The sequence below is a fragment of the Ovis aries genome, chromosome 3, assembly GCF_016772045.2.
Source record: "Ovis aries strain OAR_USU_Benz2616 breed Rambouillet chromosome 3, ARS-UI_Ramb_v3.0, whole genome shotgun sequence".
Classification (NCBI taxonomy): Eukaryota; Metazoa; Chordata; class Mammalia; order Artiodactyla; family Bovidae; genus Ovis; species Ovis aries.
The window spans coordinates 112,064,547-112,135,582 of record NC_056056.1 but is presented as its reverse complement, the minus strand read 5'-3'; the positions used below and the strand labels follow the sequence as shown (position 1 = coordinate 112,135,582).

The following is a 71,036-nucleotide window of genomic DNA, read 5'->3' as shown; positions in this document are numbered from 1 at the left end:
AAGGCAAGTGTCTTCAAACCCACCCCTAGAAGCTGCACGCGCCTCTTCTGTTCGGATTCTACTGGCAAGAACTTGATAACACAGTCATAACTCAGTGTTCAGGGCCTGAGGAAGTCAGTCTCGGATGACAGCCATGGTCCCTGGAGGGAAACAGACTGGATTTTTGTAAGGAAGAGTCTCCACTAAGGGGCATGCTCTTCCCAGGCTGACGGGGCTGTGAGTATGGAAATCATTCTTCTAATACCAACTTCATTATCCTATATAATGACTGTAACAGTCTTATGGGATCAAAATTATTTCCACTTTACAGATAAGGAAATTGAGACATTATGTAACTTTCATAGAATATTGTTCCTTGTTATAGTACATTTTTCCTTTTTTATGTTTATTTGTGGTATGTCCTCAACTAGATCATAAAATCGTGTCCCCAGTGCTAATAGAATAGAACTTTGTTAATTGAATGAGCAAATTAATGATTAACATATGTTTATGTGCTGATGCTTGAAATGAAGAGAAGCAGACTTCTTGCTTCATAAGTAAATTATTTTTATTTTTATTTTTCGGCTGTGCCACATAGCACATTCCCCAACCAAGAATCAAACGTACATCCCTTTTAGTGGGAGCACATAGTTTTAACTACTAGACCACCAAGGAATTGCCTAAATTATTTTGGTAAAAATAAATGTTTTAAAATTCATGTACTCAAGATATCTATTAAGGAGTATTAAAGATGGCTGCTAATTTCTTCTGTAATGCTGTCGTGGAATCATGTTTATTTGATTAGTCCATTATTCTAGCATTTGAAAATAATCAAAACTTGTCAAAAAAGCTAATAGTTCAATCAAATAGTCTGTGCATATAATACATAAAAATCCACTTGGTTAAAAAAAGGGAAAGCTTTCTATAGCCAAGGTTGGTCCTTAGATTAGAACGAGAAAAAGAAAGAAAACTACAGTTCCTGAGTAAATTGTATGATGGGCCCTTTATATATATATTCCTCACAAAATCCCATTAGGTAAAGTGAAAGTCAGACAGTCGTGTCCAACTCCTTGTGATCCCATGGAATTCTCCAGGCCAGAATACTGGAGGGGGTAGCCTTTCCCTTCACCAGAGAAATCTTCCCAACCCAGGGATCGAACTGGGGTCTCCTGCATTGCAGGCAGATTCTTTACCAACTGAGCTATCAGGGAAGACTATCAGGGAATTTTTATTAATATTTACATGTGCAGGAGTTTACAGAAAATAAGTGAAACTCAAAGAGGCAATTATACTCTGGAGCTTTTATACACTTCTTAGGAAAGACAACTTGAGCTAAATTGTGGGGAAGTGACTAATAGGAAGCAACAGTTAGAACTGGACATGGAACAACACACTGGTTCCAAATAGGAAAAGGAGTGCATCAAGGCTGTATATTGTCACCCTGCTTATTTAACTTATATGCAGAGTACATCATGAGAAACACTGGGCTGGAGGAAGCACAAGGTGGAATCAAGATTGCCGGGAGAAATATCAAGAGCCTCAGATATGCAGATGACACCACCTTTATGGCAGAAAGTGAAGAGAAACTAAAAAGCCTCTTGATGAAAGTGAAAGAGGAGAGTGAAAAAGTTGGCTTAAAGTTCAACATTCAGAAAATGAAGATCATGGCATCTGGTCCCATCACTTCATGGGAAATAGATAGGGAAACAGTGGAAACAGTGTCAGACTTTATTTTGGGGGTCTCCCAAATCACTGCAGATGGTGACTGCAGCCATGAAATTAAAAGACGCTCACTCCTTGGAAGAAAAGTTATGACCAACCTAGATAGCATATTCAAAAGCAGAGACAGTACTTTGCCAACAAAGGTCCATCCAGTCAAGGCTATGGTTTTTCCAGTGGTCATGTATGGATGCGAGAGTTGGACTGTGAAGAAGGCTGAGCAGTGCCTATTGTAGCTATTTCATTACTGCCTCTTCCTTAACTGCCCACCCAAGGAATTTAAATAGGATTATTCTATTTAACCACAGACCTCTGGGGCATAACCTTCAGGGTAGTATGAAGGTCACTGTTCTAAAATCTCACAACCTGGAAAAAAATAAAAATAAAATAAAATCTCGCAACCTGGGACTGAGTCCAGGTTTATCCATTTACTGTTCTGTGGGAATAACAGAACCCACCTGTGGGATGCACTTGGAAGGAGATAAGGAAGTGTGAATGTGAAAGTCACTGAGTCATGTCTGACTCTGTGACCCCATGCACTGTGCAGTCCATGGAATTCTCCAGGCAAGAATACTGGAGTCAGAAGATCCCCATCTCCAGGGGGGTCTTCCCAGCCCAGGGATCGAACCCAGGTCTCCCACATTGCAGACGGATTCTTTACCAGCTGAGCCAGCAGTAAGGAGTATTACAAAGGGGCCTCCATTTCCACGCCCTCTGGGGCCAGCTTTCCCTTTAGAAGAAACTTCACCAGGACGTTTATTCTTTCTGACGGAATTGCTTCTCTCCAGGGCAGAAGGGCCTCAGAGGGCAGACACGCTGAGACCATACGCACAGAAAACTAGCCAATCTAATCACACTGGGACCACAGCCTTGTCTAACTCAATGAAACTAAGCCATGCCCACAGGGCAACCCAAGACAGGTGGGTCATGGTGGAGAGGTCTGACAGAATGTGGTCCACTGGAGAAGGGAATGGCGAGCCACTTCAGTATTCTTGCTTTGAGAACCCCATGAACAGTAGGAAAAGGCAAAATGATAGGATACCGAAAGAGGAACTCCCCAGGCCAGTAGGTGCCCAATATGCTACTGGAGATCAGTGGAGAAATACTCCAGAAAGAATGAAGGGATGGAGACAAAGCAAAAACAATACCCAGTTGTGGATGTGACTGGTGATAGAAGCAAGATCCGATGCTGTAAAGAGCAATATTGCATAGGAACCTGGAATGTCAGGTCCATGAATCAAGGCAAATTGGAAGTGGTCAAACAAGAGATGGCAAGGGTGAACGTCGACATTCTAGGAATCAGCGAACTAAAATGGACTGGAATGGGTGAATTTAACTCAGATGACCATTACATCTACTACTGTGGGCAGGAATCCCTCAGAAGAAATGGAGTAGCCATCATGTTCAACAAAAGAGTCCGAAATGCAGTACTTGGATGCAATCTCAAAATGACAGAATGATCTCTGTTTGTCTCCAAGGCAAACCATTCAATATCACAGTTATCCAAGTCTATGCCCCAACAAGTAACGCTGAAGAAACTGAAGTTGAACGGTTTTATGAAGACTTACAAGACTTTTCAGAACTAACACCCAAAAAAGTTGTCCTTTTCATTATAGCGGACTGGAATGCAAAAGTATGGCGTCAAGAAACACCTGGAGCAACAGGCAAATTTGGCCTTGGAATGCGGAATGAACCAGGGCAAAGACTAATAGAGTTTTGCCAAGAAAATGCACTGGTCATAGCAAACACCCTCTTCCAACAACACAAGAGAAGACTCTACACATGGACATCACCAGATGGTCAACACTGAAATCAGATTGATTATATTCTTTGAGGCCAAAGATGGAGAAGCTCTATACAGTCCACAAAAACAAGACCAGGAGCTGACTGTGGCTCAGATCATGAGCTCCTTATTACCAAATTCAGACTCAAATTGAAGAAAGTAGGGAAAACTGCTAGACCATTCAGGTATGACCTAAATCAAATCCCTTATGATTATACAGTGGAAGTGAGAAATAGATTCAAGGGACTAGATCTGATAGATAGAGTGCCTGATGAACTATGGACGGAGGTTCGTGACATTGTACAGGAGACAGGGATCAAGACCATCCCCATGGAAAAGAAATGCAAACAAGCAAAATGGCTGTCTGAGGAGGCCTTACAAATAGCTGTGAAAAGAAGCGAAGCAAAAAGCAAAAGAGAAAAGGAAAGATAAAAGCATCTGAATGAAGAGTTCCAAAGAATAGCAAGAAGAGATAAGAAAGCCTTCTTCAGCGATCAATGCAAAGAAATAGAGGAAAACAACAGAATGGGAAAGACTAGAGATGTCTTCAAGAAAATTAGAGATACCAAGGGAACACTTCATGCAAAGATGGGCTCGATAAAGGACAGAAATGGTCTGGACCTAACAGAAGCAGAAGATATTAAGGAGAGGTGGCAGGAATACACGGAAGAACTGTACAAAAAAGATCTTCACGACACAGATAATCATGATGATGTGATCACTAATCTAGAGCCAGACATCTTGGAATGTGAAGCCAAGTGGGCCTTAGAAAGTATCACTACGAACAAAGCTAGAGGAGGTGATGGAATTCCAGTCGAGCTGTTTCAAATCCTGAAAGATGATGCTGTGAAAGTGCTGCATTCAATATGCCAGCAAGTTCGGAAAACTCAGCAGTGGCCACAGGACTGGAAAAAGTCAGTTTTCATTCCAATACCAAAGAAAGGCAATGCCAAAGAATGCTCAAACTACTGCACAATTGCACTCATCTCACGTGCTACTAAAGTAATGCTCAAAATTCTCCAAGCCAGGCTTCAGCAGTATGTGAACCGTGAACTCTGTGATGTTCAAGCTGGATTTAGAAAAGGCAGAGGAACCAGAGATCAAATTGCCAACATCCACTGGATCATGGAAAAAGCAAGAGAGTTCCAGAAAAACATCTATTTCTGCTTTATTGACTATGCCAAAGCCTTTGACTGTGTGGATCACCATAAACTGTGGAAAATTCTGAGAGAGATGGGAATATCAGACCACCTAACCTGCCTCTTGAGAAATCTGTATGCATATCAGGAAGCAACAGTTAGAACTGGGCATGGAACAACACACTGGTTCCAAATAGGAAAAGGAGTGCATCAAGGCTGTATATTGTCACCCTGCTTATTTAACTTCTATGCAGAGTATATCATGAGAAACGCTGGACTGGAAGAAACACAAGTTGGAATCAAGGTTGCTGGGAGAAATATCAATAACCTCAGATATGCAGATGACACCTTATGGCAGAAAATGAAGAGGAGCTAAAAGCCTCTTGATGAAAGTGAAAGAGGAGAGTGAAAAAGTTGGCTTAAAGCTCAACATTCAGAAAATGAAGATCATGGCATCTGGTCCCATCACTTCATGGGAAATAGATGGGGAAACAGTAGATACAGTGTCAGACTTTATTGTTTTGGGCTCCAAAATCACTGTAGATGGTGACTGAAACCATGAAGTTAAAAGACGCTTACTCCTTGGAAGAAAAGTTATGACCAACCTCGATAGTATATTCAAAAGCAGAGACATTACTTTGCTGACTAAGGTCCATCTAGTCAAGGCTATGGTTTTCCCTGTGGTCATGTATGAATGTGAGAGTTGGACTGTGAAGAAAGCTGAGTGCTGAAGAATTGATGCTTTTGAACTGTGATGTTGGAGAAGACTGTTGAGAGTCCCTTGGACTGCAAGGAGATCCAACCAGTCCATTCTGAAGGAGATCAACCCTGGGATTTCTTTGGAAGGACTGATGCTAAAGCTGAAGCTCCAGTACTTTGGCCACCTCATGCGAAGAGCTGACTCATTGGAAAAACCCTGATGCTGGGAGGGATTGGGGGCAGAAGGAGAAGTAGAAAACTGAGGATGAGATGGCTGGATGGCATCACTGACTCGATGGACTTGAGTCTGAGTGAACTCCAAGAGTTGGTGATGGACAGGAGGCCTGGTGTGCTGAGATTCATGGGGTCGCAAAGAGTCAGACACGACTGAGCAACTGAACTGAACTGAGGGCGGAAGGTGTGATGTATCTGATGGGGAAGTTGGGAGAAAGAACTGGGCAAACAAACCCAATCTCTTCTTGCGTTCCCTTTATTTCAGAGCTTGTTGTCCAGGTCTCTCTTCTGCCTTACTGAGGGGACAGGAGAACCTGTGCCTGAAGGTGAAGCCATGCAACCCAGACTGGGACTGTGATCTCTTTTAGCCGAGATCACACCTGGTCTGAGGGCTTCCCTGTTGTCTCAGATGGTAAGGATGCTGCCTGCAATGCAGGAGACCCGGGTTTGATCCCTGGGTCGGGGAGATCTCCTGGAGAAGGGAATGGCCACCCACTCCAGTGTTCCTGCCTAGACAGTTCCCTGGACAGAGGAGCCTGGCCGGGCCCCAGTCCATGGAGGCAGAGTCAGACACGATTTAGTGACTAACAATAACCTGAGCTTAATGAAGCTCAGGTTCTTGATGTCTCACCACAGAAAGAATTCAGCGAGAGACAAAGTGATAGGAAAGAAATAGATTTATTTAGAGAGAAATACACCCCACTGGCAGAATGTGGCCATTCTCAGAAGGTGAGAGCAGCAAAAGGGGTTATCAGCTTTTATAGGACTGGTTAATTTCATAGGCTAATGAATGGGGGGGAGTGTTCCAGCTATGTTGGGTAAGAGGTGGTAATTTTTGGAAATTTGTCCAGCACCCATCTTTTGACGTTTATGGTTGGCCTTGAAACTGTCGTGGCCTCTGTGGGTGTGTCATTTAGCTTGCTGATGTGTTAGGATGGGTGTAACATCAAGGCTCAAGGTCTCGTGGAAGTTGCCTCTTCCACCATCTTTGGTTCTAATCACTTTGTGTCGGGTCCTTGGGCTATGTCATTCTTTTAATGGTTGTGCCCTGTTCCCTTCCCTCGTGTTTCAGGCGAGGAGGCCTGTGTTAGAGGTGAGGTCTGAACAAGTACAAAGCCATGTTCTCGTACTTACTTTTCCTGTGCTATTTTGATCTCCATCTGCTTACCTCCTGCATCTGTCTTTCAACTGGTTCTAAACTCAGGCAGCGAAAATGGATTTTATTTACTGGCTGCCTGGAACCCAAAAAGCAGATAGATTCCTTTGCTTTCCTTGCTCATAGGAGAAGGTGTCCTAAATTCACCAGAAAAAAAAAAATGTGTCTGAGCAAAGTTATACATAATTTTTGATGTGTGAACCAAGTTTTAACTTGTAGGTGTGAAAAATGCTTTTATGTAATTATAAATCTAAACGGGTATGGCTTTTCCACTAAAATCACAGTTTTTATTATTGGTGGTTCTGGTGAAATTTGCTAAATATATTAGAACTTTCAGTATGTCATAAGAGCAAACTGGATATAAAAAAAGAACACCTAACAAAATGGAACAATAATTATAATGCTAATAAAATATTACTAAAGTTGGAAAAATGGAAGTGAAATCCTTCTCTCTTTTAAGTTAAAGCCTCAGAGTGATTAGCGGTAAGAAAGTTCTGGGATCCTCCTCTGGTGCTAATTTTGATACAAGAAAGTCATAGCCCATTTGGGCTGTGAATAATTTTTCTTTAAATTTGTAGTATTTCTTACTGAGATCTGGGATCTCTTTCATGCAAGGGAATCAGCACATCAACTCTGAACAAGATTAGCTCTAGCTCAGTCACTCAGTTATGTCCGACTCTCTTTTGACCTCATGGACTGTAGCCTGTCAAGCTCCTCTGTCCATGGGATTTCCAAGGCCAGAATACTGGAGTGGTTGCCATTTCCTACTCCAGGGGATCTTCCTGACTCAGGGACTGAACCTGCACCTTCTGAGTCTCCTGCATTGGCAGATGGATTCTTTACCATCGCACCACTTGGGAAACCTCCTGAACAAGACTGAGATACTCAGCAGTGTCTGACTCTTTTTGACCCCGTGGACTGTAGCCTTCCAGGCTCTTCTGTCCATGGGATCCTCCAGGCAAGAATACTGGAGTGGGTTGCCATTTACTTCTCCAGGGGATCTTCCTGATCCAGGCATCAAACCCTGGTCTCTGGCATTACATGCAGGTTCTTTACCATCTGAGCCGCCAGAGAAGCCCCTAGTCTGGGAGATATTGCCTGATTTACCTTCCTCCTTTGGCATCTCAAATTCTACTCTCCTCTGCCTTTCTTTCTGCTCTAGGTCTCCTTTGCTTCTCCTCTTCTGCCAACTCTTTAAATGCTGGAGTTCGTGGTTCTCTTAATTTCTTCTTTCCTTTTCTATAAGGATGCTCATCTACACTCCCTGCGTGGAGGATTTCTAAATCTGTACTTGCCACTTGAGTTAGTCTCCTGAACTTCACGCATCACAGCCGACTCAAACACAGCATGTCCAGAGCTGAACTCGTTTTGTGCATTCCTCCCAATATTGGGAGATTTCATGTCTAAAAGTCAGCCTCTCTTGAAAAACTGGAAAATCTGATAACACTGAGCCCGTGTGACTACAGCTGGCTGGAGTTGGGGAGTAGCTGCGCCCTGTGAAGGAGGCCAGTGGTCTCCGGGTGTTCACAGTCGCGTCCTCTAAAGGAGGCCAGTGGTCTCTGGTTGTTCACAGTCGCGTCCTCTCCCTTCATTCTACACCTGGCTGACTTCACACAATAAATTCTTGGCCTGGCAACTGTAGCCGTTTGAGTCTGTGACCGTGATCTAGGCCACACTACACCATGTGATGAATAAAGAAATAAACTGAAGAAACAGACAGCACAACTCTTTTTATGTTCTTGCTGAAATCGTTTCAGCTTTGGCCATGGGGAACTCTTTCAGAGCAGCCCCTCTGTCTTTCTGACATGCTTCATCGCTTTTACCTTTTTTTCAAACTTCCTTCCTGTTTGGCATTAGAAGATATTCCAGACTCGTATTTTCCCTCCCCAGTCCTAGAAAATCAGCCATTTCTCCTTTTCTAGGAGAATGATATTTAGAAATCAAAATCAGGGTGCTGGGTGTGCTTATTGCTATTAGAATACCATTGCTTCTAGACCCTCTCAATGGACAAAGCTAGGAAATATACATACATATACTAAGCTATGTATACACACATCTAGCTATCTATCTATTCATCTATAACATGAATTTCTGCTGATGGCCCTAATTCAGCACCCCAGGGCTCATTTTAGCCTTCTGTCCTTGTTTATGACGTTTTCTTTAATAATGAGAGACCTGGCTCCCATTATCTACAATTATTTACTTATTTGTTTGAGCCTACTATTATGAATTAAATTGTGTTCTCCCGAAGTTTATATGTTGAAGTCCTAGCCCCCAGTACTTTATAATGTGACTTAATTTGGAGGGTGTCTTTACAGAGTTAAGAGGTAAGCAACTTAAAATGAGATCATTAGGGTGGGCTCTGATCCAATATGACTAGTGGCCTTAAAAATAGGGGAACTTTGGACACAGACACCTGCAAAGAGGGAAGAAGATGTGAAGATACAGGAAGGAGATGAACATCCACAAGCCAAAGGGAAAGGCCTGGAGCAGATCCTTCCTCACAACTGTAGACTTACAGCTGTGAGAATCCAGAACTATGAGACAATACACCTCCTGCGAAGAGCTGACTCACTGGAAAAGACTGATGCTGGGAGGGATTGGGGGCAGGAGGAGAAGGGGACGACCGAGGATGAGATGGCTGGATGGCATTACGGACTCGATGGACGTGAGTCTGAGTGAACTCCAGGAGTTGGTGATGGACAGGGAGGCCTGGCGTGCTGCGATTCATGGGGTCGTAAAGAGTCAGACACGACTGAGCGACTGAACTGAACTGAACTGAACATTTATGTTGCTTAAGCCACCCAGTTTGGTACTTTGTTATGGCAGCCCTAGCAAACTAATATAGATTTTCTAGTGTACAGGTAAATTAGTTTTGAAATTCCTAATACTTAGCCCTATGAGAAACAGACTTACCAATCAGAGTACAAAGTTTGTGTATAGCTCTTTTTGCCTTTAGCCTTATAATGTCTAGTCACAACACTGTTTTCCAAAGTCAGTTCCTTTTCTACCTACCCCTTCAATCAATTAGATCATATTCAGTTCAGTTCAGTTCAGTCGCTCAGTCGTGTCTGACTCTTTGTGACCCCATGAATCGCAGCACGCCAGGCCTCCCTGTCCATCACCAACTCCCGCAGTTCACTCAGACTCACATCCATCGAGTCAGTGATGCCATCCAGCCATCTCATTCTCTGTTGTCCCCTTCTCCTCCTGCCCCCAACCCCTCCCAGCATCAGAGTCTTTTCCAATGAGTCAACTCTTCACATGAGGTGGCCAAAGTACTGGAGTTTCAGCATTAGCATCGGTCCTTCCAAAGAAATCCCAGGGCTGATCTCCTTCAGAATGGACTGGTTGGATCTCCTTGCAGTCCAAGGGACTCTCAAGAGTCTTCTCCAACACCACAGTTCAAAGCATCAATTCTTCGGCACTCAGCCTTCTTCACAGTCTATCTCTCACATCCATACATGACCACTGGAAAAACAGTAGCCTTGACTAGACGGACCTTAGTCGGCAAAGTAATGTCTCTGCTTTTGAATATGCTATCTAGGTTGGTCATAACTTTTCTTCCAAGGAGTAAGCGTCTTTTAAATTCATGGCTGCAGTCACCATCTGCAGTGATTTTGGAGCCCCCAAAAGATAAAGTCTGACACTGTTTCCACTGTTTCCCCATCTATTTCCCATGAAGTGATGGGACCAGATGCCATGATCTTCGTTTTCTGAATGTTGAGCTTTAAGCCAACTTTTTCTACTCTCCTCTTTCACTTTCATCAAGAGGCTCTTTAGTTCCTCCTCACTTTCTGCCATAAGGGTGGTGTCATCTGCGTATCTGAGGTTATTGATAAATGCAGGCAGCGACAAACTAATATTATATATTTGTAATATAATAGTTTGTCACTGCCTGCATTCCATCCCAGGATTTCTCAGCATCTTGGTTGATTTTTAAAATTTCGAATACAGCAAATGGGTTTTGACAAATGCATCATGTCTATTTGGCTTCCCTGGTGGCTCAGAGTTTAAAGTGTATGCCTGCAGTGCGGGAGACCTGGGTTCGATCCCTGAGTTGGGAAAATCCCCTGGAGAAGGAAATGGCAACCCACTCCAGTATTCTTGCCTGGAGAATCCCATGGATGAAGGAGCCTGGTGGGCTACAGCCCACGGGGTCACAAAGAGTCAGACACAACTAAGCGACTTCACTTTCACTTTTACATGTAGATGAGTGTCTACCCTAAAGCATCCCCTCCCTCCCCAGCACCTTCAGAGTCAACCCTTAACCACTCCTGAAACCCTGGCAACCAGTGGTATGTTTTCCATCCCTATAATTTTGCCTTTTCCAGAAGCCATATAAAGGGAATTATATAACCTTTTGAATCTGGCTTCTTTCACTAGCAAAAATGCATTTGAGATTCATCCATATTGTTGAGTAAAGTAGTAGCTTGTTCCTTTTCATCTCTGAGTGGTATTGCCTTGTAGGAGTATTTATCGATTCACTTGTGGAAAAAACATCTTTATTGCTTCTGGTATTTTGCAATTATGAATGAAGCTGCTATAAATATTCACCTCCAGGTGTGTGTGTGTGTGTGTGTGTGCATGAATGCGCAGTTTTCAATTCACTTAAACACCCAGATATGAGAAAGCGGGGTCATATGGTGAGTGTATATTTCGTTTTATAAGAAGCTGCTAAACTGACTTAATGACTGTGCCACTCTGCGTTCATGCCAGCAATAAATGAGAGTTCCTGTTGTTTCACATATATACCAGCACTTTGTATTACCAGTTTTTTTTTTTAATTTGAGCAACTCTAATAGGTGTGTGATAATATCTACTTGTGGTTTTATTTATTCAATCTTATTTTATTTTATATTTAGCTACACCATATGGCTTGTGGGATTTTAGTTCCCCAATCGGAGTTTGAAACCAGGCTCTTGTCAGTGAGAGCATGGACTCCTAACCACTGGACCACCACCAAGGAGTTCCCCTAACTATGGTTTTTATTTTGCAAGCACTGCATTTTACAGATTCAGTCCTGTTGCCACATTACACCCCAGGTTCTGCTGTATAATTCTCTATGACGTGCATCTACCACACTTCACTATCAATCCTCTAATGACAGACGCTCCAACTTTCTCCAAATACTACCATGAAATTTATTTTCTTTATTCATTATGATCTCAGAGATCTCAGTATTTCTTTACATTCTTTTCATCATCAAGCTACTTCATACATGAGGGAAAATAATATCTAAACAAATAGTCAAACAATATCCAAACCATATCTAAAAATCTTCTTGTATTGACTAGGTTCTCAACTTTTCTCACGTAGACTCTGTGATAAGTGTCGAAATGATGTCGTTGTCCTCAAAAAAGGATGATTTATTAAAGTATTGTGACTTCTATTTTGTTTTCAATGACATTTCTTTCCTTTCTCCCTCCCTCTCTTTCTTCCTTGCTTCTTTCATTTAATTACCCCCTAAACTATTTATTGAAAATCTTTGCCTGTAGTAGTCATTGTTCAAGCCAAGTGTATACACAAAGACCTGGCCTGCTCTGCTGTGGTGTGTGTTGGGGAGAAGGAAACATGGGAACATACAGACAGACATAAAGGAAAGAGCTGTCTGAAAATAGACAAGGGAGTACAGCCAGATTGGCCTTGGTGAGTTAGGAAGGATTCCCCGCAGGAGATAAAGATTTGAACTAGATATTGAAGGATTAATAGAAGGGGAGAGCAGAAGGCATAGAAACACTCCTCACGTTGAGGGTCTACTGCGTACTTCAAAATCATAAAATGTGAGGTTCATGAAGGTAGATAGTGGGACACATGGCTAGAAAAATAGGATGATTCTGATTGGGATGGGCTTTGCAGGGCTTTTTTTTGTCATGTAGACATCAAAGAGCCATTAAAGGTTTTATTAAAAAGTTGACTTTATTAGATTTGTATTTTAGAACCATAACTTCAGCATTTAGGCCAGAGGGGGCTGAGATTGGTAATAAGGAGACCAATTGCAAGTCTATTACATATAGTTCAAGTAAGAAATATTGAATACAGACATGGCCTGTTTTCTCACTAAGTTGTCTATTTGTGAGAAACAAGGAAAAAAGTAAAATCTGGGAAAGTAGAACTTTATTTAGCATGTGAGTTAAAGAAGAAGAAGAAAAGAAAAAAGAATCGAAGAGCAACATAAGGTATCCTTGCGGTGAAGGAATTGTTCTTTATCTTGCCTGATGTGATACAGAAACTTACAAATACTAACATTGTGTACAACTAAATACACACAAGTGGGCTGAAGTAAAACTGGGGAAACCTGAATAAGATTGTGGATTGTTGTTACCATTGTGGTAAACTGGGTAAAGTTTACATAGATTATTTATACAGTTGTGAGTTAACCTACAGCTACTTCAATGGTTGAGACTCTGAGCTTCCAATGCGGGGACCTGGCTTTGATCCCTGGTTGGGGAACTAAAAATCCATAGGTCACCTGGTGCAGCCAAAAAAAAAAAAAAAAGCAAAATAAAGATATTTTCAACCACCTTCCCCTGCAAAAACCTATTACTCCTCTTTGGGATGTAGAGGGGAGATTTAAGGCAACTTTCCCACAATTTGCTCACTGAAATTTTGGTTGATTTTATGTTGCAGTTATATAATAATTTGGAAAAAAAGAAAACCAACCAGGTTCAAAATTAAGATAAGGTACTAAAATGTGCAGTTTTTAGATGATAATTATGATTGGTGCCATTACATATTTTACATATTGATTGTGAGGAGAGAAAATACACATTTATTGAGTGCTTAAATGCAATCATTGCTCCGGGGTGGGGGCTTACATATAGTTTCTATTTGATGCTCTCAAAATGGCAAATTTTATTAGAATTATTCATACACTTTTCCAATGGGGAAGCCTAAGGGTCAGTATGTGTAAGTACTTTTGCGAGGTCACAGTGTTAGGATGAAGCTAAGCCTGTCTTTCAAACCTGTGTACTGTCCTATGACTTAGGGACAGTTCTAGACACAAGCACATTCAAGATAGCATCTCTGTCACTGATTTGTCTGGTTGAGCTCTACAGTGTCTATATCCAATATTTAGAAATGTGGAATATAGTACTTTTCTAGTGTGGACTATTTCAGCTCTGGAAAATATGTTTTCAAATTTGTGACAAGATGGCTTTGATAAAATATTTACCAATAAAATTGAGTCAAATATTATTAGACTTTAGTATAGTTCCTTCAACCTTTAAATAAAACAAAACCTCAGTAAGAAGTTCATAATGTTTAACTTTTATGGAATGTTTTCTATCTATCAGGTGCCAGGTCAAGCAACTTACATGCTGTTTAACATTTTACAATAAAATAGGGATAAAATGGGCTATGTGACTTCAAAGCCACACTTCCAACCCACTGGGCTACAATGCTGTAAGCATCCATCAAATGAAAATAATGGGGAATGAAGAAAAAAGAAACTCTAATAAAAAGTTTTGCATGATCCAAAATCAGTGACCAGAGCCACCATTTATTGTAAATAAATTACATGAGTTAACTCCATTGTGTGATTCTGGGGCCTAACGGAGTTGAAGCCATGTGAAAACCTCCGTGGTTTATCAGATTGCAAAGAGTGGGATAGGACCGAGAGGCTGAATTGAACTGATGCTCAGATCAGTCACCTTCTATCCTTTTATGTCTTTTTATTTTCTCCACAGCTCTTTCACTTACTAATACGTAACATTATTTCATTACTTGTCTACCACTTGCCCCATCTCACCAGAACACGAGGTCAATAAAATTAAGAATCGTGTCTTTCTTGCTCAATGCTATATTCCCAGTGTCTCAAGTTGTTCCTGACAAACATTTGCTGAATGACTGGCTAAGTGATTGCCCTCCTCTGGGCTTAAATGGTAGAGGTTTAGATTTACAAACTGGTTCAAAAGATCACTTTAGCAATCTATTTGCGTTTCATTTCTTAGATTGGCTAGGATAAATGAAAGAAAAGGGAGGAGGAAACTGGAGGAAGGAGCTGAGGAAAAGGGAGAGAGAATATAAACTGGTAATGATAACCCTTTGAATAGGGGGTGGGAGTTGAAGCGTCAGAAATTAGGAGCCTTAGATCAGTGGCTGAAATTGGTGGGGTTCCCAAGAGTGGGTTAGAAGCCATCACAAAGGCTAATTTATATTTGATCTCAGATGGTCAAACCACAAAAGGTTACAGAAAGGAGGTACAAGTTATTTAGCTTTGATTAGACTGCATTGGGGCTTCCCTCGGGGCTCAGACAGTAAAGAATCTGCCTGCAATGTGGGATGTGGGAGACCTGGGTTCGATCCCTGGGCTGGGAAGATTCCTTGGAGAAGGGAATCGCTACCAACTCCAGGACTCATGGGATTGCAAAGAGTCGGACACGACTGAATGAATTTCACTTCGGACTGCATTGCTCTTGAGGCTGCCATAGAAATCAGTGCCAAGGGTACTGACATACTGGGCACTGGTCTACCTATCTTGTATATTGTAAGTTCTTGAGGAGTCATTACTGATGTTATTATAATCCTTGTGAGTTTGACATGACTGTTGAGTACAACGTCAATGAAGACAAATGGTTGAGAAACCAAAAGAATCTCATGTGAAGAACCAAAATGAATGGATAAACTGAGGCATCTGTAGCATAGAGTGGGAAAGGCAACTAGTTTCAGTGAGGCTGGGAATACTGAGGAAAAAACCTGTATCCTCTAAAGTGGAACTGGGTTAGTTACAATAGATGACTCTTAGTAGTTTGAAGTTTCAAGGACTACAACAGAGAAGAGTTGTTAAAGTTTTTAATCTCAATGACCTCTTTATAGTCTTAAAAATTTAGGAGTTCAAAGATGTTTTATGTGTATTAACGATAACTATATCATATTTGAAATTATGAGCAGTTATTCTTTCATTTTAAACAACTGATTAAATGTTAACAGACAACAATCTTTTATATGAAAAGTAACTACTTTCTAAAATAAAAAAATTGAGCAGAGTGGTTTTATGTTTTTGCAAATCTCTTTAATGTCTAGTTGAACAGCAGATGACTGGGATTCTAATATTTGCTTCTGTTTTTAGTGTTTCCATATCACATGTCATGTAGCCTCTGGAAAATTCCACTGTATAATTATGACAGAATGAGTGTCAAAGCAAATAGCATTTTAGAATTATTATGGAAATACTTTTGACTTCCCCCTTGAAAGAGTACTGGAACCCTCCGACCACACTTTAAGAACCACTGTAAAGAGTTAGTACTAGTCAATCCAGCTTCAATTGAAAATAGCCATGAGGTTGGATTTACTTTTTCAAAATGAGGAAACAACGCTGTCCTCATTATAAAGGGTCCAGACCTTACACGAACATGCCATTTTCATCCATCAAACATACGAAAGCAGAAATGAGGGATCGCAAGTCAGGTAAAAAGATGGAGACGTTGGAATGAAGAGCATCCCCGGGAGCCACGGTGACCCACTGAGTTCGGAAAAGCAAAACCGGCAAAAGACGCCGCCGAGGCGGTTAGGAGGAAAGAACTGTTGTTCTTACGGGGAAAAATGGGCGGGGAGAGGAAACGGTTACCCGGGATCGGAGAGTTTGTGGGAATTAGGCCCCGACACGGTAGGGAACTGAGGAGCGCTCGCTGTCCGGATGCGGCAAGGCAGGACCCGGAGGTGGCCTCCCGCCCTCATCCTTCCCGGTACCAGGCCGGGGTGGGAAGTTGGAGGAGGCGGGGGCCGAGGTGGGCCGTGAGCAAGGCTGGGGTCTGGGCTGTACCCCGGAACGGAAGGGGCGGCGAGTTCCTTTCTTGCTAAGAGCGTAGAAAAGAGATGGCTGGAGGCGTCGTAGGGGGCGGAGGCGGGAACCCAAGTCTGGCGCTGCGAGTTTGGAGGTCGCCGGGGGAAAGGAGGAAGGTTCCGTTGCTAGGCGACCGGTCCTGGCCCCGCCTCCCAGTGGCGTCGCTAGGAGACGGGGAGGCCGGGGGGCGGGCGGCGGAGCGGGCCCTGCGTGCTGACGCTGATTGTATATGAGCGCGAGCGGCGGGCTCTCGGGTCTTTTTTAGCGCCATCTGCTCGCGGCGCCGCCTCCTGCTCCTCCCGCCGCCGCCCTGAGTCACTGCCTGCGCAGCTCGGGCCGCTCGGCTCCCCGCGCTCGCCACCGGTAACGGGCTGGGGCCCGGCGGGGAAGGGAGGGACGTGGAGGCCCCGGGCGGCCCGCGTGGGCGGAGGGGTGAGGGGGCTGGGGACGGCGAGCGGGGCCTCCGGGGCCGTCCGTGGAGGCCGGAGCCCGAGCCGCTGTGGGAGCCGCGACCCCGCCGGCGGAGAGGGCCTGCGGCTCGGCCGGCGCTTCCCGGGAGAGCCGACTGGGAGGCGCGTGGGGCGGGGGAGCGTCGGCGCGGCCCGGGAGGGTCCGCCCCGGGGCCCTGTGAGCCCCGCCGGCCTCTACGCGCCCACGAGGGCGCGGCCCCGGCGAAGCCCTGGCGCCCGGAGCGGGGAGGCGGCCTCGCCGCTGGGAGCCGGGAGGCGCCCGGGGCGCAGCCCGAGCCGGGGTCTGCAGCCCACCGTCGCCGCGACGCCCACTCCCTGGAGGGGAGGCCGCGGGGGGAGGGAAGGAGCCGCGGAGGCTGCGAATTCCGACGGGAGGGAGGGGCTGCGCGGGGACCAGGCTCCGGGGCGGGGAGGCGGCGAGGCTCCGGGCTGCCCGCCCCCGGGAGGTGGCGACCCGGCCGGGAGGGGAAACCCCCGCGGCTTCCCTCTGCACGTGGCCGGGGCCCAGGCGCGGGTGCAGACCCCCTTCTGGTAGCCCTCCACTAAAAGTTGAGGAGGTGGTGGGATGCGAGGGTGAGCAGGGAGCCAGTCAGTCCAGCTCTCGGGTTTGCAACTCTTCCCTGCTTCTCTTTGATCTTAATCTTTTTAGGTACCGCAAGAAAGCGTGAATGTTAGTTGGATGAAGGAGCGGGGCTTTCACTGCTAGGATTTTTAAGAATTATCGCGTGTAAAGCATTTAGGTTAGCTGTTGTTAACAAGAGATTCTTTTGTGTCCTCTCAAGTACAAATTAGAATTAGGATGGGTATCTTGATGAGGGTTTTTATTTGGGAAGCGTTGATCGTAATTAGTCGATTCCTGAACAGTGGAAGTAAAGGATTTGGCCTGCAGTGTCTTTTTAATTCGTCGAGGGCTTCTGTTGTTTTCTTACTAATTCCTTTATTCACGTTCCCACTGTAAGATAGCTGTTGGGTTTTTAACGTTATGGTGGAGGCGGTATGGGGTGAAATGAGACGCACAAGTAAACGTACTGAGCAAGGTTTGTAACCTGCTGCCTCATCAGTGCTTCATGCTTTGCCCTCAAAAAAAAAAAAAAAAAAAAAGAGGCCGGGAAAGGAGGCGGGGAATGAAGGCCTGTAGGGGAGGGCTGGGTTTTTGGAGGAAGAAAGAGCCGGGCACGTGATGTCCTCAAGGAGCCCCAATTTTATTCTCTGTTTGATTGTGGGTTCTGTAAGGACTGCATTTTAAAAGCTCACAACTTACACTGCTTATCTGATTTCAGGAGAGCTGAGCTGGAAAACGAAATTTGCCATTTTTGAAAGTAGGTGGCATCAAAAATACTTTTTCAAATTAGTGTTTTAGGTCCTGTTGTTAGCTTTCATAACTACTTCTATACTTATTTTCCTTAGGAAGTAATACGCCTTTGATTGGATAAAGGAAAAGCCTTATATTTAGAATAACTTATTTAAAGCTGACAGGAGGTAAATGAGGTTTACAGTGACCTTCTGGGACTGATGTCTCAGGCTTATTTCAAAGTTGTCTGAGTTCAGATTAGTGGCCCAGATCTAAAATGGGCCTTTTGCTTTTTAAGAAGATTGGTCCTTTCATACTAGTCTGAAAATTTTTGTAAGTTTTATCTGTTGTAAGGTACCTGTTTTTGATATTGGACCTATTGACAGGGAAAATTGTTAAGCTGATATTAAATGTGACAGATTGTGTTTGTCATCTAACGATTAGAACAAAACAAAACCCACACGTGTACCAGAGCTAACTTAATCCACAGTGTTATTGCCTGTTTTGTTACTTACTCAAATTGCCCATATTGCCTTGAGATGACTGATTCTGAACTCTACCAAATGTATTCAGTACATATCCTTTTGTAGGAAAAGTGGCTAAAAAAGGTAGAATCTGTTTGACTTGAAGGTATGAAGATGTCAAAATTAAACATTGCTTTTCTTACTTTGTTTTCTGCATGATAATTTGAAATACTAATGAAAGAGGCAATGAATCCTGATCAGTTTAGGAAATAATGATCAATCCGTTCATACCCTCAAGTCTAATCAAATCTGTAATTGCTTATCTTCTTAGTTGATTCTTTGAGTAAATATTTTGGCTCCTATTTGGACATAGATCTTATATCATGAGCCAAGCAGGCAAGTTGGTTATTTGATATAAATTGTTGAGTGGTTATGAGTGTTCTGAAGAAAAAGAGCTGGAAAGTGGGAGATGGAGGAGTATCTATAACCTCTTTACATGAAGGAATTTGTTAAAATTACGCTAATATTAAGTCCCATTTCGTACTAATTCCATCTGAGTAAGTTGGGCAGAGTAGGGATTAGAACTTGAGCACTGCTGTTTTCACTCATCCTTGTAAGTTACTTAGTACTTTAACTGCACATCAGTAGGTCACATTGCTGGACTTGCCAAGTGGTCTCAACCCAAAGTTAGTTCTGGTTACCAACTCTTTCTACTGCTACACAGTTTGATGAATTTTTACTTGTTCAGAAGTTTTATACATTTTGATTTTTATTGGAAAAGGGGGTCATAATTTTGAAGAGTTTATTAATTACTTTGAAAATACTGTCTCAGGTACCGAGGGTATAGACGAATGAATACAACAGGCAGAAAATAATAGGGTTTCTTGCATGATTATTCAGGTGATGTTTTAAAATTATTCTACATATATATAACTCAGTGCTCCTAGAGATAAATAGTATCAACATTTAAATGAGGAAACTGAGGTACAGAGCAGTTAAATAACTTATTATCCAAAGTTACATAACTAAGAAATGATGGTTTATAATAAGGATTTTATATTGGTTTAAGGGAAGTTCCCTTGACTTAATTGTACTATACAGTATATAGAGCTTCTCCCATAGCTCAGTTGGTAAAGAATCCGCCTGTAATGCAGGAGACCTCGGTTCGATTCCTGGGTCGGGAAGATCCCCTGGAGAAAGGGATAGGCTACCCGATCCAGTATTCTTGGGCTTCCTTTGTGGCTCAGCTGCTAAAGAATCCGCCTGCAATGTGGGGAGACCTGGGTTCGATCCTGGGGTTGGGAAGATCCCCTGGAGAAGGGAAAGGCTACCCACTCAGTGTTCTGGCCTAGAGAATTCCATGGACTATACAGTTCATGCGGTCGCAAAGAGTTGAACACGACTGAGCGACTTTCACTTCACTATACAGTATATATCTGCTTAGAATTTAAAAGCACTCTTGGCTTGGGTTCCACTGGGCTTCAAAGGATAGGTAAAGCACTTACAGTCATGAAGGTTTCTTCCAATATATGTCTAATATGTGAATACCTTGCTGTGGTTTTGTTAATGCTGATTGCATTTTCACCAGATTATCAGTGTGTTCATGTTTCTCTGCTGTTTGGTCAGATGGTACTATAGATAATGCAATTACTTGAACAGAAGATAGAAACAGGAGTATATTTGGCTTGGGACCTGTATAAAAGTCAGTTCTAGATTGACTCGGTATCTCTGAAGTGAAAAGGTGAGCATAAAGGATGAGATGCACTGCTACTACAAGGTTGTGTTGGAATCGAGTTCTGAGCCCCTGGCCCACTAAAATTGTCGGTAGAACAGCAGTGTCCAAAATACAGGTTTGTTTAAAATGCATTCAGCTTGAGATAGGTCTCAGGTAAAGGGAAGTTCCTTTTGGGGTTTTATTGGTTCCTTTGAACCTTTTTGCTTTAAAACGTGTGTGTCCTTGCACACTCAGTATCGCGGTAGGTTTCTCTCTGGAGTTTTCCAAGCAGGAATACTGGAGTGGGTTGCCATTTTCTCCTCCAAGGGATCTTCCCCACCCAGGGACTGAACCCAAGTCTCTTGTCTCCTGCGTTTGCAGGTGGATGGGTTACCACTGTGGGCTTCCCTGATGGCTCAGACAGTAAAGAATCTGCCTGCAATGCAGGAGACCTGGGTTTGATCCCTGGGTTGGGGAGATCCCCTGGAGAAGGGAAAGGCTACCCATTCCAGTACTTTTGACTGGAGAATTCCATGGACAGAAGCATGCCACAGTCCACGGGGTCGCAAAGAGTTGGCCACAGCTGAACAACTAACACTTGTTATAGTTTTCTTTTTGTTATCCTTGAAAACTTTACTTTAAATTTTTGATTGTGCTGCAAGGCTTGTGGGATCTTAGTTTCTCAACCAGTGAAACCCAATCCCTCACAGTGAAAGTATAGCGTTTTAACTGTTGGATTGCCAGAGAATACCCCAAACGTGTAGATTTTGATGGTTGGCTATTTCACTGTGAAGCAGCTATTTTCTGTATTATATAACTGCAGGTTATATAATCTGTGTAGTAGGTGATAGGGTTTGTAGTAGGTGATAGGTTTGGCTTTTGGAATAGTGGAATTGGCATGGGTATTGGAAGTCAGGTTTTAATTCCTGTTGCTAAGTCACTTCAGTCGTGTCCGACTCTGTGCGACCCCCTAGACGGCAGCCCACCAGGCTCTCGAGTCCCTGGGATTCTCCAGGCAAGAACACTGGAGTGGGTTGCCATTTCCTTCTCCAATGTGCGAAATTGAAAAGTCAAAAGTGAAGTTGCTCAGTCGTGTCCGACCCTCAGCAACCCCATGGACTGCAGCCTATCAGGCTTCTCCATCCATGGCATTTTCCAGGCAAGAGTACTGTTTAATTCCTAGTTTTTTCATTTTTGTGTTGCTGAGCAAGTTGCTTACTATTTTATCTGCAAATAAGAGGAAAGCCTGTAAGTCTTAGAGAGTAAGCTCTGTAAATGTTACTTTTCTTTCCTGCTCGTTGGAAGTAAGAACAGAATCAGGTATACTGGAATGGTAGGTCATTTGATTTCTGGATGTTTAGCTTTTACACAACCACAAAATAATCAGCTAATGATCTGATTGAATCACTCATTTCCACCTCTTTCTCCATTGGAAGACTTTCTTCATGTTCAGGTTTTCTGGTAAAGATTTGCCTTCAGTCTTGTTATGAACCCTGTCTTCACATTGAGATCTGTAACACAGTACTGGGTTGAACCTTTTATTGTAAATGTTAATTCTTAGGAATGTTTCTCCTTTAAATCTGTTTTTTTTTTTCCCAATGTTAGTACAGTGATACCAGCTTTTGGTTAAGGATTGTATTTTACTATAAGTGGGATGCAGTTGAATTTTCTTCAATCTGATAGTTGTAAACGGAAGCCTTTAGTTGATTTATGTAATCACTATGATTAGGTTTAATTTTGATTTGTGTGTGTGTGCTTTTTATTTGTTCAACCTGTTTTAGATTGATGTAAAAATAAATATAGCTTCCCCAGTGGCTCAGTGGTAAAGAATCTGCCTGTAGTGCAGAAGTTTCGGGTTCAATCCCTGAGTCGGGAACCCACTCCAGTATTCTTGCCTGGAAAATCCCATGGACAGGATCCTGGTGGGCTCCAGTCTATGGAATCACAAGAGTGATCTGTTTCTGAACTTTTGGGGTCACCCTAGAAATTACAACGTGTTTATTTAAGAACAGTAGAGTAATCCATTTCCTCCCCACTTATTCTCACTGCTGACTTAATATTATGGTAGTTTAAATTTGACACATTACACAGTGGTAATCTTTCCTTTAAAATACTTTATTTTGATAGTATGCTAACATCCTTATTGCCTCTCATTTCATCTTATGTCTTTAGACCTTCTCTTTGGGATCACTTGCCTTTTGCCTGAAGAATATACTTACGGAATTTATTAATGAGAGTGCTGGAGACAGTTTAGCCTGAAAGTACCTGTTTGACTGTCTCAGAGGATGTTCCAGATGGGTGTGTTAGTCTAAGACCCTTAGCTACTTTCAGCACATGGAGCACGCAGACCGTTCTGTCATCTTTTGGTCTCTGTTGAAGAGAAAACAGCTGTCAGTCTTACGCATTTGACATTAATCTGAGTCTTTTTTCTGAATGCTTCTGTCTTATCTTGCATTTTCACTCAAGTATCTAAGTGTGGGTTTTTTATTTTGCTAGCTGGGGTTTGTAGGACTTGTCTTCCATTAGTTCTGGAAAATAACTTGGCTATTTATTTCTTCAGATATTCTGTCCATTCTCTCCTCTACTCCTAGAACGTCTGTTAAATCTCCGTTAGACTTTTAGTGTCTCCTAAAAGGTCTTTTCCATATTTTTTATTATCTACTCTCTGCCATGCTTCGGAAGATTTCTACTAAGCTCGCTTTCAAGCCACTTAAGTCTCTCTCCAGCTGTGTCTGCTTTACTGTTAAACCTGCCCATTTCTTTTGATTTCTGTTATTTTTATTTCTGGAAATTCTGTTTAGTTCTTTGCCAGATTTGCTCTCTTCACCTTTAGTAAATAAGTTTCTTATAGATACTGTTGCAGACACATATTTTTAAACTTAAAAGGCTTGGTTGCTTTTCCTGTTTGTGGTCTTTTAGACAGTATTGAACTCTTCCATAGGATTGACTTCTGTTGCTCTCTGTCGCTCCTGTTCTTGCAGATAACTTCATGAACTATGTGAGCTCTAGCGTGGTGCTCTCACTTACATCTGGTTATGCAGGTGCCAGGGAGTGCTGATGCTGGCTCTAAGCTCACAGCTCGAAGCTCGGGGCACAAGGCTGATGAGGTGGATTGGGGTTTTGTCCTGGAAAACTCGTTTATTATCTCTGAGGACATAGCACTTTGAGGTTTCTGCTTAATTTGGGAAGGTTGCTATAAAGACTCCCTACCTTGGTGAGTCCAGGGCTTTTGGTTTCCACAGACTTCACATCTGAGGTTGGCAGGATTCCTTTTACGTATCCTTTTCCTCCTTGTTTTGTCTTCAGTTTGGGGTTAGTAATTTCTTACTATGTTACTTATTTCTTATTATGTTACTTTTTAAAACAAATATTTGATTCTGTACTTTTAATTAGTTTTCATTAGTAGGGTTGGTCTGCATAATCTAGCTTGTCACTTCCAGGAATGGAAAGTCTTCAGATCTCTTAGAAAGCAAATTCATGTCTGGTAAGTAAAAATCATGCTGATTTTACTTAAAGTTGTTGACTTGCAGTTAAAAAATAAATCTGTAGATATTAAACTAAACTTGTGGTTTTTGATGTAATTTGATTGCCTGAGACCACCTGTCTCAGAACGTGGGTCTCTTATTTAGAATTTTGTTTTTTGCATCTACTCTCAGACATGTTAGTTTTGAATCTGTGTATGGGAATTGGTCCCTTATTTTTAGTTTTTTAGATTTATGGGAAACTTGTAGAGATAGCTCAAAGTTCCCATTTGCCCTTTACCCAAAGAATGCTCAAAGTGCCGCACAATTGCACTCATCTCACACTCTAGTAAAGTAATGCTCAAAATTCTCCAACCCATGCTTCAGCAATATGTGAACTGTGAACTTCCAGATGTTCAAGCTGGTTTTAGAAAAGGCAGAAGAACCAGAGATCAAATTGCCAACATCTGCTGGATCATTGAAAAAGCAGGAGAGTTCCAGAGAAACATAGATTTCTGCTTTCTTGACTATGCCAAAGCCTTTGACTGTGTGGGTCACCATAAACTGTGGAAAATTCTGAAAGAGATGGGAACTCCAGACCACCTGACCTGCCTCTTGAGAAACCTGTATGCAGATCAGGAAGCAACAGTTAGAACTGGACATGGAACAACAGACTGGTTCCAAATAGGAAAAGGAGTACATCAAGGCTGTATATTGTCACCCTGCTTATTTAACTTCTATGCAGAGTACATCATGAGAAACGCTGGACTGGAAGAAACACAAGCTGGAATCAAGGTTGCTGGGAGAAATATCAATAACCTCAGATACGCAGATGACACCACCCTTATGGCAGAGAGTGAAGAGGAGCTAAAAAGCCTCATGATGAAAGTGAAAGAGGAGAGTGAAAAAGTTGGCTTAGAGCTCAACATTCAGAAAACAAAGATCATGGCATCCAGTCCCATCACTTCATGGGAAATAGATGGGGAAACAGTAGAAACAGTGTCAGACTTTATTTTTTAGGGCTCCAAAATTACTGCAGATGGTGACTGCAGCCATGAAATTAAAAGACACTTACTCCTTGGAAGAAAAGTTATGACCAACCTAGATAGCATATTCAAAAGCAGAGACATGACTTTGCCAACAAAGGTCCATCTAGTCAAGGCTATGGTTTTTCCAGTGGTCATGTATGGATGTGAGAGTTGGACTGTGAAGAAAGCTGAGTGCTGAAGAATTGATGCTTTTGAACTGTGGTGTTGGAGAAGACTGTTGAGAGTCCCTTGGACTGCAGGGAGATCCAACCAGTCCATCCTAAAGGAGATCAGCCCTGGGTGTTCTTTGGAAGGACTGATGCTTAAGCTAAAACTCCAGTACTTTGGCCACCTCATGCGAAGAGTTGACTCATTGGAAAAGACTCTGATGCTGGGAGGGATTGGGGGCAGGAGGAGAAGGGGACGACAGAGGATGAGATGGCTGGATGGCATCATGGACTCGATGGACGTGAGTCTGAGTGAACTCCAGGAGATGGTGATGGAAAGGGAGGCCTGGCGTGCTGCGATTCACGGGGTCTCAAAAGAGTCGGACATGACTGAGCAACTGAACTGAACTGAATTTCCCCTAATGTTAATATCTTACCAGAGTGCATTTACTGGTCAGTCTGTACATTTATCAGAACTGAAAGAATCTGATTTTAGCTATCATGCCAGCTAATTATTTTGCGAAGGATTGTTCAAAATGGACAGATTGAAAGAAACTCTGTTGAGTGTTAATTAGATATCAAACAGATCTTTTACATGAATTTGCTTAAGAAGAGAAACTAATGAAGGAACCATTTTCTCCTGTTTTGAAGATGAAATAAGGCCAGAAGTTGTTTGCCTGAGCTAAATTCCCACAAAGCTGGTGTTAACCCAAATGGTCTGACTGCAGAATTAGGCATTGTTGTGTGTGTGTGTATGCTCGGTCGGGTCTGGCTCTTTGCAACCCTGTGGCAGTCTACAGCCAGGCTTCTCTGTCCGTGGGCTTCTTCAGGCAAGAATTCTGGAGTGGGTTGCGATCTCCAGGAGATCCTCTAGCCCCGGGATTGAACTCATGTGTCTGCATTGCAGGCAGATTCTTTACCAGTGAGCCATCAGAGAAGTGGACTTTAAAAAACAGAAGTGTGTATGACCAAGAGATGTATCACTGTAGCCGGAATGCGCAGATTGGAGAAGGCATCTCTGAGGAAATGACTTGCCCTCCTGTTCTATCGTGAATCTCTGTAATAATGCATCAAAACGATGAGAGTTTGCACTCTAAATGTAATGGCAGCAACATGGACTCTGAGGGAAACAGTGTAGCCCGTCTTCCGTGAACGTGTTAGACTGTTAGAGAATTTTGAATTTAGAAGTTTTGGGTGTTTCTGTTTTGTTTCATACTTTTTGGTAATTGCTGGATTTAGTATATTATATATTCAAGGGAGCAAATTCTAAACTGTTAATAAATAGTATCTGGTTAGGAAAACCTAATAATGTAGTATGAAATGTAAGCTCTCATTCACTTCCAGTCTTTTCTCTCTCATAGACAACTGCTGTTAGGTTTCTGGTGTATTTTTTAGAAATGTCTTCTTCATAAGAAAGCATGTGTATGAGAATGGATATTCGTATATACTCAGGTTGGATTTCGCCATGTGTTCTTTACTCCCGCTTTGTTGCTCTTTCCACATCAGCTCAGATCTGCACCTTTGCATTTTGTTTTCAGCTCTGCTTGCTCTGCAGGCGTTTCTTGTGTGGGCTTCTCAGTGTCGTGGCTTTGGTATGGTGTGCAGGCCTCAGTAGCTGCAGCTTGTGGGGTCTTCCTAGATCAGGGATCGAACCCATCTCCTGAGTTGGCAGGTAGACTCCTCACCACGGAAGTCTTGCTTTTTCTTCTTCTTCTGTGGTGGTGGTGGTTTTAATTGCAAAGCATTCCATTGTATGCACATTCCACACTAGTAGTTTAATTTTGCTGAGTAATTGTAGCTGCCGTATATGTGTCTGTATATATATAAACTTCGTATACTACTCTGAAGGATACAATGCAGTGACTAGAAAAAGCAGATATAATCCCTGTAATCATGAATGTTATGGTCTTGTCACTGGTGGAAGACAGACCTTAGTCAATCACAATAATCTATAATTACAAACTGGAGATATCTTATGATGGAAAGAAATGGGACTTTATAAGAGTGTGTCCAACCAAGAAATCTTACTTAGCCAAAATGTACAGATTGGAGAAGGCATCTCTGAAGTAGTCAGTGCCAGTCTGTTTTGTCTTGAAGAAGTAAAACTTTGAGCTGAGAGTCAAAGAATATGTAGGACTTGGATTTTAGATGAACCTATTAGACGAACGTGACGTGTACAGGCACTTAGAGCCTTTACTTCTTTTTTTCTCAGGGTAGGTTCTCACAAATTGAATAACCACTTCTGGAGATGGACATGTTTACGGTGTTTGTTATTCCCATAGCCAAATTGCTCTCCAGAAAGATAACAGTTATGGAATTCCTTGGTGACGCAGTGGTTAAGAATCTGCCTGCCAATTCAGGGGACATGGGTTTGCTCCCTGGTCCAGAAGGATTCCACGTGCCTGGATCAACTCAACCCACTTGCCACGACTGCTAGAGCCGCAACAAGAGAATAGCCCCCACTCACCACAGCTAGAGAAAGCCTGTGTGCAGCAGGGAAGACCCAGCACAGCCAAAAATAAATAATTAAAGGAAAGAAAATAGTTTATATTAACAGTAGCCATATTTAAGAATGCATATTCACCATAATTTTCCCTGCATTGAGAGAAAACCCTTGCTGACCTGATAGATCTGAAGCCCACTTATGTTTCTTTGATTCAATATTTTTGTTATTTTTGAATTAGTATATTTGTAATTTTTTGCTAAGTGTTTCGTTAATGCTGACTTAATTAACCAGCATCGCTAGAGAAATACATCAGTGCTGTTAGAGATTATTTACAGTAAATAGAAAATATTTAAAAATAGAGTAGGCTACAGTAGGAAGAATTATTTCCTTTATACTTGTCTAAAGGATGGATGTTGGATTAGTAATAATGCTCCAAAGGATAGCACTTGACTGCTAAAATCAGAAACTCAGTTTTTTAAAGTGAAAAGTGTATTAAGCATACTGAGGAATCAGACCTTATCACTTGTGAGTGAAAGACTAAGGTGTGGGGACTTCCCTGGTGGTCCAGTGGTTTGGAATCCACTTTGCAGTACAAGGGATGTGGGTTTGATCCCTGGTTGTGGAACTGACTCCACGTGCCACGGAGCACAGAAGCCTGCGCTCTGGGGGCCTGGGCCACAGCTGGCGGTCCGTGCGCACTGCACGGCCAGGCTGAGACCTGGTGCAGCCAGGTTAATAAGTAAAATGCTTTTTTAAAAGATAAAGGTTTTAATTTTTGAAACATTAAAAACTGATTTTAACGGAGTAAGCCTTTTTTTGTTTTGTTTCTCATTAAACTTTTTTAATGGGTCTCATTCTGTGAGAGATTTTTGGTCGTTTCCATTAAAGAGTACTGATTTTAAAAGTACATAACTTGAAACTGCCACACACAAAACTGATGGTTCACAAAACACTCTTCTGAAGGTTTTGCAATGCAGTTACCATTAACCAGACTTTTACTGTAAAAGCTTAAATGGCCAATTGAGACAAACACCGCTGGTGAAGACTGAGGTGGCACGTACTGGGGGTAATACTCATGTAGCCGTGAGCTCTCTGGGCAGACCTGGTGGCCTTGCCAGTTCCCGTGCTGCCTCTTGTCCGCTGCTTTGCTGATACCGCCAGCAGCTGCCTGTCTCATGTCAGGAGCAGCCAAACAGCCAGGAGGCAGGTAGATAGTCCAAGAGACTCTCAGCACACATGGCCTTGCCAGGAATCGCATCAGTGGTGCAGTATCACCAGATGTCAAGAATTCGGGGCCACCTTCTAGCTTTTTCCAGAACACTCGGTCTTCAGTTCGGCAGGCTTGCATTAGAGCTGTGTGACGGTCCAGCGCTGATTTGGGCCTGGATGGTTCAAGATCGTCACCTGAGCTGTGAAGCCAGCTGCTTCCGTTGGTGGGCCATTTTCGCTGTCACCAGCCACATTGCCACGAAGAACATCTTTGGCAGACATGCTCTTGAAGCTCACATCGTCCCCCGGAGGGCCATTACTCAGAGCATCATGGTGCATTTCAAAAGGTGACCACGTTGCCAGGCTTGAGAACACCAGGCTCTACTTGACCCACAGGGACAGTACCAGTACCAGTACCACCAATTTTGTAGGCATCCAGGAAGAGCAAACCCAAGGGCTTATCAGTTGGGCAGGTTGGTGGCAGGGTACAGGCTGGAGCTTCAGGCAGTGTGGTTCAATGGGCATTGCCATCTTTATGGGTGACTTGGCATCCCTTGAAAGGCATGATGGCACTTGGTTCCGGCAATGTTGTCACCGTGACAACCAGAAATTGGCACAGATGCTTCTGTGTTGGGATTGTAGCCAATTTTTTTAATGGAGGCTGACTTCCTTAGCAGTTATCTCTGGCTGTTGGCTGGCACGGTGCAGTCCATTTCATTACCTCCAGTGTAACGAAGGTTCCACACCCACAGAGGAAGCCAGAAGGGCCTGCTCTTGGGTCTGCCATTTCTTGAAAATACCAGCTTCAGATTCGCCAGCACAGGTGCCGAAATGTGCCTGTAGTTGTGTTTTGATGACCTCTCTGTGTCCTGGGGACTTCCTTGGTGGCTCAGTGACAAGCTGCTTGCAGTGGGGGAGCTGTGGGTCTGATTCCTGGGTTGGAAAGGTCCTCTGGAGGAAATGGCCACCTACTCCAATCTTCTTGCTTGGGAAATCCCATGAAAAGCAAAATCCCATGAACAGAGGAGCCCAGTGGGCTGTAGTCCATGGCATCGCAAGAGAGTCTGACAGAACTTAGTGACTGCGCCCCGGGGCGTCAGCTAGCTCACAGAGCACTTGCTGGCCTTAAATTGACACGGAGATATCATTGGTGATAATCACTCGTGTTCAGCTTTCAGTTTTTCCTAGACCGAGGTGTACTTGAAAGAGCCCTTTCCCATCTTGGCAGCCTCCGTTTTGGACTTTTCAGTGGTTCCCAGATGAATTCCACAGCGTTTGTAGATCCTACATGTCCAGTGACAACAGTGTTGACTTGGGTCTTCTTTCCCATTTTTGCTCAGGTTTAGTGGTGGTTTTTACGATACTTGTGTCCTGGTGGCAAACCTGTTGTGAAAAAACTAAGCTTATTAAAAAAGTAAATGGCACTCAGCTGTTTTTCTGGATGAATGTAACACGTTTTGTCCTGAGGTTCGTTTTTCTCCGAGCAGTCTTCTCTAAGTTAACCCTGACCCTATAGTGTGAAAGAGTGTAGGATATGCTCTGGCCAGTCCTAACTGCTTAGTCACTCAGTCATGGCCCACTCTTTGGACCTGCGGATGGTAGCCCGCCAGGCTCCTCTGTGGAAGTCTCCGGGCAAGAATACTGGGGTGGGTTGCCATGTTCTCCTCCAGGGATCTTCCCAACCCAGGGATCAAACGCAGGTCTCCCACATTGCAGGCGGGTTGGTTACCGTCTGAGCCGCCAGGGAAGCCCTAATCACCCAGAACACTATGGACAGTGTGCTGACATACTCAGGGTAAGCGGGAGGCATGGTAGTAGTCGGTGATGTGGCATGAAGTGCATTTGAAGGGATGGTGGTGGATCTGGACCAGAGCTTTATAGCTGCCATTGAATAGTCTAAAGGGCTGACATCTAATAACAGGAATTATTAAACTTAGGGGGAAAAGAAAGATCTCCAGGGGATCATGAGTGCAGTATGTGGCAGATTTTGGCTTTTTAACATGAATTTGATAAAAATTAATACTGTTAAAAAATCGAGTGGGTTTGAGAGAAGTAAAGCATTTTGTCCGTGAAAGAAAGTGAAAGTGAAGTCGCTGCAGTCCACCAGGCTCCTCCGTCCATGGGATTTTCCAGGCAAGAGTACTGGAGCGGGGTGCCATTTCCTTCTCCAGGAGGTCTTCCCGACCCAGGGATTGAACCTGGGTCTGCCGCACTGTAGGCAGATGCTTTACAGTCTGAGCCACCAGGGAAGTTCATTTGTCCATACAAAGAGGCAAATGCGCATGACAGCTCTATTTGTAATACCCCCTCCCCCAAAAGAAAACGCAAATGTCCATCAACAGCTGAAAACTTAAACATAGAATAGAGTGTATGTTTTCAACGGAATGCCACTATACAATAAAAATGATGAACTGTGGGGTAAGTACTACAACGTAGGTAAATCTCATTCTGGATGGAAGAAGCCAGACCAGGGGGAAAGTACATACTCTATGATGCCATTTCTATAAAATTCCAGAAAATATAAGCTATAGTGACAGAAGGCAGAGCAGCTCTTGCTTGGATGGGAGGCAGGAAGGGGAGGAGGGAGGTATTCTAACAAGGTAGAGGTATATCCGTTATCGTGACTTTGATGGTTTCATGGAGATATAGATATATATTCATCAGAACTCCTCAAGAGTACCGGGAGGTACTAAGCAGCCCCAAAATTGACCATTCATGGTTAAAGGAATTTGAATAAAGACTCTTGGTATGAACTCTTCCTGTGATTCTAGCATACCTCAGATTCTTTTAGCCAACAGTTCTGCTGTAAAAATCCTTGCCCAATAGATTCTGAGTGCCAAGTAGTAACTTTCTTGATTAAGCAGCATCCTCTGAAAATTACTTCACTGACGAGTGTCAGTGTTCACCTCCCTGCCCCTGATTTTAATGGGAGTGTGTGTAAAATAGCTTTAGCATGGTATTGATTTAAAGAGTTTTGGTTTCAGATGTTTTTACTGGTTTTAAATAAATTGTATGTTTTCTTTTTTTAACATTGATATTTCTCTCCATAGATACTTGGCATTTGTACAACATGGCAGACATCGACAAGTAAGTGACAGAAAGTTGGTTCTTTTTTTCAGAGATTTGGCTTCAGTGTGTACTGTGTGATTTAACTAACAGCAGTACTAATTATGTATTAGGAAAGTGTATGGTAATGACTAATGCTTAGTACCTATTTTAAAAGTTGGGTACAGTGTATCCAAGACAAAATACAGTATACATAATCACTGTCATAAATATAGTAAACCATTTGTCGGTGTTTGTTCTTAGGAAAGTGCTGAGCACAATAATGAGTCATAAATACTTGGGGAATTCGTTTTTTACCATTTCTCAAAGATTTTACTACTTGCATTGTAAAGCATCGTACATAAAGATAAGGTTTTAAAATCTAACGTGTAGAGCTGAAAGGACAAGAGGACACTTGTACAAGTTTTTAAGAATTGCAGCATTACTCTCAGAAGCCCTGTGTGACCCTTCTCAATTGCGTCCTCTTCTCTCCAGACATGTCAGTACTGTCCTGGCTTTGTCTAGTTCGCTTCTGTGTTTTCCTGTAGAGTTTCAGCACCTACAGATTCTTAATTAGTGTTTACTTTTGAAACTCTTAAATGGCAGTCACAAACTTAGCTGTGTAGAGAAAAATTGCAATATAGCTGAGGAGTCAAAAAGTGGGAAAATAAAGAGAGACTGTCTGGGCCATGGTCTGCCTTCAGCGTTCCTGAGTCTTTACAAAGGCTTATTTTGAAGAAGTCACTGGGCAAGGCCATACGTCCTGGAAACAGGTTTATTGATGTCGGCATCTGGCCGGCTTGTAGTGTGGAAGGATGTCTTTCGGAAGTGTGGTCAAGGAGAGTGGGATGAGCCGCACTCTCTCTTGCTGTTTGTAATTCCATGGTAGGCTGCCAACTCAAAGGAGTAGGTAAAACAGCCTTTCAGGATGAAGGGTTATAATGGGATTATCCACAGCTGTTGTAGGCAGCAGAGCATGGAGGTGGGAGGGCAGGAAACTTGATTACAAGGGCAGCACGTTCAAGTACTTCTAAGAATCTGGCCAGTCCTCCCATGCACACTGTCTTCATTAAAAGGAGAAGTATGGGTGTCAGTGATAATGGCTCTCAAAATGATGGTCTCCTGAGTCACACTGCCACGGTGTGGATTGCTTGACCTTGGCTTCACAGTTGTCGTTGTGGATTTATTTTATCTTCCTGGGGTTTCTTTTTCTCCTCTCTGGAGTTTGCTATATCCCATGTTTTCTTTTTTTGTACTTTTGGTTTAGCACCTTCTTGGAAGAGTACAAGGGAAGTGAATTGTTCTGAGAATGGCATGACTGAAAAGGACGGTTTTGCCCTTCTGCTTGATAGTTTGGATATAGCGTTCTAATTTGGGAATCACTTTCTTTAGAATTTTGAAGGCATTGCTCCATTGTCAGGATGCTTCTAGTGTTGAATTTCAAAGTTGTCATAGTTCTTAATCACTTGTATGTGGCACTTTTGAATAAATACAGACATTTATATCTACCTATGGAAGCTACTTAGGGTTCAAGAGTTCACAATTTTTTACATGGTTAGGTTTTTGTGTTTCTCTCTTGTGTCAGGCACGCAGTTGGGGGGCCCTCTCATCTGTCAGCTCTGGGGATATTCTTGACTTCCTCTGTTGAATGTCTCCTTCCTATTTGCTGTTCCTGGAACTTCTGTTACGTGTTGGACTGCTGCTTTTTGCTCTAGTTTCTGTCTTTGTCTCTTTGCTCTTCTTTCTGGGTAAAGCAGAAGAAACTATCTTTTAACTCTTGTGTTGAGTTTCTAAATTTCTATTATTTTCGTTTTCAAGCATTCCTTTGTTCTCTGTTCCTCTTTCTATAGCATCTTGTTCTTATTTCATTGATTATATCTTTTTTTCTGGATGTTCATTCCCTTGTATTGTCTGTTCAGTCTTAAATTTTTCTTTCCTCTGTTTTGGCCTCAGTGTAGGAGGCTTTCCTCAGATAGGAAGTAATACTTGTTTGCTCATTAAGGTTTGGGTGGGGGGAATGCATAGTTGAAGGATTTTTTTTTAAGTTAATTGGAGAGTTTGAGTGTTCGGGAGGAAAGGACTTACCAATTTGGCATTTAATCAATTTAATACCCATTAGGGTGGGTATTTGTTGTGAGAATCCCCAGTGTTAGAATGATACTTTTTTCCTGGGCTGGTCACATGGCCAGTGAAGAGTGTCTGGGGGGCTAACTTGGGAGAGGGCAGCTAGGGAAGAATGTCTGTATTTGGGATTCTAGTATGCTCTCTGTGGTCCTCTAGTCGGCGCTCTCAGTTCCCTTTCCAAAGCAGAACCTATTCTGCTAGAGAGAGAGCACCCTAAGATTTAACTGTTTTATCAGGTTTTGCTTATCCTCCCTGTTTCACTCGCCTTCACCACCAAGCCCTAGTTCTAGTTGTATATTTTTAAAGACACTTTAGGCTGGTTCTCAGCTCTGCCACTACGGACTTAGATTTCAGTTCTCAGTGAATTTGTTGGCTCTTATTTCCCTGTCCTTCAGTATTTGTTTTAAAACGTCTTTCTCATAATCTTAGTGGAGATTTTAGAAGGATTAAGATCAGATGGGTATGTGCAGTCTGCCATCTAGACTTCATTTTGTTTTAATGAAAAAAGAAATACATTGGTTGTGATAGCTTGATTCTGCCCTACCCCCTCCCACTCCATTATTTACTGTGGATGCCTGTGAGCTCTTAGCAGGGTAGGAGGAGAGAGGATCCTTGCTCTTCAAAGCAGGAGTCAGCAGACTCTGTAAAGGATCTGATCATAAATATTTTTGGCATTTTGGGCCATGTGGTCTGTGTTACAGCTATTCAGCTCTGTTATAGTGCCACCAGGGAAGTTCTGCTGTACGAAAGAAACCATAGCCAGTAAATAATGTGACTGTGTTCCAGTAAAACTTCATTTAAAGAATAGAAATGGGCTGAATTTTGCCGTATGGCGGTTTGTGGACTCTTGTTTTAAAGCTTTAAGGTTTAGATGCTCAATAAGTGATTGGATGAGATGACACCTGGGGGGAGAACTGTTCCATATTATCTTTAGTTAGTGACCTTAGCTCTAAATATGCTTAATTTTATAATAAAAGATACTCCCAGAATAATCTGTGTTGCTTCTGATGGGAAGACTGCTTTTTTCCCCCCTTAGTTGACAGAAACAAATTTCTGTAGAACACAGTTGACCTTTTCAGTAGTTGTTACTGTATGAAAATTAGGTGGTATTTGTTCCTATATGAAAATTAAGTTTTCAGATGCTTTTTCAAGATATGAAAGCACCTAATTTTCTAAACCAAATACTAAAATGTAGAATCACATAAGGAATTGTATGATGATCTTTATACTGACTTAGATATCCCCGTTTTAATACTGATTGTAGTATCATGTTCAAAAACTAGATTTTTAAGATGAGATTGGAAGGATATTGTTGCTTTCTCCTAGTTTTACTCTGAGCATGAAGTGGACTCAGGTCTTCCCCCTAACTTTTACTGTCCTTCCCCATCTCCACTATGAAGTAAAGAAAAAGGAAAGTCCAAAGATAGGTACAGGCTTATGTGGTGTGTCTACAGCTAAGAGAGATTCAGGAGCCTTCTGTTTTCCCAGACTCCTTTATTAATTCTTAGCTGGAGACTTCTCCAGGATGCCTCGTGGTCCTACATGGCTGCTGGAACTAGCCATCATATTCCTGTTGTAGGGAGAGAGCAATACCGAAAAAGCCTCCAGCTGTTTACCATCCTATTAAGGAGGATGGTAAAATTCGCATTGCTTCTCCTTTTTATCTCACTGCCAGAATTTGGTTATATAGCCATATCTAGCTGAAAGGTAGGCTGGAATATGTAGACTTGTTAGATTGATGTATTATCGCATATAAAATCAAGTAGGAAGAGTGAAATCAGTAGATATTGAGTTGGAAGCACATACTTTCTGATGTTATATTCTCTGAATCACAACCCATCAAACCATATTTTTAGCTTAAAGTATAAACTTTATATTTGAAAAGCTTTTAAATGAAAATTTAAGTACTTCCAATTTGTACTTATTTACATATGAAGTTGGAAAACTGAATTACCTTTTAGATTTGCTATTTCGTATTTTTGAAAGAGGCATATTAACCTAGAAAATGAATTGAAGTTTTCTATAATTTTTTTTTGTTTTTTGGGTAATTGGTACATTTGAACCTTGGTGTGATACTATAATATTGTAGCAAAGAACAGTCTGAACTTGATCAAGATTTGGATGATGTTGAAGAAGTAGAAGAAGAAGAAACTGGTGAAGAAACAAAAATCAAAGGTATTATTTTAAATTACTTCAGGAGCCAGTGATTGCTGGCTCATGTCTTCTGGAGGACAGTAATAAACAGCATTCTCTTTTTGAATACCTGTCCACTTTTCTGACTAGCCGCACCCACAGCAGCAGTTTTTCATGTGAATGTATGTTTGGAATGGGGAGGGAGAAGTAGAAAGGAAGGTGGAGGTGGAGGAAGGGAGGAAGGCATGGGTCTGGTGACCCATCAGCGGTCACTGTGCCCTCTGCTGCTGGTTTGACATCATGTCTTGTCAAGCATTTCCCTATGAGTTTTATCTGAATTTACAAGTGTCTTAGGTAGTGGTAGGAGTTGTTGGTAGTGGTGCTTCTAAACATTAGCCTGGACTTGAAAATGTTTAACATGTAGGAAATATGTGGTATGTATGTCTGTCTGTTTTTAATCCATTCTAACCAGCCAAAAAAAGAACATTTATTAAACGTAGACAAAAGTCACTCAATATTTTCTTTAGCAGTTTATTTTTAAAAGGGGCAATAATGGTTAGTGGGGAATCACACTGCTTAAAGGGGCCAAGAATATCAAGGTACCAGATGACTTGACTTCGGTTTTTAGGCCAGAATGAGGTTTATTGTGAAAAGACTACTGAACTAATGATACAGGACTGTATCATTATGGCCAGTATTGGTACTTCTAAAAGTATGTTGGTTATCACAACTGTATGTCATCCAAGAATCAAATTACTATTAGAAATAAATTTATCTTTAAAGACATAAACTGGGAAATTAATGCAATTTTTTGATAAAGTCTATATTGACAGAGCAGATAAGATAGCAGGGTAGTTTGTTTTGCACAAATCTAGCTTATTTTTGGATAGAGTATAATTTTGAGAGGCCATTAATAACCAAATTTTGTTTGGCTTTAGTTACAGCCTTTGACTGTCACTGTTAACTTTGTTCAGATGCACATAACACATTGCACAAGCTCAAAGAATCATTCAGGTCATCATTTGACCGTCTTTCTCCCAGGCTTGAAAGTGTTGCTATTTTTGCAGTTTTCTTATGTGTTGTCTGACTTCAAAGGGTACAGATAGGCATCGGGATGAATCTTTGAACTTCTCAAAATACAAGGTGGGTTCAAAATACAAGGTGGGTAAAACACATAGGAAGATAAAGGATAGTGTTCATAATAGTTGTGGCAGTGGCCTTAAGAAGTGGTGTGCCTTAGACATCTTTAGGAACCTGAACTTTTTCTGTACGCTAGGTTTTCCTAGAGTGAATTTTCCTTAGCTTGCTGTTCGTCTGTACTTATACCAGCGATTTATGGGCTAGTCAGGAAAGGTTCATGATTAGATTGCCCTAATAAAAATAGCATAATACATTTTCATAAAATCCTTCTTTCGATGCCCTTTTGTTTTTTTTTTTTAAAGCGCGTCAGCTGACTGTTCAGATGATGCAAAATCCTCAGATTCTTGCAGCCCTTCAAGAAAGACTTGATGGTCTGGTAGAAACACCAACAGGATACATTGAAAGGTACACGTTCTTCTTTTTCATAGTCTGTCTTTCTATAATCAGCGTTGCAGGTGAATATTTTAAGGTCATCTGGGACTTAATGTATGTCACAGTGGAAAAGCGAATGTTCATCATAGGATTATCAGGGGTTTAAAATTTTGCTAAGTACCAATTTAGAGTTGGTCTTTTAAAGTTTATTTTGGTTCATCTCCATAGGAAGTATATGAATCTTAAATCATCCCTGAGATTTTAGAGATTTGTTAGAAATGCAGAGAATTAGAAGAAATATAGATTTCTTATTTATTTCATTGGTGATAAAAGTCATTAGTAATAACCCAAATATCTTATTCTGCCTTTTCACACAACTTTGATTTTAAGATCTGCCCACATTGCTGTCTGTATGTATCTCTAGTCAGTGGTTTCTTTGTGTTCCCTTGCTCTCTGATGTGCGTCCACCATGCTTCACTGTATGCTTTTTCTTTGACGGCCATCTGGATTGTCTCCAAGCCCATCAACACAGATTCCATTGTGATGGTCATCCTGGTGCCTGTCCTCTTAAGGGGCTGTGTGAGAGTGTCTCTGGTGTATGTACTTCCCGGTGGGGTGTATAGTTATGGGATATGCAAGCCTTCGGTACTTCCAGGATATGTGAAGGTTGATTTAGCCTTGTGTCCTCGCCAGCAGTTGGCATCATTCAGCCTTATAGTTTTTGTCTTTACTAGCCTAAGAGATGCAGGCTCCTTTTGTTTTGTTTGTATTTTCTGATTTTTAATGAATTGACTTTCTTTGCATGATAATTGGGAGTGAGCCTTTTAGGTTGCTCATTTGTATGTACCCTTTGGCCCATTCACTTTTGGGGGTTTACTTTTTTGTTTTGTAGGAGTTCTTATGTGTTCTAGATTTTAATCCTTTCTCAGTTTTAGACTTCGTAACTAATTTTTTGTGTCCTTTCTATTAATTTTGTCCATGGTTTCCTCCATTAAATCCCTAATTTTTATGTTCATTAAATTTTTTACCTATGTCTTGTTCTTTTGAAGATGTCTTTTCCTTGCTCCTACATTTATTGACTTGATTAGTTTTATCTTTTACCTTTAGACCATGAATCCTTCTGGAGATCACCTTTCTATTTCTTAGTAAGTTTTTATAACGCTTCACTCCACGGTTCCTTTTTCCCCATTTATTTCTGTTAACCACCTTTATTACGTATCAGATTCTTATAAACGCCTTTGTCTCTGAGCGCTCTCTTCTTATCTCTCAGCAGCACTCCTCGTTGTTTCTTTGCCTGTTCTTTTTCCATTGTCCCCCTTACTGACTAGGGCTATAGAGTATGTCTTCATATCTGACAGTGAGTTGCTTTCTCCTACCATCTCTCACCCATCATGGAACACACTCTTAAGATTGATCTTACCGTCTGTAGCCCGTTATCCCATGTATGGTTGAGGGTGAGTTTATTAGGGTTTTCTTAAAAAAAACAAACAGAACCCCCACAATAAAGCAACTTTTACTGTATTTTCTGTTTGACTTTTTTTTTTTTTCTGACTCTCAGTTTTGTTATTCAGTGTATATGTCTATGTACTGTGCTTAGTTGCTGAGTCATAGCCAACTCTTTCATGACCCCATGCACTGTAGTCCCTCAGGCTGGTCACAAGAATTCTGGAGTGGGCTGCCATTTGAGTTGTTCATGATAAAGGAGTGCTGTTGATTAGTATTAAAGTTGATTTTGTGTCCAGAAACCTTGCTGCTGTTGTTTAGTAGTTTGTTTTATTTTTCCCATAGCCCCAAAGTCTCACCTGTAAACAGTGGCAGTTTTAATTCTCATCTTCCACATTATATCACACTCCATGGTAGTTTTTCTTTCTTGATAACATTGGCCAGGACTTTCAATATTGTGTTAAGCATTAGCATCAAAATGAGCATCCTAATCTTTGCCAGAATTGAATATATAATCTCTTCACTAATTTGGTGTCTGTTGGTGATTTTTTAATGGTCTTTTTGTCCTTTATAGATTCTGATGATCTTTTGACCTTTTCTTTGAATTTACTAATTATATTAAATATATACTTTTGGAAATATGAGTTGGGTAGTTACTTAGGGTAGGTAGTTACTTATAGGTAGTTACCTTATTCACTAGTGAAAAGAGCTTACGTGTGCTGGTAAACTAATGTCTTCAATTTCTCTTGTCAATTGTGGAATTTTATTTTCTACAAATATGCATTTTATCTAGGTGTCAAATTTATTAGTATATAGTTCATACTTTTAGAAAATCTAATTGTCCCTTCCATATTCTGTACTCTGTATCTTCATTAGTTTTGTCAGTTTTCTCAATGTTTAAAGAACAGCCTTTGATTTTCCATTTTCATGTATTTTTGTTACTGCTGCTTTTTTCCCCCCTTGCCTTTAACGTTATTTCCTTATTTGGGTTTGCTCTATTCCTCCTTCCAGTTTCTTGATTGCATGTGTAGTTCAAAAAACCTTCAACAGCTATAAAACTTTTTATAAATGTTACGGGTATGTTAAGTGGAGATCTGTATGCCAAAGTCAATAGCTTAGGCATATTAGTTGTACTGTTCAGATTCTTATTGATTAATTGCTTTATCAGTTTTGGGGATAGATGTGTAAAAAAATCTTCATTCACTTAATTTACCTCTCTCTTATTATAGTAAAATAGCTTTTAATCTAATAGCTTTATTTACCTTTATTGATCTCGTAAATTCACTGATAATGTACTTCTTGTGGGCTTCTGTTTTTTTTCCTTCTAGGCAATAGTAAATTTTACCAATTTTTAATTCACCCATACCTTATGTGACATCTGGATTTTTATTTTTTACTTCCTCAAAATTATTTTTAATGAATATGAGTGGCATATTTCTGGAAGTCTCAGGCAATTTTTATTTTACCTTCATATCTGAAATTTTACTTGGTCTTCATATCTGAAAATTTTAGGTTCAAAGTCTTAAATATCTTAAAGGTTTAACTTCATTTTTTTTCTTCATTATTGTATATTATTGTGTTTCCTTTGAAGCTTGATGTCACTTTGATTCCTTTTCCTTTATAGGTTATTTGCTTTTTTCATTAACACCTTTAGAATTTACTTTTGTCTTTGATAGTTGTACGTCTCAGTAACGTCTCAGTGCTTTGAGTAAGGATTTTCATATTTCTTTCACTCTGAGAAATTTATTATTCTCATTGCTTCAGATAATCCACCTTCCTTCTCTTTTTCAGCTCTTGTTAAAATTTATCATCCGTGTCTTCATATCTTATAGCTTTTTTGTCCTTACCACTGCCTGTCTGAGAGCTTTTAAACCTCATGGATTTTTTTCCTTCAGTTGAACCTCTGTTGTTTATCTTATTTGTTCGTTGTTTTAGTTACTGTATTTCTAATACTTAGTATTCCCACCTTGTTTTAGAGTTCTTGGTCTTGTTTCATAGTATCTATCCTCCTTCATCCCTTTAAATATATATTTACATTCTTGTTTAAATCCTTCATCTGTCTAATAATGCTTCAGATGCTAAATATTTCATTCTTTCGTAGTACTCTGGAACCGTCTAGTTATTCTGTTTCTGTGGCTTACTGGGTGATATCAGTCACTCCTGTGAGTATCAAGGGAGGGATGGCAGTTAGACTTCAGTTTTGACAGTCTCATGGGGTTTAGAGAGAGGGGCGAGGATGAACCTGAGGAGAGCCCAGTCACCTCAGTCTCATGGGGTTTAGAGAGGGGACAGGATGAACCTGAGGAGAGCCCAGTCACCTCAGCCTCCTGGGGTTTAGAGAGAGAGGGGACAGGATGAGCCTGAGGAGAGCTCCCGTCACCTCAGTCTCCTGGGGTTGAGGTGGGGCGGGGCAGGGTGAGCCTGAGGAGAGTTCCAGTCACCTCAGTCTCATGGGGGGTTTAAAGAGAGAGGGGGCAGGATGAACCTGAGGAGAGTTCCCGTCACCTCAGCCTCATGGGGTTTGGGGGGGCTGCAGAATGAGCCTGAGGAGAGCGCCTGTCACCTCAGTCTCCTGGGGGTGGGGGGGGGCAGGGTAAGCCTGAGGGGAGTTCCCGTCACCTTAGCCTCATGGGGTTTAGAGAGGGAGGGGCAGGATGGGCCTGAGGAGAGCTCCTGTCACCTCAGCCTCATGGGGTTTGGGGGTGGGGGCAGGATGAGCCTGAGGAGAGCTCCTGTCACCTCAGCCTCATGGGGTTTAGAGAGAGGGGGAGCAGGATGAGCCTGAGGAAAGTTCCCGTCACCTTAGTCTCTCATGGGGTTTAGAGAGAGGGGGCCAGGATGAGCCTGAGGAGAGCTCCCGTCACCTCAGACTTGTGGGCTGGCAATTGCAGACAGTTTTCTTGGGAGGAAGCAGTCTGCTTTGGTTGTAATCGTTGCTCCTGGATTGGAGTAGGGGCAAGAGTGAGTGCTTACGGCTCTGTGCCCGTCCAGCTTTGGTCAGCTCTTTGTGTTATCCTAAGAACTGGGCTCTGTGAAGGGTGAAGGGGACAGGCAATGAGTGTTGAAAGCAGATGTAGAACTTAAAAGCTTTTCTGCACAAAAGCTTTCTTCCAACTTGACCTCACCGTTTCGTACTCTGGTTATCACCACCACCCATCTCTGCCTTTGAAGTTGCAGCCCGCTCACCCTGTCTGTGCTAGTTAAAGGCAGCCTGTGGTCTTACTCAGAATTTGGTCTTGGGGTGGGGGAGTGGTGTGTGTGTGTGTGTCTCAATTTGCTCATGGTGTGTGTGTGTTTATCAGAGAGATATAGAGCCATGGAGCCTTCTTGTTTCCATAAAGTTTCTTGGGTTGGTTGGTGTTTTTTTGGACATGTGAAGGTGAGGGTAAAGCTAGGTGATCAAGTTCTTTGACCGTCTTGACAGAACATTTTACTTTCAATTGTAAGAAGTAAAACGTGATACTTCAGGTTTTTGTTTTTTGTTTGTTTTACTTACCTTAAGTGGCTAAATAAGAGAATTAATTTGATTACAACAATATGTCTATGGCAGGAAATTTTTTTTAAGCTGTTGATTTTTTTATTGGAGAATTGTTGATTGTGCTGTGACACTGTCAGGTTGACAGCCAAGGGACTCAGCTATACATGTACATGTATCCATTCTCTCCCAAAGTCTCTCATCCAGGCTCCACATAACATTGAACAGAGTTCCCTGTGATAACAGAGTAGATCCTTGTTGGCTGTCCATTTTAAATCTAGCTGTATGTATGTGTCGATCCCAAACTTGCTAACTGTCCTTTCCCCTTATATTTTCCTTCCTCCCTGACAACCATAAGTTCATTCTCCGTGAGTCTGTTCTGTAAATAAGTTCATATGTATCATTTCTTTTTAGATTCGACTATAAGGGATGTCATACAATATTTCCTCTTCTGTTTGACTTACTTCACCCAGTATGTCAATCTCTAGGTCCATTCGTTATGGCAGGAAATTCTAATCTGGATTTTGGACGGGTTGTACAAACTGCCTGAGTGAATGTCTTTTGGGTGTTAGAGGGATTTGTAAGTTTAGTAATTTTTTGAGGGGGCTCATAAACTAGGTGTGTGTATTGTTTAAGGAAAAAAAATGTCCCATAGTGGATCATATCAGTTATACTTCAGGAAAGCTGTTATTTTAAAAATCCCCCTCCCCTCTTCATAAAATACTATGTACTTATTTAATGTAATCTCAAATTCCAAATTAAATATTGAGACTAGAAAAAAAATAATGCTGTAGGATACTATTCTTTTTCCAGAAAGAGATATGGTCCCCTCCTTTCCCCTAATAATAGACACAGGTGAGATATGCAGTTGACCCTTGAATAAGGAACTAATCAGTGTATAACTTTATACATAGTGTATAACAGTATATAAAGAGTCGCCCTTTGTATCGGATTCCTCCATCTCCACGGATTCAACCAGCCACACACTGTATAGTACTGTAGTATTTACTATTGAAAAATGTCTGCATATAAGTGATTCAAACCTGTGTTCAAGGGTCAGCTGTACATATTTTATTTGTGTTTATTCAGTGATTGTGGCATGCCTTGTGGCATCTTAGTTCCCTGACCAGGGATTGAACCTGTGTCCCCTGCAGTGGAAGCTCAGAGTCCGAACCACTGGACTGCCAGGGAATTCCCTCAGTTGTTCATATTAAAAAAAAAAAATAATTCAGGTTATCAGGATAGTCAGTTCATGACTTTTTAACTGTATGAGATAGACTGTTTCACACCTGAGATACCAGCACTGACAAGCTCAGTGCTAAGGTTTGATTACAATGAAAGATTTAGGATTTGTGATACAATTTACATTTTCTTATCAGTTTAAATTTGCTACCTGGTTAAATTTGTTCTTTTGAAATGCTTAATAGTCTTGAGGTCTGTATTTGAATGTACCTTTTGCTTCAAAGAGGAAACCTGTCATTCACTAAAGGCTTCCCAGGTGGCTTGGTGGTAAAGAATCTGCCTGCCCATTCAGGAGACCTGGGTTCGATCCCTGAGCTGGGAAGATCCCCAGAGGAGGAAATGACAACCCATTCCAGTATTTTTGCCCGGAGAGTCTGTCCCCCGGGCAGAGGAGCCTGGCAGGCTGGAGTCCATGGGGTTGCAAAGTATTGGACATGAAGCGCATGCATGTTGCTAACTATGAACGTCATTCACTAACTTTTATGCTTCAGTTCCAATATGACAAAAGTGACTTGTGTTTTACTGTGATGCTGTATAACTGGTATTTTCTAACCTTTCAGCTTGCCTAGGGTAGTTAAAAGACGAGTGAATGCTCTCAAAAACCTTCAAGTTAAATGTGCACAGATAGAAGCCAAATTCTATGAGGAAGTTCATGATCTTGAAAGAAAGTATGCTGTTCTTTATCAGCCTCTGTTTGATAAGGTAATGCTTTCCAATACTTTTTATCTAAAGTTCAAGTAGATAATAAAGCTTTGAAAATATAAACAAACTTTTGTTTGACCTCTTAGCAAAATGATTATTAAAGATATTTGGGGAAACTATCAGTAATAACAGTTCAGCTTGTGGTATGAAGTCGTTAAATCTGTGAGTGTTAATGAGAGACAATCTTTAGCTTGGATGCCAGAGTTTTATGCAGTTTGTTTTTTTTTTAATCGTTTCAGCGATTTGAGATCATTAATGCCATTTATGAACCTACAGAAGAAGAATGTGAATGGAAACCAGATGAGGAAGATGAAATTTCGGTTGGTATTATCTTTAGTGTGTTTTTATACTTCGGGAATATCTCTTTTATTGTGAGATGGATATGAGTGCAGATGAGCCACTGTTAGCCTGGCACTGTCTATACCCAAATTTACTTTTTCCTTGTATTTTTATAGTACTTAAAGTTTATAGATTTATATAAACTTTTACTTTGAACTTCCTTATGACATACGAAAGGATTGTTCCTGTTTTTTGAGTGGAGGTGAAGGCTTCTAAGTGACCTGCCCACCTTTATAGATGGCAGAACTGTGACATAGATCCAGTGCCCTGTTACGTGATTGCATTTCTCCAGTGTTCATATTTTAACCTTGATTAAGAGAATATATTTTAATTTAGAAAACCAGTGAGTGAGGCAGTAAACGAGGTTTATGTTTTTTTGCTTTTTCTCTTTACTATGCTTAAGTCTTTTTTTTTTTCTGTGAAGCTTAAATTTTTTTCTCTGCATCTCATGGGTCCTAGTAGCTTTCTTTTGGGAGGAATATGGTATAGTAAATATTTATAGAAGTAAAGGTTTGCTGTGGGTAACAGCAGTGTTTACACAATTAGACTAGAATTTCTTTGGCTGAATGTTAGAATTAGTTGAAGGTTTGTTGGGTCCTGAATGTAAAACATTTTATCAAGATGTCTAATCTAGGTATCCAGCATTCATTAATGCTGTCTTTTATTAAGGAGGAGCTAAAAGAAAAGGCCAAGATTGAAGATGAGAAAAAGGATGAAGAAAAAGAAGATCCCAAGGGAATTCCTGAGTTTTGGCTGACCGTTTTTAAGAATGTTGACTTGCTCAGTGATATGGTTCAGGTAATTTTATTCATAAAACACCAGTTTACCTCAAAGAGTAAACCTGTGGAATTTAAATGACTGTGATGACTGGTCTCTGTATTGCTGACTTTTATAGAATGATTGCCTTTGAGGGGAAAAGAGGGCTCCAAGGCTTATGGGAATCTTAGTTCCCTGATGAGGGATCAAATCTGGGCCCTTGACAGTGGAGGCACAGAAACCTAACCACTGGACTGCAGGGGAATTCCCATGATGGCTTTCTTTTGAAAGAGCTGTTGTTGGTAGAAGGGGAATTGCAGCTTTGATTAATGTAATCAAATAAATTATAATTCATTTCCAAAAATTAAATAATGAAACAGTTTCTTACATAATTGGTCATTTCACTGTAATTCTCACATAGCCCTGTGCCTTTTGGTTTTAGATGGCAGAGTATGGAGGTTATGGTGGGTTGTTTTGATTGTCTGACCAGAGAGACCTTTTTCAGTCTGAAGCTATTCCAAGGAATATTTGCACTGTCGAAGAACACTGTAAACATACGTGTGTGTGTGGGTGGATGCATGCCCAGTTACATTTGAGTCTTTGGGACCCCATAGCCCACCAGGTTCCTCTGTCCATGGAATTTTCCAGGCAAGAATACTGGAGCGGATTACCTTTCCCAGCTCCAGGGACTTCTTCCCGATCCAGGGCTTGAACCTTAGTCTTCTTGTGTCTCCTGCATTGATAAGCAGGTTCTTTACTTACCTATTTTAATAATTGTCCTTTTCTCTGGGAAACCAGTATAGATGTTACCTTTGGGAAACTTTGCCTCTCCTAATCTGAATCATGTCTTGGGCCACTTTCATCTGCATTATTACTTGTTATCTCATGTTGTGATTGTTGGAAGTTAATGTCAAGAAAAAGAAATTATCTCAAAACAATGACAGCTTATTGCATTTCTGTTTTTTAGCAAAGTAGTAAAGGAACAAGAACCAGCTGGAAATGTAACAGTTATGATCAGGAAACATTTTTAAACTAGCTTCATATAAGGCATAACCTGGAGAGTAAATCTTAAGGTTCAAAATTATACATAAAACTTCAATAAAATGTCTCAGTTCGTTAAATGCAGATTGTCCAATAGAAGAACACTAGTCTTAAAATGCCATTTAGATACTTGTTTTGATCTTTTTTTTTTTTTTTTTTTTAATTTAAAGGAACACGATGAGCCTATTCTGAAGCACTTGAAAGATATTAAAGTGAAGTTCTCAGATGCTGGCCAACCGATGGTAAAAGAGTCTTGGAATATTTCCAGTTTTGTAGCATTAGATGTTTACATAGTAGATCACTGGAACTTTCTAAAGAAAGGTGGACATTCAACAATTAGACGAGGGAGTGAAAAGAAGTTGAAAATGATATTTGGTACTTTCAATTGGTAGTCGGAATTACAGTTTGCATGTTGATAGTTGTGATGCTGTATTTATTCCTTTTCCTCCTCTGATTGTAAAAATCATCCATTTTTGATACTGAATTTAAAATGTATTAAAAATAACAGCAAAGTAACATGAATAAGGAAGTGCTTATTCTGTATTAAAAAACATGTGTCTGGAAAGTAAATAGAACAGAAGGTGTTAGAGCGTCCTTACTTCTTCATTATGGAAGATCAGCCAACAGCTTTTCCCTGAAACCATCAGGTTTATGGAAAGCAGGGGCAAAGGTTCTGTGGGCTGTAGATTCTTATATTACATCTGCTAAGGTTGGGCCTTTTCTTTGTCAGTCTAAGATTGAAAGTCCTCTCTGGGGAGATGGAGGGAAGAAAGGAGAGATTGTTCAGCTGTACCTAACCTATTTCATAAACATGTTACTAAACAGTATAAGCTGAACTAAGTTTTGATCAGTTTATTTGGTGCCATATATTGCTTTTAAGGTAATTTGGAATTTACATGACTTTCCCAGAATAGGACTTTGTCACTTAAAATTTTATGTTTATAAAAATAATACATTAAGCTTTATTTACTAAAGCATTGAAATTTTATCATGTAAAAATTTAATTTAATGTTGCTTTTTTTTTAAGAGTTTTGTCTTAGAATTTCACTTTGAACCCAATGAATATTTCACAAATGAAGTGTTGACAAAGACATATAGGATGAGATCAGAACCAGATGATTCTGATCCCTTTTCTTTTGATGGACCAGAAATTATGGGTTGTACAGGGTAAGTTTCATTTTACTACTTTAATAGAGTGCTACATCTGTTTTTGTTTAACTTAGGATTTGTGATATTTATTATTTTCTAGTCTGTCTGCTAGGTACACACATACATACCTAGTTTATCTCCAAATATTTCAGTAAAATGTTTTCTGAGAAGAGCTTAACCATTTGTGCAGGATTCTCCATGGACCATAATAGATATCTTTCCAAAGGAGTACACATTTAAATGTATTATATTGTGAGTTTGTGGTAATTATAAATACATTGAAAAATTTTGTTGAGAAATTAAAATTTTCTGTCTATACCGCTACAGAAAGCAGCACAAATTTCCCCTCTAAAATTGGAAAATAAAACATTTACTTAGAAAAATGTCAGCTTTCCAGCAATTGAAAGTATAAATGTGTTGTGATAGACATTCTTTTCTCTTTGTTTTGGAAGGTGCCAGATAGATTGGAAAAAAGGGAAGAATGTCACTTTGAAAACGATTAAGAAGAAGCAAAAACACAAGGGACGTGGGACAGTTCGTACTGTGACCAAAACAGTTTCTAATGACTCTTTCTTTAATTTTTTTGCCCCTCCTGAAGGTAAATAGTGTTTTGCTTTGAGTATTTATGGTTGTTTTCTTATGAGCTCTGTTTAACTTTTACTCATTTGGATTTCTTTTCTCAATTTTGCAGTTCCTGAGAGTGGAGATCTGGTAAGCTGAATTGTTGATTTGTTGAATTGCTTACTATATATAAAATTAAAAGACTCGTTCTCAAATGTGAGGAGTGGGGAAGTGGCCGCTAGTATTTTGTACTGAGGCTTGTAATGCAGAAAAGAGGACCTTTACACGTCTGAAAAATTACTCCATTGAAAATGCTTTTGCTGCTTCCACTGAGGGAGACTAAAGATTTTCTTTTCTTTTGAGACTTAGAAATACTGATGTGAGGGATTCAAGTTTTCAAACTATTAAGTTTTCTTCCTTATTGAAAATGGAGTGTATTAAGTCATTTATACTGTTTAGAAAACACTGACCACATTCTGCTTAGATTTCTTTTCTGTGGTTATTATTCCAGTAGAAATGTGGTTATTTTGTATATGTTGATCACATAGCTGAAATGTCCTTGGCATACAGTCTGGAATAAGGAACAGCCTTAAAGAAATCTATACATGCAGTGTAGGCTAGACATGTTTTGAATTTGGCTTAAGTCTGTTACCAAGTATTGATGAAAACAGTCTTGAGTAGTTACGGATAGAACATCTCTGTCTGTGATTAGAATTTTTCCTTGAAAGTCTTCTCCCCTAACCCTTTGGTGTTTTGTTGTTGTTACTAGATGGGATTGTGTTGATGGATCAAAAATAAACATTCAGGATTTCACAGAATATTTACTCATTGTTTAGTATCACAGAATTGAAACTTTAGTCTTATCCATAATTTTAATTGTGAATAATGTCAGCAGCATTTCTCTGCTGCCTTTTGCCATTAAGTAGTAATCTGAGACTGACTTAGTCTTTATCAAGTAGGACTTGGTGACATTTGGCACTGCCCAGCTGCTTGGATAAGTCTCTTTTGGGAAGTATGAAGTGATCCTCTCTGGTCTATATTATGTGCCATATACATAATTTTATTTATAAGAGTCTAAGATCCTTCCTTTTATTCCATTCGGTGTTTTCAATAATATTGAAAATTGCCGTCGTATAGCAAAGTTGCTATTGTAACTTTTAAACTAGAGGAAACTAAGCAATGATCAGTAGGCACACTGACCTCCTAACATTTTCTTTTTATTAAAAACCTGTAAACCTAAGGCACATGTAGAAGACTATTTGATCATGTACACATGAGCTACTTTTAAATGTTTAAAGTGAAGTTGAGTTTCTATGAATGATTTAAACCGAGCAGTCCCACATAGGCCAAATTTAGTAAGTTGCTGCATTTTGTGCTTGGTTTTCTTTAACAGGATGATGATTCTGAAGCTATCCTCGCTGCAGACTTTGAAATTGGACACTTTTTACGTGAGCGTATAATCCCAAGATCAGTGTTATACTTTACTGGAGAAGCTATTGAAGATGATGATGATGATGTGAGTGAATCTGAGTCCTGCAGTGAAATCTTTTGGTGAGGGTGTGGTAGTCAGAATTGGTAGAGGTTTAATGAATAGATGGAGCTGTTAAAAAGCAAGACAGAATAATTCAAAATTAGGCTCATTCCTTACATCCTTTTCAGTAACTTCTTTGAATTGTTTTAAACAGATTCTCTTAGAATCTGTGTTTGGTTTATTGTAGTTTATATTTTCCTACTATTAGGAAGGCTACTTTGAAATAGTAAAACTTCAGTATGTTGGGTTAGTGTTGTAAATCCATTACATGTTTTTGATTTGACCAAGCAAATCATAACCTTGGACATTTTTGAATTCTGATAAAAATCTTCATTAGAAAGCATGGGATTTTTATTCATAGAAATACAAAGGAACAATTTAAGGTGAAACTAGGTGGTTCTCCAATATTTTGGACATCTTTCTTGTTAAGTGGCAATCATTCAGATAGGGTTTAGGTCCTTTTTTTTACAGACAAGTAATATTATTTACAGACAAGTCATAGTTACCTGCTCACACTTTACCCATGATTATCCTGTGTTCTTTATTTTTTAAGTTGTTAAATTGAGATCATGGCACTGAGCTGGGTCATTCATGTAGCTATTGTCCTTGTTTTAATCAGTTGCCAAACGAAAGTATTCTTTCCTTTTTTTTTTTAGACATTAGTGGATACAGTGGTGGATATTGAGTAAATGCTACTTTCAGATGTTAGCTTCATTCAAACGTCATCTTTTTTCCCTTTTTTAGTATGATGAAGAAGGTGAAGAAGCGGATGAGGTAATGTTTACCAAATGAGCAAATAATTCTTTGTTTAACACATTGAGAAGCAAATTGAGTGACTCATGTATTCCATTGGTATATTCATTATTCCATGATATGGGATAAAAATTTTTTTTTTTTTTTTTTGGAAAAACGTGGTTTTAGAATTCTACATCCAAGCAATGTATGTATGAGGTTTCAATAAATAAACTGCAAAACTCAGAACACTTTTTTTATTTCAAATAATTCTGTTCTGCTGCAGGGTTATCAGCTCTTTGAAGAAGTCAAAAGCTGCAGTAAACTTTTTCAACGTTGGCTGCAGTAAATCTTTTCAATAAAACCTGTCTGGATGTCTCAAGTTGTGTTGGGAAATTTTTCATATTAGAAGCTTTCAAATTAAATTGCATTGTCACCAAACTCTGTAATCATGAAAAATCTGTTGACTTATAGAGTAACTTGTATTAAATTCTCCCTACATTATGAGCCATTTCTTCCTACTGTGTGCCTACTTCATGGATGCATTTTGAACTTTAATATAGGAAGGGGAAGAAGAAGGAGATGAGGAAAATGATCCAGACTATGACCCAAAGGTGAGCAAAATTAGTGCTGTTTTCTGTTAGATTTAAGGCAGGTTAAGTATGTTTCTCACTATAAAATTTATTTTTGCCCTTAAAGTCTTTAATTAATGTTTCCTCAGTGGCATTTCAACAGTACGTGTAATTTCAATGTACCTTTCCTAAGAAACTTTTATTTTTTGGTTCTGAACTTTGGTTTTTCATAGTTTCAGCCTAAATACCCCTAGGATTCTATTTTAATGGTGCCTTATCTTGGGCATTTTTAAGCATTCAAAATTACTTATGCTGCTGCTGTTTAGGATGTTTTCTCTCCTAAGGAATGCTTGTGAACAGGTTTTAAGTCCTCTGCGTGCAGGAGTGCACAGAAACGGGAGCGGCGCTCTCAGGTTCTCCAGTCACTTCTTCCCCATGCCCGAGTCTAGGCTTCCTGTCCATAGGAAGGTGTCATATCAGGGTTAGGAAAGGACTGTACCTCCTACAAAATGCTGGGTTTTTACCAGGGTTCACTTGAAACTCCCAGGTTCTCTTTAATGCATTTTTTCATTTGCTTATGCTGTAAAATACCCAGAAGACGCTTTAACTATTCATCAGGTAAGAGAGGGTAGTTAAAAAATCAAATATTCTGACATGTCTGAATTGGTCTTAACAGCTAAATATGAATGAAATTAGTAGTTTTGAAAGGCAGAAACAGTTGGTAATATGACTTAAGATAATTTGTTTGGCTATTTTAAGATTGTACTTCAGTGTGTTTCACTTTATGGCATTCATTCTACAGTGTAAAATCAGGACTTTGTTCTAGCATTTTTGTGACTAATATTTGAATGAGTAATTTGCTATAAGTACTATATCCCTTTTATTAAATTCGGCAAAAATTTTGACAGAACAGTGAGATAATGTGATAATTAAAATAATTATTATTGAAAAATCAACTGAAGCAGATAGAAAAAGATAGATTGACTGTTGTTTTCCTTTAACAGAAGGATCAGAACCCAGCAGAGTGCAAGCAGCAGTGAAGCAGGATGTGTGAGGCCCTGAGGATAACCTGCACTGTAATAGCCTAAACACAGCTATTATTTACTTACAGCCTTATGTTTTCGTATTTTCTTGGTAGACTCAGAAGTTTTTTTTAAAGGAAAGGAACTGATATTTTAAAGACCAGATTTGTTCTACTTAGCATTTTAACTAGTTTTTCTGCCAGCTGCATCGAGTGCGCAGAATCTCTCACGCATGTTCGTCCGTTGCTATATAGTTTGGTTCTTCTTGGAATATTTTTATCATGTAACTGTTAGATTAAAGCTATGAAAGTGAACAGAACTGTGAAATGAACCCGATTTTTTTGTCTTGCTAAGTTTTTTCCTGAAGAACCAAAGTATTTTTTCAGCTGGTTGAATGGGTTTCAGTTTGCTTGCAAGAGCTGTGCCTTTCATTACTTTGTTACAGTAATACAATGACTTGCATTAAGACAATTCATCGTTCGAAAAGCAAAACTTGTCAAGACAAGTATATGGTTAAGAATTTCCAGTAAGACTACATCTGATAATTTAGATTAACAGGTTTTTGTATGTCAGGTGACATTATTTACTATAAGAGAAGCCGATTAACTAATAGTACGGTTATTGATTATCTTAGGGAGGTGAATAAAACCTAGTATTTTCAGAAGTTATGCCTCATTATTTTTATTTCAATTGTACTTTTAAAATTTGACCTCCATTAATTAAGCATCTTCTCTTTGTGGTAGGATCTGCCTTCTGCTTCCATGGAAAGGATGAATTTACACCATTTGACAAGCCTATTTCAAGTTTTTTGTTTGTTTGTTTGCTCATTTTTGTTTTCGCATCCTAAAATAAAAATGTCATATAATTTTAGTTCTCAAAAGATAATGTCTTAACTTTGTACTAATTCAGGTAGAAGCAGAGGCCTAGCATAAATTATGTACCCAGTTTACCATATTACTGAAGAAAAGGGGGCCAGATTTGGAAGCGGTACTGTTACATCTACTAATGAGAAAGTATTAAAAAAAAAAAAAAGACAGTTCTTAAATGATTTAATGGTTTTCATAGAAAAAGTGAAAGGTTAAATTTCATTTCCTTTGGTCATAACTAGACTGAAGGCCCCAAGCCTCTACAGTTAATTCCAATTCTTATTGCTTAACGTGTGTCATTTATTTACCCTTGCCTATTGTTTTACTGTGTATTAAAATGGGTAGTACTGTTGACTTAACTACCTCACAGATGTGTTAAGGCATAATAAGTTAAAAATTTTATGAAATGTTTCTCAGTTGCATTAAAAGCTCAAAACTTAGGACCTATCGTACCATAAGTATGTGATATTCAGCATCTTAATTATACCAAGGCTTGATATGAATAGTTAAACTGGTTAACCAAGTTTAAGACGCTTTATTCTGGATCCAGTCAGGCAACACTTGCAGATCTTTGTGTGGCTCCTGTTTCAACAGAAGTAGGTAATGAGCAGCTATTTCAAGGGGTCCTAGGATTTTTTTCCAGCTATTTTAAATTTTGACTATGTTGTAGTAAATACTATAGATGGCATGGGACTAAAGGGGAAATAAGACCATTGTTAGAGGGGGGAAATGCCATTAAATTAGGGACTGTAGAGCCACATTCAAAATACCTCAGGCTAAATACTGTTACTTTTGGGGATGAATATTAAAGGTTGGACAGAGTGGACTAATTGGGTTGTAATTATAGGAAAGCTTAGAATTCCTGGTTTTAATAAAATTACATTGGGTTCGTTTTTAGAGGTGATAGAACTTCTGTTTTAAAAACTTAAGTATTAAGGTCTTAGAATATAAACACATTTTGTTATTCCTCCTGAAATTTTAACTACTGGAAATCCTTAACCAATTGCAGTAGTTTATAAAAAATACCATGAAAACACCTGTTTTTCCTCTTTATTTTCAAAATGATTTTGCTTGTTTTAATTAGACATTCTGCACTGATTTTTTTTTTGTACCCATAGCTCATCTGAACACAGCTTTTTCTGAACTAAAAAATTTTAATCTGAAGCTAGAATCCCATTTTTAATGAACTTAAAAGTAGCAGCAAAACCATTCCTTTAGGAAATAGCTATTGCCAAGAACAACAGATCTATCTGTTGTGAAGAGATAGATAACTGTTTCTTGTTATATCAGGGGGGAATATGGTCTGCAGAAGGATTTTTTTTTTTTTTTTAATAAAGTTGGAGTTTCAAGGGATATCTGTTCATCAGTGCCATCTCTCCAGTTTCAAAATGGTTTTATTCCATTTTAGAAATCTGACATGTAATTTGAAATCCTTAATAAAATTTGAATTTAATTTTATAAAATGTACTGGTGATATTTTGGGTCGTTTTTGAAAAAGAATAAGTATATATACTTTTTTTTTAAGAGTGGAGATATTTTGAGTAGGCTATTCTGTGCTTAGGCCATGATGGCCTGTAAAACGTATAATTTTAAAAGCACCTTCCCAAGCCCTGCTAGTGGAGTTTGTTACTGGAAGACTAGAAAGGAAGGAATTTCATGTTCTGCACATTATGCTCTCAGTTACTACAGATGGTTTTGAAGCCCTTTGAATTCTGTCTTTACATTTTCAATTTATAGTTTTCTGTAGTCCAGGCTGTGACTACCAAAAAGTTCTCTCATTTCTTTCTAGAAATGGTAAAATCCCATATGAATACCTCCAAAGTAGTACAGTTAAGATTTTTTTCTATCTTTATGGTTACTCAAATATGGTAATAAGCAGAGAACAACAGTTCCATAAATTGTTTAACATGGCTCTCTGAAAGTTAACTAGTTCACTGAAGCAATATTTACGTGACATAAAAATGTCTTAATAGTGTGAAATTGGCTTACATAGCAGTGCTTTAAAAAATGGGATTCTACCTCATTCCTTTATAACACACTTAATAGCAACACATAAACCTTAAAAGGACACATTAGACTTGATAGAAATATTTTAATTATTCAGTGAGCAGGTTGATGGTATTGCTTGGTAGATAATGAGGTCTTTAACTGAATTAACTGTTTATATTACTGTTGCTTGTAAAACAGTATGAATTTGTGGGTTATCTTGAGTTGTAGCCCATTCCCATCTTTGAATAGTAAAACTTATGAATTACTGTTTGAAACCTCATCATACCATGTAGAAATGCTAAAACTATTCAGATACTCTTTGCTTGGCTTTAGGACTTGGTTTAGAATTTGAGTCCTATTTTTAATGAGTTAGTCTTATAAAAATTTTAGCCTTTATATTTTTGACTAAGTCAAGCCAAATGTTGTTTTAAATGTACAGAATTAATGGATAGTATAGAACAAGCCTACATTCTTTATAGGAACCTTAGGAAAAAGAAGTCACATGCTAATGTAGTTTTTAATCTGCACTGTATATATGTGAACTGGATACATGTTTATAATTTAGGTGGTTTGCTACTTAAAGCACTAAGTCTCTAATAGCTGAAAAATAGAAATGATAATGGCAAAATTAACATATATATGTAGTGGTGGTTTTGTATACGAGTTTAAAAATCCAGATGCTAAAAATTTAACTTAGAGGAAAAGCCAAGTTCTTGAACCAATTAAGGTTTGCTTACTGACTTCAGAGAAATGGGAACATCTTTGTTGGGATGTGGAATTACTTTCAAGGATAAATGTTTATTAGAAAAATTGATGTATTCAGTTAATTATATTTTCAAAAATACAATATAAGCTGTATCTTTTGTTTCTTCAATTTGACGTTATACTGTACTTTGTTTTTTTCAGCTTTTTAAAAATTTGAGGTATTGACTAATTTTCTTAAGTGTGAAATAAATGAGAAATGGAGCTTAATAACTTAGCAACAATAAATTGCCAGCAGGAAATAAGTTGGTAATCATATTGCTTAATTTTCATATTGAAAAATGAGAGTTTATAGCTTTTGTAGAGCTTTATTATTTTGAAACTCAGCATCTCTAGCCTCCTACCTACCTGGCCTTGCGCAGGTGCATTAGCCTCAAGCGCTGCTTTCTCTGCAGTTGGCGGGGTTGCTGCCGCCTCTGCCTCTTGCATCCTGTGAACTGTCTGCTGCTCATAGGTCATACCCAGCAGTTCCACTTCTGCCACCTTGGTTCTTCAGAAAGGCTGCTTTTAAATTAAAAAGTAACTGGGTATAGGTGTTGAAAAATGCCAATGCCGAAAGCAGATCTCGTATCAAGAATTAGTGGTATTAATACTTATGTGTTTTTATTAATGAACTTCAGGTAATTGTGGTTTAGAAACTTACAGAGTGGTCATATCTGCTAAAGTACTCAAATCCTGTGCTTTTAGCTGGGAGTACAAATTTGTGTAGCAAGGGGTGGAGGATAGAGCAGCTGAAGGTGAACATGGGACCAGGAAGTTCTTGAAGTAGGACTGTCTATGGCACCTGAAAGGCCGTAAGAGAGTGGGAGGCTCTGAGGATGGGGATGACTTCAAGACATGCTGTCAACTGTTCGGAAAGAACATTGGGGCTGGCTAGAGGCTAGGACTGAAGTTAAAGGAAAAGTAGATTCAAGGCTATCTGCAACAGATCTGCTTAAATTTCCAGGTTGCTTTTTGTGGGGGCGCCCTTATCAATATTGCAACTTTTCTCAACTCTAAAATTACAATCTTTAAAAGAATTTCTACATATTCTCTGACACAAAATGGCCGTTTGTTGACTTTCTGCGCAGCTCTAAACTAATGCGTATATCTCCTTCCTGAGCTGTTTGGCAGTGTTGTAGACATTGTGCCCCTTACCTGAACGCTGTGTTCTTTCACTAGGATGACATTCTCAGAGATCACAGGACACTTGGTCAGAGTCAGAATTTTACAACATGCTGTTCATTTTGATGCTTAAATCATCTCAGATTCGGTCAGTGGTACCCTTTTGCAGCTGGCTTCTGTGTGTGCGTCATTTGCACACTTGCATACTTTATAGCTCAAAAAGATTTTCTGTGCTTTGATCTCAATTCAATTGCTAAGTCATGTCTGACCCCATGGACTGTAGCCTGCCAGACTTCTCTGTCCAAAGGGTTCTCCAGGCAAGGCTACCTGAGTGGGTTGCCACTCTCACTGCCCAGGGAATCTTCCTGGGTCTGGAATTGGAACCCATGTTTCTTGCATTACCTGCATTGCAAGCAAATTCTTCCAGGTTCATCATGGGCTTTTTTTGGTCCCGCCTCTGAAACTGGCTGTTTCCCTAAGGATCCCTGATTCCCTTCAGTGGGAGTTATACTTGGAAACCAAGTCTAGATGGTGAGTTAGCTTGTTCCTGGGATGTTCTTTTTTCTAGGTCCTTTCAGGTGAGTCTAAGGAAATATAGTAAAACCTTAGTACACACTGAAAACCTCAAAACTAATCCAACATATTAGGATTTTATTCTAGGCTTACTCCAGTACATAATTGTAATTACCTTCAAACAGGTAGGGTTGGTAATAACTGATCCAGCTGGGAATTAATAGGTGTTGCTCCATAGAAATAAGAAACCAGGAATAAAAGTGGAAAAGCTCAGACTTAGACTAAAAACCTTGCAGCCCTAAACAAGTACTGTAACATCTTTCTAGTGAGTATGGGAATAAAATAGTTGGTACATTGGGTAGTAGAGTGGTTAAATACAAGTTTGGAGTTCATTTACCACCTGTTCTTTCAGCTTCATTGTTGTGATGTCTTCACATTCGTTATTGAAGTAGTTCAAGTACATAGAACATGGTATGCTTATGTTTTAATACATAATGAGCAGCTAGTAAACGTGTCTGCTAAACATAAGAAAACCTAGAATTTGGTCTGGATCACCTTGGATAGTTGATTCTGACAGTTTCAGAATTGGTTATTTTTTCTGTTTTGATGTTTGGTTGGTTCTAAAGGCAAAATGGCTCTTGGCTAAGAGGTGGCCCTCGGTGTACAAAAGAACCCTGAGACTAAGACTGGATAATAAATATAAATCTGTGTCCCCGTTTTGAGGGGTTTTAATGTTATATAAAGGTAAAAATAGAAAAAATAATTTGTTACCCTTATGTAAAGTCAGTTTTTAAAATTTATATTTTTCAAGTGATTTATTTTCCTTTGTTAAATCCAGAAGTCATGTAGAATAAAATTAAATGAAGTTCGGTTGATACCTCTTGCTCCAAAACCAACAGGCTGTCATGACTCAGCCCATCTGACTCCATCCCTAACGTTTATTTCCCTCGATTCCTGGACGTGGCGGGTGGACAATGAGACGCGTGTCTGTCTTCGGTCCAGATGTGGTTTTAAACTTGGATCGGGTTTGTTGTCTTTGCTATTCAGTTGGTTTGGTGAGTGGACCCAAAATCTTCAGGACAACCTGAATGTCAGCCACCTGTCCTGTGTAACTTGTATTTGTGTTCTGTTTCAGTTATGCTTGGCTGCCTTTTCTTTCACTTACTAGTGATTCTTGTGTGCATTTATCTCATTAGCTCAACAGTCTCTCTCTGCATTGAGTTAGCATGTACTTCATTTGGTTTCTTAGTTCTTTCCTGGTTTTAACAGTTCAAGAAGTACTACTGTAGGAATGCTTGTTCACTACTGGATTCCCTAGCTTCTGGTCTGGGGCCAGGAAGATGATAGGTGTACAGAAAGTTTTTGTACAACAAATGCATCAAACAACTGGGGTTTATCTGGTTGCCTCCCAGTTTCCCACCTATAATGCTGAATGGGGCCGCGCAGTAAAGGAAGCGATTGGTTCTCGTTCAGTCACTCCAGGTAACCAAGGTGCCCTAAGGCCCTCTGTAGTCGCCACGTTTCTGCATGCTGGCTACATGCTGGCTTGTGTGTGTGCACAGAACTAGGCTGTGTGTTACGCCGTCTCAGTGGGAATGCGGAGAGTTGAATCAGTGGTGGTTGCAGTTACTTAGAATTATAGTACATAACAGAACCACTCTCCAACAAGATTTATTTTTGCTGACTGCACTTGAGTAGTTCATTTTCTCTCTACAGAGCATCATCAGGGGGCAATTTTGAAGGCTGGGGGCTAGACTCAGGTGGTCAGTGCTGGATGGGACTTCAGCTGGGATGTGGCCAGAACTCTGCCTAGACTTGGCTCCATAGCATGATGGCTGGGTTTTAAGAATTAGTTTTATCATTTTTAAGTCATCTCTTCTGTACTCTATTGGTTACAGTCAAACCCACCAAAGTTTAATGGGAGAGGTCTCACCATCTTGCTGGAGAAATGATAAAGTTTGGGAAAGGTGAGAGGAACTGGAATCTTCTAGTGACCGTAATTTGTCTTTAGAAAATACAGTTGGCTGTAATAGTATTGATAAAACCTGCAAAAGTTTCCCAAATACGTTAAAACACGAAGAAAGGTTAAATTATATATTGTATGCCTATCTATGGAGAAAGAATGTTTTACTTTATCATACTGCACTCATAATTCGAATTTATCTGGACCATCAAGATTATGAAGGTCAGACGTGGTGGCTCAGATAGTAAAGAATCCCCCTGGAATGTGGGAGATCTGGGTTTGATCCCTGGGTTGGGAAGATCCCCTGGAGGAGGGCATGGCTACCCACTCAAGTATTCCTGGAGAATCCCCATGGACAGGTGCCTGGCAGGCTACAGTCCGTGGGGTTGCAAAGATGACCAAATATACACATAATTAGATCATTCTGGACCATGATAATGTCAAACTTGATTGGTAAAAGAACTTTAAATGCTAAGTTAAATGACCATCAAGTTCAGATGAACTGCCGTACTCCAGGCTCTCCTGTCCTGACATTTTTAAGCATAATTTCTGTTGTCATTTCAAAAGTCCCACTTTTGAAAGTATCCATCTTGTTGAAAACTGTTTGCTACTGCTAACAAGAGTAAGCAAAAATTGTATGGAAAGAATTGTAATCTAACAGGAACAAAAAGGTAGGCAACATTTCTCTATTGATGTTCAGTCGCTCTGTTGTGTCCAACTCTTTGCAACCTCATGGACTGCAGCACGCCAGGCCTCCCTGTCCCATCACCAAGTCCCAGAGTCCTGGAGTCCACTGTTGAGTTGGTGATGCCATCCAACAATCTCATCCTCTCGTCCCCTTCTGCCTGCAGTCTTTTCCAGCATCAGGTCTTTGCCAATGGAGTGGGTTCTTTGCGTTAGTATTAGAGTTTCAACTTCAGCATCAGTCCTTCCAATGAATATTCAGGACCGATTTCCTTTAGGAGGGACTGGTTACAATCATACCATAAAGTATACATTTCTCTTCAAAGGATGGGTATGATCCATAGTTAGAAGTTCAGAAGGAAGTTTCATTGCTGTACTGCTTGTATTTCAAATTAGGTAAGAATTTGCATTGTAAATTTTCATCAGCATCTTTAAGAAAACCCAAATGTGTTTTCAGATATTTAAGATAATAGGAATAATGTTTTATTTAGTACTAATTGAGGATGGTAATTCCCTCTCCGTATGTTACACAGTTGATCTGTGTTGGAGTCTGTTTGATGTCAGCTGTTTTGGCCTTTGCCTGTGTTCTCACCTGTGAGTTTCATCCTCTGCTGCGTTTGACACATGGCTTCCATATTTACAGTAGCTTTCTCGTCTGAAATCACTGCTGCCACTCTGACCCGTGGTGTGCAGGTTTTGGACAGCAGGGAGCGCTAAAGCAGGCAAAATTCACATGCCGTCCTAAGGGATAGCTCGATCAGTGCTTCCAGCATGGGGGCACAGAGTGGGGCAGGGATCTTGTTAATGTTGGACCGTGGGTATCTAAAGCCAAAGTGAAATTTGTTGAGAACGAAGGCTGGGATCACAGCCACGTCAGCTGTGCATGCTGAAGAGCTTCAGGTCTAGAAAAGGATTGAGGACACCCTGGGAAACAGGAAACAGCTGCATTTTGGAAGTAAGTAAAGCAGTTCCAGAAAGGTAGCTTAGACGTACAGCCTGAGGATGACTTCTGACTGGAGTCTCATCCATGACCCAGGGCTCTTCTTTTAACTATCCTAGCAGTGTTTTTCCCAGAACCCCTGCTCGCATAAGAGAGACTGAGACGATGACAATTAAGCAAAAAGGTAGAGTCTCGTTAGAAACAAGAACTACCAAGTGCGCCAGCTGTCTGACCCGTCAAAGGATTGTTAAGTCCTGATTGTTAAATTGTTGTAGTCATGAGTTGCATGGCGATTTTGCTGTTGCCTCAAAGATGAGGGTTTGCTTTTCCTGTTAGGTTTAGTGGCAGTATGTAAGATTGCCCTAAAAAGTTCTATCTTTTGGTTAAAATGTTTTTTAATCTTTCTGAGCCTGGCCATGCATAGAGTTCTCTCTTTTGCTCTTGGTTTTCTGTCAGTTGCCCTGTCATCTTTGAGCCATCCTCCACCTTCCTATCCTTGGTCTTTAAAACCCAAGTTCCTCTTCTAAAGTAACCTTGCATTTTATCACATCACCCAAGCAATTTTATCATACCATCTTTCCCCTTTATCCTTAAATTTTTGGAGTTACCTATACTCACTGTTGGTACATTTCTTCCTTTACCACCTAAAAAACCCTTTGCTCATTAACTGATTTACTCATTTTTTGGCAGGTACCAGTAATGATCAAACAAACATCTGTTCTCAGACTGTGTGCTATGTTGGAAAAAGAGTTCCCCGTGTAATTTAGCCCCTTCAGAGAGGTTTGCAGACTGGCTATCCATGAACTATTTGAGTTGTAAACAACAGAAGCATTTACCCAGTTTGGGTAGAATTGGACTTAGAACATTAGGTGTTTAAGGCTCTTACTGGAAGGCAGAGGCTAATCTGCCAGCGCGATGCTCAAAGTTTAAAAAGTGACAGTGCTCCTGCGGGCGTACCTGGTGCTTCTCTGCTTCCACTGCTGGAATCCAGAGTGTCGTAATTTTGCCTATTCAAATGCAGCCAATACAGAGCTGAACCTCTGCTCTGTTCCATTCACCCTCATATTTCCATTTATCACTTAAAAGGTGTTCTTACCCTGGTAAGTGTCTTTAATGAATATCAGATTCTCCTGGACTCAGTTGCTGACTGTCTTCAGTAAAATGTCTTTAGCCTGTGTACCCTGTTTTGAATGTTAGTGTATTTCCGGCCAGAGCTAACATTTAGTCTCAGTTTGAGCACTCTCAGTTTGCACTTAATCAGCAGTCTCCACCAAGAACACTGTGCTCCCAGGTACAGTGATGGAAAGTACTAACCCCAAATATTAACTACGTAGCAGACTGGAGGTAGTGCAGTATGATTAGGAAGGAATTAACTCAGCCTGAAGAAAGCTAAGAGGGGAATACACATTGGAAAAATGAAATGTTACTGAGGATTTAGAAAAGACAGAACAAGTAGACAAGTGACGGTGGGTTGTGAGGAAGGAACTGGAAATGCAAGCAGGGCTTTACAGTCCTTCGGATAGCTTTCCATGCTAGAGCGAGGAGTTAGGATGCTCTCTCGTGGACAGGAGGTTGGATGTTTCCTGTTTGTGGACTCAAATGGTTGGATTCAAGTAGTATTACAAGAGCATGAGTGAGAAATGAGAACCTAAAAATTTGGGTTATTGGCAGAAAGGACAGATAGCTGATTGACAGTGCTGTCTGTGAACCGGTTACAATGACTTGTGAATTACTGTTGACTGTAAATCGCTCTAAGCTGTGTTATACAGATTGGTCACTAGGAGGCACACTTCATCAACTTACGGCCAAAAGGAAGGGAAGTAGAGGGCCACATCTGTGAAAATCAGCTCTGTATACAGTCTTAAGAGCTGTTTATTAAGCTTTTCAACTTGGCATTTTTATACAGTATTTTTTACTGAATAGAGTGTTTTAAAATGAATGGTTAAGAAATCTAAAATGCAGTCTGAATGTGGGCCTTTATACGCTGATGAAGGTGACCTGACTTGTATTTTCATGATTTACTTGGCTTTTGCTTTTAACTGTTTCTTAAAAGATATTTGAATTCTACCCACATCTTCGCTAATGACATTTTTCATGAGTTTGTTTATATTTCAAATTAGGAAGTCTATAGATTAAAAACTTTACAGTCTGGTAATCAAGTATACACTAAAACTAAGTTCTGTTACATGTCTTTAAGCCAGTATTGTGAATGAAGTTTTAAGCAAATATCTGACAGCCAGCTAAGAAACTGCTACCAATTCTGTTCCATTACTGTTTTGTTTTGTTTTTCTTATTCTTACTAGCAAGCAATGGGCTTCCCTGATGGCTCAGATAGTAAGGAATCCGTCTGCAATGCCGGAGGCCTGGGTTGGGAAGATCTGGAGAAGGGACCGGCTACCCACTCCAGTATTCTTGCCTGGGGAGTCCCATGGACAGAGGAGCCTGGTGGGCTACAGAGTCAGACGTGACTAAGTGACTTTAAAAGAAAAACAAGCAATAGTGTGATATATAAATACCTCTCAATATTAAGTTGCATGTTGCTCGGTAAAAGGCTTGTGGGGCTTATTTTCAATAGCATTTGTAGGTTATTAAAAAAATCCACAGCGTTAGTCACTCGGTTGTGTTCGACTCTCTGACCTCATGGGCTGTAGCCCACCGGCTCCTCTGTCTGTGAAATTCTCCAGGGAATTCTGGTAGGCCAGGGGTTAAGCCTCGGTTTCCCCTGCAGGGGGTGTAGGTTCCATCCCTGTTTGGGGAATGAAGGTCCTGCATGCCACACTGCAGCCAAAAAATAGCAAACTACAGAAAAAGTTCAGAGAGGCCTACCATGTATAGTATTGAATCTATTTTTAAAACTAATACCAAATACATGTATTAGTATGGCAGGTTTTAGAAGTTCTTTTCATAAAGTTTTTTTACAGTTTGACAACTTTAAATAGGATGCATTATGAAAATCTGTCAAGTATTTAAAGACATTGATTTTCTTTTTATGACAGATACGGGCTTTTGTGTCAATTTAAAATTTCTACATATGTTGAACTTCTGTGTCAAGAAATGTATTAGGTGATCAGGACACATCAGAACAATGATCTTTGCCCTCTTGAGCTACATTGTCTAGGAATGGGAACAAAAATAAGCAGTAGGCATTATAAATTACTCATATTTACTGTGAAGGTAGGTAATACTGATACATGCTGTGAGGAAAATTAAGGGAAATTTGTGGTTGCAGTTTTAGAGTGATCATGAAAGTCTTCATTGAAATGACATTTGAGCAAAGATGAAGAAAGTGATTGGGATGACTTAGAGATTATAATATAGATGATAAGACAGCAAGGGTAGGATCAGGGAGGCAAGTTAGGAGGCCATGGTGGTAATTCAGGGGAGAGATGATCTGGGTGGTAATGAAGCAGAGAGAGATGAACAGAATATAGATGTAATTTGAAGGCATAACTGATGGGATTTCTTGACAGCTTGTGGTTTGAGTACTGGAAAGTGAGTCAAGGGTTCGTGCAAGGCAGGCATGCTTCTAAACATTTCCCGTCCTGGGGTAAGTGTACAATGGAGACAACAATGATTAAATATCTTAAAACTTTCGTTCACTGAAAATATGTCCCATGCTTCTGTTTTGCCAAATACACCTTCATAAATACGTGGAAGGCCAGGTTTGAATTTCGGATCCTTAAAAGTCCTGTGCCAGAACCTTCCTTACAGGTGACCTGGTCCTCTGCCTGTGTCCCGCCTTGCTTCTCCTGCCTCTGATTTGTATGGCAGGGGGCCTCATGCACATTTGTGTGAACACCTTAGCCTGCATGCTCGAAATCTGTCCTCTTCCCTTACACACCAGCGCACACAGTGGTGATAGAAATCGCCGAGGTCATTTCGACAGGATGTTTGGAACCCTGAATACTTGGAGTGCAGTTTAGAGTGAATATGAATTCCAGATAGATGGGTAATGGTTCTTCAGAGCTCAGGGCTTCTCTGTTTTAAGGGCAGCACCGTTCCATGGGTTTCGGTTTGAGCAGCTGTACAGATAAAATTGCCGTGTACTGAGAAGGGATTGTAGGTAGGTAGAATAGGTTAGGGTGAGGAGATAAGCACATATTTGAGGTCTCTGTTAGACACCCAATAGTAGAAGGAAAAAGAAAAAATGCAACTTATATTAACAGTGGCCTGGAATATGTAAAAGCTGAAGGCAGTTTTTCACTACAGCTATACTAACCAGCGAAGTCTCTTCAAAAACCACAAACTTTAAATGACTCCAGACCCTTACTGAACCGATTCCGTCTAGGAATTAGGATAAATAGCCTATGGACAATCAAGCCAATTGTATTTAAGCCTATGGATTCCATCCTATCCAGCACACTATCATTTATTTTTCTAGCAAAACCTCTAGGAACTCTGCTTTCTGTGACCAATAAATCCCCTCAGGCTTTTCCCTCTAATAAACTACTCACCAGTATATGTTCCCTTGCCCAGGTGGTTGCCATCTTTATTTTTTAACGTTGGTGATTGATAGTTTTATTTTTTAGTAACAGTTGGATATAATTTGGGGAGTCTTGGACATACAGATGTTATTGAGAATAACACTGGATGAGATCATCATGGGAGTGAGTAGAACCACGGGCTGCACTTTGGGGCAGTCATTAAAAGATTGGGAAGAGGAAGCATCTGTAGAGGAATCAGACCATGTGACTAGGGAGGGAGAAAGAAAGCTAAGTGATGATCTTGAAGCCAGTGAAGAACTATTCCAGAGCAGAAGGTGACCAGCTCTGTCAGATGCTGCTGATAGACAGCTTGATGCAGTTGACTGTAATGTCCGTTTTGACTTAGCCGTTTCAGACTTGTTTACCAGAGCAATGGATTACTTAGCTTTCTAAACTTCAGTAATTTTTAAGTGACATTTGTAGGTTTTCATTATATACACTTGAAGTTGCGGGGGAGAGGAAGGAGGGCAGTTATTTCCTGTTATTCATTTTCTGTGAAATAAATTGTCTTTACAAATGGTAATATGGCCATTTTTATGAGTTGGTGGTGACTGGTGAAGTTAATCAAGATTTCTGTATTATATTACTGAAATTTCCAGTAATCACTTGCACTGTGGTTGGAGAGCTTCCCAAGTGGCACAGTGGTAAAGAACATGTCTGCCAGTGTAGGAGAGACAGGTTCAATCCCCTGGAGGAAGCGGCAACACACTCCAGAATTCTTGCCTGGAGAATCCCATAGACTGAGGAGCCTGGTCCATGGGGCTGCAAAGACTGCAGCCACAAGAGCACGCTCACAGGTGGTTGGAGAAGGCAAACTGGACTTCTGGACTGTTCACCAAGCTATCAAATAGCCAACTGAAAATTCTGATTTTTAAAGTCTCTAGTTATATAAGAAGTGCTTTTGAAAATCACGCTGTTTGGTTAGACATTTTTAAGTAATTGAGATAAAATGCATTTGATGCATCCTGATAAACTGCAGGTTAGATAACACCAAAACATTCAGTTTCTCTTAAGAAAATGGGTTGGGTTGCCAGAAGATGTCTTACTTTTAGCCAGTCAATTTTGTATTGCATCATTTTTCCATATGAAATGTCTTTCGCCACTACACCTGCCTCAGAGACTGGAAGCATCCTTTCTAAAGGAGCTGAAGAATGGCATTCTGTTAAAAAGATGAACAGCTGGTCATGTGGAAATTCTTTGGAATGCTCACTTGTCCTGCAAAGGCAGGGGGAAAACAGATACCAGGTGTAGTGTTTGTCATTGTTACACAGAATTGTTTTACTAGAGATCTTTACATGATTTTAATCGCCTTTCTCCTACCAAGACTGCTCATCTATCAACAGTGTGAAGGCCCTGAGGATGCTAAGTGCAGTTCAGTGGGTGTCAGGACTGCGCTGGAATTGTTTTCTGTGCTGAAACGTTCCTTCCATCAAGATTCGGGACCCTCCCGTGATTAAAAGTTATCCTTTGTTCTCGATTACCTTGGGATGAACCTCGAATTTCTTAAGCGTGACACAAAGAATTTGACTCTTGAGGGGTTCTCCAAGCTCATGTGTCGCTTCTTCCCCCTTGAATTCTTTGTTCCAGCCAGATGACAGACACTACGGATGAACTCAGCTCTCCTTCCTTCTTGGGCACAAGTAGCACCCTTTCCTGGTACCCTGGCCGACTCCGACTTGTCCATCCCTCATTTCTTTCTTTTGTGTAATTCATATTTTTCAGGGTGGGTATATAGTTGGGATTCTCTAGTACATTTCCTTAAGAGGTTTGGTTTCGGTTTATGCTCTTTAATCTTTGTTTCCCAGAGTTTCTATAGAAATTGCTTAAATGGAGTAGGAGGGAGCTAGGGGCGAGCACAGAATGACCTTCCCCAGGGTTACAGATAAGTGAGATTAGGAGAGATATGACCTGTTGGGCGTTTGCAAAGGGACGGGTCCGCGGAGGCCAACCCACCCTTCGGAGGTTAACCCACCCTTCTGAGGTTAAAGTGCGGAATCTCAGAACCGGATGTTACCGCAATTTGCAGTTACTCTTGTAAGAGACTGCAGGCTGTACGGATGGGTCAAGAGGAAGCCTAAGGGCTTGTGTCACGTAAGATAAGGAGTGCTTGCGCTCCAGGCTCGAAAAAAGGAAGGCGAAATGTCATTTCTAGTGGGTTCCCTTCTATCCACTCCAAAAGGGACAGACGGTTGCTCTTAACAATCGCGCGCTCTAAGAAGAGCTGGGTAGTGGCCGTAAGCGAGTGTGAGTGTAAAGACACCATTTCCTCTCGCCCTTTGCGCACTAAGATGTCTACGTGGGGTCCGGGGGAGGCACAGTTCGCGGGACTCCGCGGCGTGCGAACCTCAGCCCCAGTTCCTCGCTGGCCCAGGCCTGGAGCGGGCTCTGCGAGATTTCGGAACCCAGCGCGAGTCCTCAGGGCGAGTTCCGGAGCGCAGAGGGTCCGCCTGGCGTGCCTGGCGGTCTGGCAACTGCGCCCACCTGGGCAGTCCCGTGCCCACCCGAGGCTCTCCGCAGAGAGCCCCGCCGGGCGGAGAGGCGCGACGGCTGGAGATGGCCTCTCGGCGCCCTCTGCGCGTCGGCATTCTTCGCCCGGCAGTCGGGGCGCCCTCAGCCGCGGCCCCGGGCGGAGGAGACGAGTTTCCGGGGCTCGCGTCCCGGCCGCCAGCCTGGGGAAGGAGCGCGGAAGCGAGTGGGCGGCGGGAGGCGGGGCGCGGGGCGCGGGGGGCGTGGACCGGCCGGCTTTGGAAAGGCCCCAAGTGAATGAGGCGCGCGCCGGCGGCAGAGCGCCTCTCCAAGCTGGGCTTTCCCCCGCGGCGCGGGCGCCAGGAGCCGCCTTTTCCGCTGGGTGTCACTCGGGGGTGGGGGATATGGCCCATTCAAAAGCGCCGCGAGGGGGCCCGGCCAGTGCCCTTCAGTGAGCGCTCGCAAGAGGACGGCGGAGCCCCGGCGGCTCGCAGCTCCGGGACCTTGTGGCGCATCAGGACGCGGCTGCCCTGCTGCCCGGACCCCGAGCCGCCGCCGCCGCCGCCGCCGCCCTGCTTTCTGCGCGTTAGCCTCCTCTGCGCGCTCCGGCCCGGAGGCCGCGGGAGCCGTTGGGGCGAGGACGGCGCGCGGCTGCTGCTGCTGCCCCCGACCCGGGCGGCTGGAAGCGGAGAGGCCGAGCCGAGCGGCGGCGCCCCCTATGCCGGGAGGATGTTGGAGAGCAGCGGCTGCAAGGCGCTGAAGGAGGGCGTGTTGGAGAAGCGCAGCGACGGGCTGCTGCAGCTCTGGAAGAAGAAGTGCTGCATCCTCACCGAGGAGGGGCTGCTGCTCATCCCACCCAAACAGCTGCAACACCACCAGCAGCAGCAGCAGCAGCAACAGCAGCCCGGGCAGGGTTCGGTCGAGCCGTCCCAACCCGGAGGCCCCGCCGTGGCCAGCCTCGAGCCGCCGGTCAAGCTCAAGGAATTGCACTTTTCCAACATGAAGACCGTGGACTGCGTGGAGCGCAAGGGCAAGTACATGTACTTCACCGTGGTGATGGCTGAGGGCAAGGAGATCGACTTTCGGTGCCCGCAGGACCAGGGCTGGAACGCCGAGATCACGTTGCAGATGGTGCAGTACAAGAATCGCCAGGCCATCCTGGCGGTCAAGTCCACGCGGCAGAAGCAACAGCACTTGGTCCAGCAACAGCCTCCGCAGCCGCAGCCGCTTCAGCCCCAAAGCCAAGCCCAGCCGCAGCCTCAGTCCCAAGCCCAGCCGCAGCCCCAACCCAAACCGCAGCCCCAGCCCAAACCCCAGGCTCAGCCGAAGCCGCAGCCGCAGCCGCTTCATCCGTACCCGCATTCGCACCCTCACCCGCACCCGCACCCGCACGCGCACCCACTACCGCACCCGCACCCACCGCCGCTCTCGCAGGCGCACGGCCACCGGCTCCTCCGCAGCACCTCCAACTCGGCCTGAAGAGGGCAGCACCCGGCCCGAACGCGGTAAGGTCGGCGCGGGTCCGGGGAGCGGCTCTGGGGGTGTCAGAGCCGGAAGCCTGCTCACGGGTTCGGCTCTTGGGTGGGCAAGGGAGCAATGAACCTGGGTTTCTGGGAGGTGGAGAGAAGGGCACAGGCTGCAGGCAGCAGAGGCCGGGCGGGGAGGGCAGGCTGAGGAACGCGCGCTGGGCGGGAAGGTGCCCGCAGCGCCGCCGACCCGCCCGCGTCCGGGACGCGCGCCCCCGGCCCCGGCCGCGCCGCCGGCCGTCTCCTGGCGCGCTCGGCGCCGCTGGACTGCGGGCACTCGAGGGAGCGACCCCGGTGTTTGTCTTAGCTCCTTTGTCCGCGGGCCGGATGCCAAGAGAACTGGGCTGGTAGGAATCCGAGCTTCTCACTTCCGTCCGTGTCATTTCTTTTCAGGTTTTGGGGACCTGAGGAAGCGGGACGAGCACCTTTCTGTTGTCTTCACTTGGATCGAGAGCAAGTCTCCCCGCCCCGCACCAAATCAAGTAGTTTGAACAGAACCCGTCTGATAACTCGTGATTCCACTTATTTTCTGCATACTCTTCTTCACAATGCAGGAAAAATTTTGAGTCCAGAAGGCTTTATTTATGAACCTTTGAGAGGATCTTCCAGTTTGGTGGACCTTCTAGGAGGGATGATGTACTGTAATTTTATTTTAATGTATTTGACTTATTATTTATTAGTTTTTTTTTTCTAATGCTTGTTCTGAGACATTTCTGAATGTAGGCCATTTTCCAGAAAAGATACTTTATTTTCGAAAGCCTATCCTTAGTAAGTTGTAGTCTTGGGAAAGAAGAAAGAAAAAAAGGCGGTACAGAGGAACACAAGAATTTAATCATTATTCCTAGGGCATTTTCAGAAGGTCTGACACTTCATTGTTATACCAGGTGGTTGAAATTAAACTCTGTGATATTATGTGGGGTTTTCGTTGTTTGTTTTTTTTTAATTAGTTTTTTTCTCCTTAGACATGTATTTTGTGTAGAACTTTTAAAGAAGTTGAATGTTCAGAATGGTGTAATTATAAAAATCTAATTGCTTTTCTAAAAAGAAATCAATAGTAATGATATCTAATTCAAAATATTTAATAACATAACCCAGTTGATGGCAAGATGACTGTATCCTGAATATACAGGAGAACTTGGCCTACTGTAGGAAAAGCCTTGCTTAGGTCATCTTTGTGTGGAAGGTTTAATAATGAGTTTTCTATGATTTCAGAGTATGAGTGCATTAGATGTTTCATTTCAAAAAACGTAGTGGGGGAAAAGAATTATGCCAGTTGTTTGAGAACATTTGTGCTTTTATCCACAGTAGAAATTACCCTTCTTCATGAGCTTGGCACACTTGATGTGAACTGCATTTCCTGGCCTTTTTTTTTTTATTTTGTTCTAGAAGCATATTCTAGAATCTCATAGTTTAAAATACAATTTGTGAATGTTTCAAAGGACTGAGAGTCATAGCTTTTTGTTTCCATCCTGAGAATGTTGACCAGAGCCCTGACTGTTCTGTTCTTTGTCGCTCTGTGAGAAATCCAAGGGTTATATGTTTTGTTGTTAGGTTAACTAAACTCAGAAATTGAAAAAGGAAGGACTGGATAAACACTGGATTTGCAGTAAGAAAACA

At 41.2% G+C, this 71,036-nt stretch overlaps 3 protein-coding genes across 16 annotated transcripts in view; 2 read left to right on the top strand and 1 right to left on the bottom strand.

The window, feature by feature from the left end:
- Positions 1-16,749: 16,749 nt before the first annotated feature.
- NAP1L1 (nucleosome assembly protein 1 like 1) lies at positions 16,750-55,984 on the top strand. 14 transcript variants are annotated; one of them, XM_015094544.4, is made up of 17 exons: positions 16,750-16,856; positions 18,244-18,282; positions 31,794-31,830; positions 36,002-36,087; positions 37,488-37,590; positions 44,278-44,419; positions 44,659-44,739; positions 45,428-45,556; positions 46,726-46,797; positions 47,583-47,722; positions 48,157-48,302; positions 48,396-48,415; positions 49,659-49,781; positions 50,541-50,570; positions 51,092-51,142; positions 52,105-52,176; positions 52,866-55,984. In XM_015094544.4, exons 3-16 carry the CDS (start codon positions 31,814-31,816, stop codon positions 52,138-52,140), a joined length of 1,176 nt encoding a protein of 391 aa, XP_014950030.1. In that variant the 5' UTR covers positions 16,750-16,856; positions 18,244-18,282; positions 31,794-31,813; the 3' UTR covers positions 52,141-52,176; positions 52,866-55,984. The 14 variants fall into 14 exon arrangements, with proteins under 14 accessions (XP_014950030.1, XP_014950031.1, XP_060268437.1 ...); XM_015094545.4 differs by lacking the exon at positions 18,244-18,282; XM_060412454.1 differs by having other exon boundaries at positions 52,105-55,984.
- Positions 16,809-23,589, bottom strand: LOC132659529 (basic proline-rich protein-like). The gene is made up of 4 exons (XM_060413665.1): positions 23,509-23,589; positions 22,698-22,802; positions 21,652-21,659; positions 16,809-17,505 (listed from the first exon to the last, which is right to left on the bottom strand). The coding sequence occupies exons 1-4, from the start codon at positions 23,587-23,589 to the stop codon at positions 16,809-16,811; spliced, it is 891 nt and encodes a 296-aa protein (XP_060269648.1).
- Positions 55,985-68,184: 12,200 nt separating the features above from the next.
- PHLDA1 (pleckstrin homology like domain family A member 1) overlaps positions 68,185-71,036 on the top strand; it is a 6,183-nt gene continuing 3,331 nt past the window's right edge. Inside the window, exons 1-2 of the mRNA XM_012173944.4 lie at positions 68,185-69,398; positions 69,813-71,036. The exon at positions 69,813-71,036 is cut by the window's right edge and continues 3,331 nt beyond it. Coding sequence (XP_012029334.4) covers positions 68,191-69,372 — 1,182 coding nt within the window. The 5' untranslated portion in view covers positions 68,185-68,190 and the 3' untranslated portion in view covers positions 69,373-69,398; positions 69,813-71,036. The remainder of the gene's footprint in view (positions 69,399-69,812) is intronic.

What these genes read in the sequence shown, in the direction of transcription:
- LOC132659529 (XM_060413665.1), bottom strand. Translation starts at nt 23,589, where the DNA reads ATGTCCTCAGAGATAATAAACGAGTTTTCCAGGACAAAACCCCAATCC. An exon ending in TGTGCCCCGAGCTTCGAGCT is followed by an intron (nt 22,803 to 23,508) that starts GTGAGCTTAGAG and finishes TCTCTTCAACAG; the next exon opens with AGACCAAAAGATGACAGAAC.
- NAP1L1 (XM_060412452.1), top strand. An exon ending in AACATGGCAGACATCGACAA is followed by an intron (nt 31,831 to 36,001) that starts GTAAGTGACAGA and finishes ATAATATTGTAG; the next exon opens with CAAAGAACAGTCTGAACTTG. An exon ending in TGCTCAGTGATATGGTTCAG is followed by an intron (nt 45,557 to 46,725) that starts GTAATTTTATTC and finishes TTTAATTTAAAG; the next exon opens with GAACACGATGAGCCTATTCT.